We start from the raw sequence: 66708 nt of genomic DNA, 5'->3' as shown, positions 1-66708 counted from the left end.
AAGCCCCCACCCCGGTCCAGCGCCTCTCTGCTCTCCGGGTCGCTTTTCCTGCCTGGCCAGCATGTCCACTAAGCAGTGCCCAGGGCCGACGACAGTTTAGGGGCCTGTGAAAATGTTTTCATTCCCTCTAGAATCAGAAGAAAACGGCGACTACAGTAACCACGAACAGATCATTGTATTTCCACCCTGGGTTATGTCAGTCTGTATACCAACGCCATCATAAAATATACTCTTTAATGTTGTTCGTGGAGGAAGGAACCCACAAAAGTCAGGAGGCCACCCTGCATCCTGCTGACTGGAAGGAGCCAGAGGGAGGTCTCCAAAGCCAAATGGGACCGTGTTGCCCTCTTGTGATACCTGAAAACCTTCCGTGGCTCCCCAGCAGCCCCAGATGAAGGTGGAGTCCAAGCACCTGGGTGGTCTGTCCCCTCCCTCTCCCTGCCTCGTCCCCTCCCCGGGCCTTGGCACAAGCTGTCTTCTCCACCTGAGCACTTGTCACCTAGGTAACCCCCACCCCCTTCACTTTGGGGGAAGCCCTCTGACCTCCCAGCCCCCAGCCAAGGTCAGTTCCATTGTTAAAAGCTCTCCTGGAAAGAAACCCCCCGCCCCTCTTCTCTCAATTTGCCATTTGGCTCTTATCAGACACCGCAGAGCTCTCCCGCCCCAGCACGGCCGACATCGACATCCGGAGGTCACTGTCTGTGGGGCATCCCTGGCCCCCACCCATTCCAGACCGGGAGCAGTGTCCCCGGTGTGACAGCCACAGATGTCCCCTGATGTTGCCAAACGTCCCCTGGAGGCAGAATCGCCCTGGCTGGGAAGGGCCTCATTAGAGTGGTAATCAGATAAATGCCCGCCTCCCGCGCCGAGCTGCGGCTCTCAAGGCCGCTGTCTGCCCTTCCTGGGGCTCCAGGGCTCCACACAGGCCACGTGCTCCAGGGACGAACAGGCCACGTGTTCCAGTAGAACTATACCGTGGGCCGAATCGTGTCCCCCCAATTCCTGTGGGGCGGCCCTGACCCCAGTGTGGGTGCATCTGGAGGTGGGGCTCGGAGGAGGTAATCAGGTGAGTGAGGGCCCGATCTGAGAGCACTTGGTGGCCTGGTGATAAGGGGAGCTGCAGGCCTGGAGGAAAGCGCCCCCCACCCCCCACCCCCATCCCCGGAGGACACAGCCGGCCAGCAGCTGTTTGCAAGCCGGGGAGAGAGCTCTCACCAGACCTCATCTGCCAGCACCTTGATCTTGGACTTCCTAGCCTCGGAACTGTGGGAAATAGTGCTTATGGTTCGTAAGCGGCCCAACCGTGTGCTGTCTGGTTACGGCAGCCCCGGGCTGACCAAGCTGCGTCCTGCTTTGCCTGGGCAGCTCAGTCCTGAGGAAAACGACCTTCACCTTCACAGCAAGTAGGATTTACTGAGCACCTACTGTGTGGCAAGCTCTGTGCAGGGAGTAAGAGCCTACATCCCGGCCTTGTGGAGCCGACTTTCTAGTGGAGACAATAAACACATAAAGGAAAATATAAAGGCAGAGGTGTTCCTATAAAGAAAAACGGGGAAAGGTGAGGGAATGGACATGGGGCTATTTTAGGGAGGCCCAAGGCCACCTGTGTGAGGGAGTGATTCCTGAGCTGAGACCTGCAGGAAGGGCTGGGCCAGGAGAGTTCCAGAGGGAGAGCCTCCCAGGCAGGGGGCACAGCCTGTGCAAAGGCCCTGGGGCAGGACTGGGTCTGGCGTGTTGGAGGAACCGAGCTGGAGCAGACCAAACGAGGGGGAGAGAGGGAGGAGGGGGGGCAGGGAGGGGACGGGGCAGGTCATGCTAGGCCTTGGGGGCCACGGGGAGGACTTTGGGTCTCATGGACACTACATTAGGGCACTTGCTTCCTCAGCATACACACTTGGGCTTGGGCTCAGGTCATGATCTCGCGGTTTGTGGGTTCGAGCCCCGCGTCGGGCTCGAGATTCTGTCTCTCTGCCCTTTTCTCTGCTCCTTCCCCACTCATGCTTTCTCTCTCTCTCTCTCTTTTTAAGTTTAAATAAACTTAAAAAAAATATTTAAATGTGTTAGGAAGTCCAGGGAGGCTCTTTCCCAGGGAGGGACACCACCTCATCTCTGTCTTCAAAACTCTCCCCCTGAACCAGGCAAACAAAACAAAACAAAACAAAACTCTCCCCCTGAACCTGGTTCCCCTGCTGGAGAAGGAGATAAACTATGGGAAGAGGGAAGGAATAAATCCTGGGGTGCCGGAATGGGATCGGAGGGGTCAGGGGGACTCACAGTGCCCAAGAGAGACAGCTGAGAGGTAAGACAGATACGCAGCCGAGAGACAGATGACCAATAGATCATAGATAACAAGATAGACAGACAGCTGGATAGATGATGCAGAAACACACGGGTAGATAATACATGAGCTCAATGGATGTCAATCAATAGATCGACAGATTATAGATTTAGATGCACACACGTGAATATTAGTGTGTGTGTGTGTGTGTGTGTGTGTGTGTGTGTGTGTGTGTGTGTGTTTCGCTCACTGGAAGGGTCTGGGAACAGCAAATCCCAGAAGTCTGAACACATCCCGGCAGCCTGTTCTTGGATCCCAAATATCATTCCCGTTCCAAAGGAACCAGGCTCCCCGGAGAGACAGCTGAGACCAGGAGCGGGGCCCGGAGGACAGGTGGGCTTGGATGGTCTGGTGGGGCCAGACAGAAGGCTCAGAGAGGGGGGCGGCCATTTCAAATGACACAGGGCCGCCTCAGGAGGCTCCTGCATGGGGGACAAATTCGGGGACCGCTTGATTCTGGGTACGTTTGTGAAGCTGGGCCCAGTGAGGTCACTCGTGGACCATAACAGCCTATCTGTGTTTGTTACTTAATTCGCGTCTCGCTCCCCTGCTGGACTGTGAGGTCAGGGTCTGAGTGGGTCACTGTAGCCCTAGGATGTAGACCAGGGTCAGACACACACAGGGGGCGCCTACTAAATGCTTGTGGAGTGGCTGAGCTCTGGGGATGAAGAAGGCAGATACGTAAGTAACAGAACCTGTCCTCGCCCTCCAGAGCCTCACCTGCAACATGGAGGAAATAATTACCACGCCATTCGTTCATTCCAGAAATACCTAAAATACTTTTTGCCGGACCCCGGGCCCCAGCTCTGTGCTGGGACACCACGGAAAATAAGACAGGACGGGGCTGAAGGACAACACAGACGGCCACAGCTCAACGTGATCTTTCCAGCGCCACACGCGCCGCTGAAAATAATAATAAAGCAGGGTGATATAATACAGACTGATTTCAGCGTTGGTTTGTTTTTCCTGGTGGGAAAGAAGAGGCCAGAGAAGGCCTGCCAGCCAGCGCGTGTCATGTGACCCAAGCCCGGCCAATCGGAGGATCCCAGCAGACCGAGCACCTTGAATCCAGGTGGCCTGTGCCAGCACCGGGTACAAAGTGCTTTTCCGGGTCCGTCTTGGGGGGATCCTTCCAACCCGCCCGTCCATCCGTTCGTTGCTTTGTTCATTCATCCATTCACCATTTGTCCAGCACTTCGGGCGAGGCAGGCACCGTTCTAGGCGCTGGGGATCCAGCAGTGAAGGAGGCAGACAAAAACCCCTGCCTCCGGGAGCTGACATTCCGGGGGTTAATTCTAGAGAGTCGACCAAAGCAACGCGTCACACACTTCCTGCGTCCAACAGCGAGGAGTCCTCCAACTGGGAGAAAACGTTGAGCTGTTACCGGTTTGGGGAAGGGGGCCCGGGAGCAAGGGCACGCTGCCACAGGACTGGCAAGGGGCCGGGGGGAACAGGTGCGGCGGGCAGCGCGTGCAGGACTGGATCCCGTTCTTACGAACATTTCGAAATGTTGCCCGTCACGGAAAGTTTCTCATTAATTTCGGTTTGTTCAAATATTGCCTTCTGCAAATCAAAACTGCATCGAGATACCGCTTTTCACCCACCAGAATGGTTATTGAGTTTTCTTTTCTCCAAAAGGGACAACAGCGAGTGTTGGCGGCGATGTGGAGAAATCGACAGCCTCGCGCTCGGCTGGCGGGGAGGGACGCTGCGGGGGGGGGGGGGACGTGACATGGGGCAGCGCCGCGGGGGAAACCGTTGAGCGGCTCCTCGGAAATGAAACGTAGAATTACCATGGTGACCCAGCAGTTCCACTTCTGGGGATCCATCCGAGAGAAAGGAAATTAGTCATCCGCGTGAAGACTCACGCACAAGCGTGCACAACAGCGGGACTGACAACAGCCAAAAAGTGGAATCACCCCGAGTGTCCATCAGTGGGCACACGATGCAAGCACGTGGTCTGTGCAGGCAGGGACACGGCCCTCGGCCACAAACAGGAGCGAGGCGCCCGCACCCGCCACCCCGAGGACGAACCCTGAACACAGGACGCCCAGGGAGGGAACCAGACACGAGAGGCCACACGGGGCGGGAGTCCACGTGTGTCAAACGTCCCAAACGGGCCCATCCACAGATGGGAAGGGGGCTCGTGGGTGCCGGGGGCGGAGGCATGGGGATGGGGAGTGACTGCTGATGGGCACAGGGCTTCTTTTTTGAAGTGACAGAATGTTCCGGAACTAAAGGTGATCATCGTACAACGTGGCGAATGGATTAAATGTCTCCCGTGGTAAATGTTACGTACCTTTTACCACAATAAAAAAAAAAAAAAAAAAAGTTGCGTGAAAATAGTGTTTAGCACGTAGACTGAGATTTTTGGTGCCCCCTTAAATGTTATGCCTGAAGAAAGTGCCTCACTCAAAAGTGCACTTGTCCTAGTCCCGGCCCTGCGAGAATTAAAGAGGGAAGTCACAATGAGGCCTCATTGAGAAGGTGACCTTTAAGCCAAGGCTGGAAAGAAAGGAAAGAATGAGCCAAAGTGGCATTTGGGGATGAGTATCCCAGGCAGAGGAAGTTGCCTGTGCAAAGGTCCGGGGGCAGGACCGGGCCGGGGGTGTTGGGACCCGTGTGGCCAGAGCAGAGGGAGTGAAGGGGAGAGAGGGCGGAGGGCAGGGCAGGTCGGGGATGCTACGGTTCGAGCAGGGCCTTGGGGGCCGTGGGGAGGACTCGGCTTTTACCCCAGGGAGATGGGAGCTCTGGGGGGCTATGGGCAGAGGAAACGCAGGGCTTGAGCCAAGTTTTTAAAGCCTATTAGCTCTGCAAGGGGAGGGATTTCCATCTCCCCCCCCCCCCCCCCCCGTCAGCGCCATAAACCTCCACTTAGAATCCCACCCGGCCCACAGTAGGTGCGGTAGATACTTACTGAGGGAGTGAATGAATACCAGCTCCATGTGGGGGGGGGGGGGGGGTGAGAGTGCAAAGTAGGAAAGTCACACTGTCCCAAGTCACGTAGCCAGGTTAGGGCGGGCCAAGGGCTCAAACCCGGAGCTGGGCAGCGGAGGCCCCACCTCCACCAGCCCTACCGGAGGGAGGTCCGGGGCCGAGCCCGCGGTGGCCACCTGTTTCCTCCCCCGCCTGTGATTAATGGCCCTGCAGCCCATCCATCATGCACCAGCCAGTGCCTGGCTCTGCCCCGGAGGCCGCGGGGCCCGGCGCTCATTTGTAAGCAGGCTGAGAGGCTGGTCTCAGACGGTTGGATCCACGAGACAGATAGATCCCTGCTCCGACCTGCCCCCCCAGATGTGGCCCCCCCCACCCTGGAGCAGAGGAAACACCAGGATGCCGGTGCAGAGGCGGGGTTGGGTGGGACCGGAGGATGCCCCCCATTGTAAGATCCTCGGAAGCCCCAATCCCTCCAGATTAATTAGACAGTCAAGACTGTTCCGTCCTGAACACTCTCCCTGCCTTTCCCGCACCTGCTACTCCTCCGCGCAGGGCCCGGCCCAGCCTGTCCCCCCCCTCCAGCCTTACTATGGGCACCCCACCTCGTCTCCCGGCCTCCCACCCTGTCCCCCACTCGGCCACCCAGCACACGGCCTTCCAGGGCCTCTCAGCTGGGGACGATCTGGCCCCTGGGGACACTCCGCGACTGCCCACACTTCTGCTTGTCAACACTGGGCAGATGGGGGTGCTCCTGGCACCACGTGGGGTGCCCAGGAGGGGCCCCCACAGACAACGATCCAGGCCGGCACGGCAAGGGTGCAGAGGCTGCTGAGAAACCCTGCTGTAAAGCTTCCCATGGCTCCCTGGTGCCCTCTGGGTAAAAGGCCTACCCCTCAGTCCAGAATGTGGGGTTCTGCTTCCTCAAGCCTCCTGGGGCCCCTCCGGCCTATGCCACCGTGCCCCGCCTCCACATCCCACCTGGAGAGGCAGTGACGCACAGTGGTTAAAGGCCCGGGTACTTGGCTTCACATCCTGGCCCTGCCATCGTCTCGCTGGATGATTTTGACCAGGTGACCTTAACCTCTTGGTGCCTTCATTTCCCCATCTTTCCGATGTCATGATACCTAAGGTCAAAGTGCATTAAGCAGAGCCTGGTACATAGTGAAAAACATAGACAGGTGGATCGGTTGGTTTTTGTTCATGGTCTGGGACACAATTCTGGGCCTCTCCACCTACTGGAAGGCCCAGCCCTGACCCCACCGGACTTGGGGTCTCTGCATCCAGCTCTGACCCTGCCAGCCACATCTGGGGTCTGCTAAAATGGGAGTGTTGGGTCCCCAAATGCCCGAGTATTGGGATGTGCCTACCCAGAGCAGGCTCAGCCCCAGGGGGCTTCCCAAGGGAAAGGGCGCCTGGCGTGAGGCTCATGTCGTCCCACGGGACCCGGCACTCGGCTTAATGCCCTGTTGTCAACATCCTGAAACGCCTAAACTCCTAATCATTTTTCAGCAAGAGGCCTGCATTTTCATCATGCTCTGCCTGAAAATTCTATAGGCCGCCCCCATCGGGGACTCTGATTGCATTTGTGGGGTCCACGGATTCCAGAACCTGATAGGAATGTGGAAGAAGCTTTGCAAACATTTGTTCCTTTTTTTCTCACAGCATTGGGACTAGGGGGACCCACGTCTTCCTAACTCATCTCTGGCCCCATCAGATGCTTTTTTTTTTTTTTTTAATTTTTTTTTTTCAACGTTTATTTATTTTTGGGACAGAGAGAGACAGAGCATGAACGGGGGAGGGGCAGAGAGAGAGGGAGACACAGAATCGGAAACAGGCTCCAGGCTCCGAGCCATCAGCCCAGAGCCCGACGTGGGGCTCAAACCCACGGACCGCGAGATCGTGACCTGGCTGAAGTCGGACGCTTAACCGACTGCGCCACCCAGGCGCCCCAGATGCTGTCTTTATTTAACGCACTGACATTCGGCTCATCGTGAATATTTTTGGCATTAGTTTTTATTTTAAAAGATATCGTATTAAAGTATTGTTTATCTCGAAGGGCTTTGGGGGAGGGCAGGACGAGGCCTTACGTTTTGCTTTTTCATCTCATACCGGTCTGGCCTTTTCATCTGCCCAGGAAAGGTGTCTGGGATCCTGACTCTCCATTTTACAGACTGGGAAAACCCAAGGCCCAAAAAAAGGCCCAAAAAACCAAAGGCCCAAAAAAGTACCAAATAACCAGAGCTGCAGAGTTGATGGTGGCGATTAAGAGCCTGTATTTAGCACTTGCCGGATTAGTTGGGCATTATTTCACTAGCTTCTTTGGGGCCTGTTCTCCACAGCAAGTGAGATCCTATCAAAATCCCAGTTAGGCCGGCCCTGATGGGGCCAGGGCTCCAGCCTCCCTGCCTCCCTCGGAGTAAAAGCCCAACTCCTCCCAGCAGCCTCCAAGGCCCTGCACCATCTGGAATGCCCCTGGCACCAGCTACAGAATTTGCGTGGCCCAGCTATAGAACAACACTGTGAGACCCCCTCGTTCGAAAACGATGAGGAATTTCCAGGCCCCAACAGCAGGTCACGAACCCAAGCGCAGGCCCTTCTGAGGGCAGGGCCCCTGTGTGAATGCGTGAAGTTGCCTGCCCTGCCTCCCTGCCCTCTTTCCCTGCCCTGCTTCTCAGTACCAGGCTCGCTGGCTCGCTGCCTCAGGGCCTTTGCACTTGTTATTCCTGCCTCCTTGAGTAAGCTGCCAGCCTCCATCCCTGCCGGCTCGCCCCTCTCACCTTCAGGTCCTCTCTGTGGTTAAGGAGGCCTCTCGGACCTTCCCCTGTTTGAAAATCGCACCTTCCCGGCCCTCCCCGCTGCTGCTTCACTTGCTCCATAGCCCTTACCACCCACCGACGTGCCAGGGATTCTGGCTCGCGCGCTCGTCTGTCTCATGTCATCGCCACCAGGGCCGGGACTTCGTGCCCCGCCACCCCCACCCCCGGGTCTCGGAGCAGGGCCTGGCACACAGTAGGCGCTCAATAAACGTGCGCCGAAGGAATGGCTCCCATGAGGTCGGCGGGATCACCGCGGCCTTTCTACAGAAGAGGAAACCGAGGCTCGGAGAGAAAACAGTCTGTGAGCCAAGGTTACAGAGCACGTCCCTGGCACGCGTCCAGGTCGCGCCATGACAGAGCCGGCGGTTTAGATGGGGGCGGCCGGGCCCTTTCTCCGCCAGACGGGGAAACCGAGGCCCGGCGGCGGCGGCCAGGGCCACCCCGCCGGGAGGGGCCGCGGCCCGGGGCGGGGCGCGCCGGGCCCAAGGTCACCGCGCCGGCCGGCCGGGGAGGCGGGCTGGGTGGGGATCCGCAGGCCTCCCCGGGCGCGCGCCCCCCTCGGCGGCGCGCACGGGGCCCGGGAAGCAGCAGCGGCGGCGGCGGCGGCGGCGGCAGCAGGTGGAGCCGGAGCCTCCGCGCAGCCGAGGCCGCGGCCACTGCCGGCGTCGCCGCCATTAGACAATAGGAGCGGCGGCCGGGCGTGCGGGGAGGCGGGCGGCGGGGAGGGGCGGGGAGGGGCGCCGGGCGCGCAGGAAGCGGGGCCCGGGGCGCGCCGGGGCCGGGCGCGCGGGGAGGGGGCGCAGGAAGCGGGCGAGGCCGGGCGCGGGAGGCGGCGGCGGCGGCCCCGGGAGCTGCCGATCGGCGCCGGGACAAAGGCGCGGCCGCCCGGCGCCCCGAGCCGCCCGAGCCGGGGCGCACAGCCGGGGCGCAGCCCGCGCCCCCCGCCGCGACTGACATGATGTTTCCACAAAGCAGGCATTCGGTAAGCGGGGCCCGCCGGCCCGGCGCCCCCCCACCCCCGGGTCCGGGCCCGGCATCCCCCTAGGTCCGCGCCTGGAACCCCCAGTTCTCAGCCGGGCCATCCCCCCCACCCACTCCCGTCCGGGCCGCGCGCACCTCCCCCAGGTCGGCGCCTGGCACCCCAGTTCCCAGCCGGGCCGTCCCCCCCACCCCCCTCAGCTCCGGCTCGCGGCTCGGCGCCTCCCCCCCCTCCAACTCCTGGGCCGGGTCCCCAACAGCTCCCGGCCCAGCGCCACTCCCCCGCCCCCATCGCCGCCAGCCCCCGGGCTCCCCCCCATCCCCCGTAGGTCCCCGGTCCCTCTCCCAGCTCCCAGCCCAGATTCCCCCCCCCTCCACCCCCAGTTCCCAGGCCCGGTCCCCTCCAGCTCGCGGCCGGATTCCCCCCTCCCCCAGCCCCTGAGGCATGCTTCCCGCCCCCCCCCCCCCCCCGCCAGGCAGGGCCTTGGGGCGGCCTTGGCCTCGGGCCTGGGGCTCCCCGGGAGCCCCACCGGGCACCTCTAACACCGGGGCTGCTTTTGGGGCCTAGGAGTGGGGGGAGATCCGAGGCGCACCCCTCCCGGAAGAGCGCAGCCGGGAGGAAGGGTGCTGGGAATCTGGGGTGGAGGGCCCCCAGCTGGGTGATTTCGGGCGCTGGGAGAGGCCCCTTCCCCAAGGGGACTCTGCGGGGAGGCCTTGCTCCCCCACCAACTTGGGGAGGGGCACTCCAGGACACGTTCTCCCCCCATCGCAGAGGCAGTTGGGGCTCTCTCGGATGTGCACCCCCTCCGGCGCTGTGGAGGGGCGGTAGAGGGCGCACGCTGCCCCCCACCAAGGGCGGACCTTAAAACGCACCCCCACAGCCTGGGGGTGGCGGGGAACGAGGCGGCTCGGGCGCACCCACCCCCTCGCCTTCCCCCGGGAGAGGCGGGGGCAGGAAGCGAGGGCGGGGGCCGCGCCAGGGGCTGTAAACACGAGCCCGGGAAGTGGGGCGAGGGGGGGGGGGCGCTGCAGCTGCGCCGCCGCCGCCTGCCGGCCGCTGCCTCGGGGGTCGCCCCGCCCCGCCCGGCCCTGACCCGGGCCGCCCCCTCCCCACAGGGCTCCTCTCACCTACCCCAGCAACTCAAATTCACCACCTCGGACTCCTGCGACCGCATCAAGGATGAGTTTCAGCTGCTGCAGGCTCAGTATCACAGGTGAGCTGGGGGCCAGGGGCCCTGCGGGGGGGGGGGGGGGGGATGGTGGACACCCCTAGAGGGGAGGTTGCGGCCCCTACTGTATACGTAGACTTGAAAAAATGTAGGTAGAGAGCGTCCTTTCATGTGGTAGGCGCTGTCGTGAACACTTTTCCAATATTAAACTCCCCTAGACTTCAAAACAGCCCATTTCGCAGGTAAGTAGAGGGAGGCACAAAAAGTGAAATTATGTGCCCAGAGCCGCGGCAACCTGCGTGGCTTCAGAGCCTCTCTCCGCACCCCCACCCCCACCCCCATTGGATAGAAGACCTCCCAAGAAGTTGGGGGATGGACCCTCCACCACCCCACCCCACAGGAGATCTCTGTGTCTTAGTTTTGGAGAAAGAGTTCCTGGGGTCCTGACGCTCCAAGGTGGTTCTTCCTCCAGAATTTAATCTTCTAACGTTGAGAAGGGCTTTTCAAGTGCGGGATCTAAGGGGAAGGAACTGGTACTACCTTCAGCCTTCCACTTAAACAGATTTAAGCCCAGAGAAGTTAAGAGATTTTCTGGGGATGCCCAGCAAGGAAGTGGCACAGAGACACTTGCACCCAGTCCCTGGGTTGAAGAATGCGAGCCCTCAAGGCCGTGTTGCCGAGTGTGGGGCTTTGCCTGGGAATCAGAAGGGGGTCCTTGGTCACGAATCCCAGCGGAGCCTCGGGCCCTCTCTGGACCTCCGTTTACCCACACAAAAGCGATCTAAGAAGCTTCCTGGGTTTTCTTCAAGGAGAAAGGGAAATAGTGAGATAGAGATATTTACAAAAATCTCACCTTTTGAGGGTACTTTCCACGCTCCCCATGTGGTAAATACTCAACCTACATCCTCTTGTTTAATCTTCCCCCAGTGTCCTGTCGCTGGGCCTATTTTGCAGATGAGGAAACTGAGGCACAGGCAGTTGAACTTTGTTCCATCCCCTGATGTGGAGAGTTTAGGGGCTTGGCTTGGCAGGTCTGGCTTTTATGAGCCCCCCCACCCCCAGGGGGTCCTTCCCTCCCTGCCTGGCCCGTGCCCAGGAGTACTGGGCCTGGTCCAGTCCCATAGACTGGAGGTCACAGTATGGTCACAGTGCTGTGTGACCTCAGGTAATCCAGATGCCCTCTCTGAACTTTGGGATCTCCATCCACTGGACCTGGGTCTCTCTCTATACAATGAGGGGTCCTACCGTGTTGGGGGTACACACGGGATTTACCAGATCTCCAAGGAGGGCCAGAAATTCAGAGTTTGCGGTGGAAGTGCCTGATTTTTTTTTTTTTTTTTTTTAATGTCAACAAATAGTGTTCTTAAAGAAAATGAGAGAAAAGAAACTCACGGGGCCCCCTGGCGTCACAGACTGTGGCCTGTCTCTGAACCTGGATGTACAAGGCAGTCAGTTTGGTGGAGGGAGACGCTAGGCCCCACGAGACCAACATGCGTTTATGGGGTGCTTACTCTATGACGGGAGCTGTTCTAGAAGCTTTCCTTGTCTTAATCGGTTGCATTCTCCCCACCCCACCCTGGGAGGTTGGCACTTAACAGGTGCAGAGACCAAGGCCCAGAGAGGTAGAGGGTCACCCAGCGTCAAAGCAGCGGGGCCGAACTTTGAGGCCAGTGTGCCTGGCTCAAGTCGGCCGTCTGCTCTCTGCCTCTTTCTCTGCCCTCCTCGGTAGGGCTGGCGGCAAGTGGGCTTTGAGAAATGCTCTGAGCTCATCCTTGTGGGGAGAGCCTGAAAGAGGCCAGGGGCTCACCACCTCTGTTACCCCAAAGTGGAACTTGAATCCCCTAGTGAAATCCAGGCTTGTAAGAGGGGCCTGGCCGGTCCCCTTGGAGATTCCTCGGTGAGTCCAACCCGGCTCCCTGCCAGCCAGCCAGCCCTGCACCCTCTCTGCCCTTTTGTGGTTTCTATTCCTTCCTCCCTGGCTGGATCGTTTTCCCCAGCGGTTGGGACCGTGGCCTCTGTAGCCAGCTTTCTGGCTGTGTGACCTTGATCCATTTACTCGGCCTCTCTGGGCGTCCATTGCGTCATCCGTGGCACGAGGGTCGACGCTAATATCACGGATTTCATCGACTTTCTGGACGGGGAGAAGTTTCGCTGAGTCCCTGGCGGACCTGGGGTCAGGGTGTTTGTAATCCGTGTGGTTACCCGCGACTTTCTCTGCAGCCGTGTCTCCGAGGCTGAGTTCTTGATCCTCGGTTTACAGTCCGGGAGCCCGAGGCAACCCACCCCCTGCCCCGTCTCCACAGAGGGGCGCGTCGTTCTGCCCCCACCAAAGCTCTGGGCTCCCCTGCACGGTGGTAGGGGGGACCTCAGCCCGGCCCCTGGCCCTTCCCTCCTTGTTCCGTTTCAGCCTGAAGCTCGAATGTGACAAGCTGGCCAGTGAAAAATCAGAGATGCAGCGTCATTACGTGATGGTAAGCTGGCCCCGGGTGGGCGGGCGGGGGCTGGTGGGGGGACCCCAGACCCTCCTCCGCCCCTGGCAGCTGCCTGACCCTGGCCGCCTCCTGCGGGATGTAGGAGGACTCGGGGTCTGCTCTCCATTCAGCCGGCCCCCGGGGCCTGGCTGAGTCCGCCTTGCCGGCCTGGCCGCCGGCCCAGGCGGTGGCCGAGGTGCCAAACCACCGGGTTGCAGCCTGGGCCTGCCAGGTCCCCCGGCTGTCCTTGGCAGCAGAGGAGGCGGCTGCTGTGAAAGCCAAGGCCAGGAACTGACGTGGGGGAGCAGCCGGATCCCTCCCTGCCCCCACAGTTTGGGCATCCCAGCGTTTAACCCCTCCTGGCCCGCGCTTCGGAAGGAGGACTGTGGCGGCGGGGGAGGGGGGGGGCAGGAAGCTGACATCCTTTGAGGTCCCAGGGAGGGAGGGGGTGACACTGCATTCTTTGCCTGACATCTGAGACCCTGCCTGTGCACGCTGCCAGAGTCACTTGCCGGGATCCACACCCACCAGGTGGCAATTTCTACATCAAAAACCCCTGCCTTGGTCCAGCCCAGAGCCCGGCTCTCCCAGGCTACAGCGGAGGCAGAGGCAGATACTTACCCTCCTGGCCCCAGAGGGATGGGGCTGGGGCGGAGAGAGGGACCCAGGATGGGCAGGGGGGGGAGGGACGGTTCCAGAGAGGGGCACACTGCCTAAGGAAGGCTGCACGGAGAACGGGGCATTGCGGCTGGGGTCTTGAAGAATGAGTAGGAGCTTTCTGGGCAGAGGAGAAACTGCAGTGTCCTGGGAATGAACTTGGCTTCCCCTGCCCCACCCCCAGGGATGATGGGGAGCCATGAGGGACTTGAGGGGAGGGGAGGGGGCAGGGTCAGATCTGGGACGTGAGGAGGGGGGCTCCTGACCCCAGAGCCAGACCCAGCAGGCTTTGTTTATCCTGATTATTTATACCCAGGAAGGCAGACTTCCCGGGAGTCTGGGGCCACCCGCCGACAAGACACATAAAGAGAAAAGATTAGGAGCCCTGGAATGTTTGTGTGCCGGAGAGGGGCTGGATAATTATTCCAGAACCCAGGGGAGCCAGGCCAGGCTGGGGCCCTGAAGCCCCCTCCCAGCTCCCTCAAGTGCCCCCCCCCAGGGGCCTGGGCCCCCGCTCCGGGTCTGGGTGCCTCCTACGTGCCTCTCCTCTCTCCTGCCTTCACACTCTCATCTGGCTGCCTCCTGCCCTGTCTCTCTGTCACTCCCCCATCTCTGTCGCTGGAGCCCCCCATCCTTTGCCCACCCCCCATTTCTCTCTCTCTCTCCCCCCCCAATAGTACTACGAGATGTCCTACGGCTTGAACATCGAGATGCACAAGCAGGTACGCCCCCCGCCCCCCTTGAGCACCCCCAGGCAGGGGGGCCCGGCCCCTTGGCTATGAACCAAGTCTGTCCTTCATACTGTTACTTCCGAGCCCTCTGTCTGCTCTTTCCTGGGCCCCCCCGGGAGGTTTATCTCCCTGAGGGGGAGGGGCAGAAACTTTCCCCCAACCTACCAGCCCCCTGCCCCGTCGACCCCCCTTTACAACAGTGGGGGAGGGTAACAGGCCAGCGCACCGTGGACCCCCAAATTGCCCCTCACCCTGCAGCCTTGCTTAGGCCATCCGTGCGCTGAGGAGGCCAGCTGAGGGCTGTCATAAAGACAATGATGCTGGCCACCCCTCCCCTACAAGCAGCCACTCCTTACCAGGCACCGGCCATCATCTCAGGGCCCCCCGGCCCTCCGGCCCCCCGAGCCCGGTCCTGCATCTTCACTGTCAGCGGCAGGGCCGGGAGCCAGCCTCAGATCCCACCTCTACCGCTGGTTGGGTACCCATAGGCTTGAGGTGTTGATCTGACCCTGGGCCGAGCTGGCCTCTTAGCTAGAACCTCGCGGGCCTCCTGGGGCTGGTCTGCACCTGCCCCCGCCGCCTGCCCTGGACTGAACCCTCCGTGCGTTCCAGGCTGAAATCGTCAAGAGGCTGAATGGGATTTGTGCCCAGGTCCTACCCTACCTTTCCCAAGAGGTGAGTGACCCTCCGCCCCCCAAGGGCTGCTGGGAGGAGGAGGTAGACAGACCGTGGACTTGCCCCAGGCCCTCCCCGCTGCAGCCCTCAGGCAGCGCGGAGCCGGCTGCCCCGACCACACACCTCCCCTCTCTGGACCTCCCAGACACCAGCCTGGCCTGTGCGGAAGAATCCCCAGGCTGGAGAAACCCCCCGGGGGTGCAGGGCAGTGGAGGGAGGGGCCTCCCCCTGCTGCAGAATTCCCAGCTGGAGTGAGTCACTTCACTGGTGAAAATGTCAGATATGCCCAAGAGTTGTTCTCTCCTGTCCTGCTTCTGCCTCGGACCTTCCTCCTGCCAGGCCCCGCGGGCCACCTCAGGCCACAACACCAGAAGCGTGTGTGTGTGTGTGTGTGTGTGTGTACGGGGAGGGCACTCAGCACACGTCTGCAGACGTGCACGCAGACGTGCACAGACGCGACACCCAGATACACGAGGCACACACATGCACGTGTGCACGCAGATGCACGTACGTGCAGCCGCGCAGAGACCCACAGGTGGACGCGTGGACACACGCATGCGCCCTGGGGAACCGGGCACCGGGCTCTCACTTCTGCCTTTTGAGATTTGAAGACTCTGGGTGTGAGACCCGCTCCGCATTCCCCGCCCCTGCCATTCCTGCCCTGCCAGGTTTTGCTGTCGATAATTCATTTCCTCTTTAAGCCCAGACGATCTTGGGGCCCTTGGGGAACCTGCGTGCCCAGGGACAGTTCCAGAAGGACACTGTGAAAACCCCAGAGAAAGGGGTTCTTGGGGCCTGGAAGACCTAGACTTGGGCTTTCCTCTCATGACGGGGGCTTCCTGGTAGGCAAGGCAGAAAGAGACATTGGCACATTCTGGCATCTGACGGCAGAAGAGACGGACGTTCAGGGAGTGCTGGGGTGTGGAGGGGGCAGATTGCTCTGGGGAGGGATTGCGCTGAACCGAGACTCCTACTCCGGCACTGCCAGAATCCCCCGGGCCTTCCTCAGCTATGGAAGGAGAGGAGCTTGGATTAGCAGATGTTCGACCGCAATCTGCAAGATCTTAGGATCAAGGCTTGCCTGTACAGTTGGCCACGCTGTGCACTGTGCATCTATTTCTTTGTAGGTGGCAGATCCAGGGTGTCTCTCAGACTCACCCAGTGTTGTTTTCTTAAGTATGTTTGGCACTGGCTGAGGCTTGGTAAACAGAAGGGGATGGAGAGGGGTTTTCTGGTGGGGTCGAGAGCCATGGGGGTTGGGGGGCACGGTGCATGGCGCTAATGGCCTGGATGGGAGAGTGGCTTCTCTCGGGCTCTGGGCCCCAGAGCCCCACCTGAGATCAGGGTGCAGCACCTGGCTCCTCTCTGCCCCCCATTCCCCTTTCCAGCACCAACAGCAGGTCTTGGGAGCCATCGAGAGAGCTAAGCAGGTCACGGCTCCTGAGCTGAACTCCATCATCCGAGTACGTCTGGGTCTGGGGTGGGCGGGCAGGTGGGCGGGCGGGTGGGCCCGGCAGCTAACGCTCCCCTCCTTCTGCCCTGCAGCAGCAGCTCCAAGCGCATCAGCTGTCCCAGCTGCAGGCCCTGGCCCTGCCTCTGACCCCGCTGCCCATGGGGCTGCAGCCGCCTTCGCTGCCGGCCGTCAGCGCGGGCACCGGCCTCCTCTCGCTGTCGGCGCTGGGCTCCCAGGCCCACCTCTCCAAGGAAGACAAGAACGGGCACGACGGTGACACCCACCAGGAGGATGACGGCGAGAAGTCGGATTAGTGGGCGGCCGGGATGGGGAGGGTGGGGGGACAGAGGGGAGACAGACAACGGAAGAGAGAGGAACGTTTAGCGCAAGACACAGTATAGCTCGGGATTGGCTGAACTCGGTAGTATTTATGGTAGCCGCCTGCTGGGGCCCTAGCCCTGCCTGTGTGCCGCCCCTAGCTTCGCTCACACCCCCGGCCTCCTCCCTCCTCCTCCTCCTCCTCCTCCTCCTCCACCCCCCACCCCTGCAGCCTGAGTGGGTGAATACCTTGCCCACACCGGAGGCAAGCTGAGGCCTGGAGGCACAAACGGGAAGCCAGGTCAGAGGAGAGCAAAGCCTCAAGAAGCCCCGCACCCCTGCACTTCCCCGTCTGCACATGCGCGCACCTGACGTCCGCCCGCAGGGCCCCTCAGGGCGCGCCCCCCAGCCTCTCACCCCGGCACTGCATGCAGACAACACGCTAGCTGCCCCTTCCTGCCCTGGGCACCCCCCCTCCCGTCCTCCCCCCTCCCTCACCTCCTCTGCCCGTTCCGGAGCCCACGCCCACCTGTCCTCGCCCCTCGCCCCGCCCCGCAGGAGAGGGGGCGGGGAGAGTGAGCTTAGCCAGGAGCAGGGGGAGGGGGGGGCGGGCGTCCCAGAATTCCCTTTCTCCCCTTCCCGAATAAAGATGAGGGTACTCAAGTTGTCTTGGTTTTTATTTTATTTTTTTCCTTTTTCCAGTATACTAGCTTGTCTTTTAAGAAAAGGGATATTACGGGGGAAAAAAAAAAAAGACAGAAAAATGTTTAAAAAAAAAAACAAAACAAGCAACACCCACACCTGTGTCTGTATATAGCCTTTTAGACTGTCAGCTTTTGTTGTGCTCAGTCGTCTGATCGCTGCGGAGAAGTGACAATGCTGTGTCGAGGGTGGGCTTAGCTGTGCCTTTCAAATAAAGATGTGAGAAGGTTGGTCGCCTTGTTCCTGCCTCTGTGTTGCGGGCTGCCGCGGTGCCCCCCTTCCCAGGGGAGGAGGGGGTTCCCTCACGTCTGAGCTCCCTCCTTATGGGGGACGGGTTAGCGAGGGTCCCGGGTGAGTCCGGCTTGTCGGTGTAAGTCTGTCTGCAGAACTTGGTGCATAGACCAGAGAGGGTCAGCTGGAGGATGTAAGTCACACAGCCACGCCCCGGTGCCGGAGGCTTAATGGAGCTGGTTTCTGATCACCAGGCCACAGGGCTCCTAAGTGGCCTTCTTTTCCCTTAGAGACAGACTTTCAGACTGCCGGGATCAATTGCCACTGCCCACACGAAGACCCTTTTTCCAGAGCTGAGAACACAGACCCCCAGCTGAACGTGACCGTGCCAGGACCTCTTGAAGGTCCTTGAGCCACCCCCTGAGCGGGACCACCTGGGGGAGCCAGAAGGAAAGGAGGTTCCCAGAGTGCATCTGGTGCTTGGGCCAAGAGGCCCTCAGGCTGCCCACCCAGGATGTGGGGAGAAGCTAAGGGTGGGGCTGGGCGGGGCAGCCAAGGAGGGCTGGGGCGTAGAATTCCCACCCTCAGGGACCTGGGCACCCAGGGACTTTTCAAGTCCAAGAAATTCTCACCTGCCCCCCATCCAGTGAGTTCCCTTGGGGGACCAAGGGCAGAGGGGAAGGCGGACTGCTCACCGCACAAGAAATGGCTCATGTCCCTGAGCAAAGAGGAGACAGAGAAGTGGGGACAGGGACCGAGCCCCCCCAGGCGCCCCTGCACCCACCGCAGCCAGAGCACCTCTAAAAACGCCAGTGTGATGGGGTCACTCCCCGCCTAACGTTTATCCTCGGGTTAAAACCCCAAACTCGGGCACCTGGGTGGCTCAGTTGGTTAAGCCACTGACTCCTGGTTCAGCTCACGTCACGATCTCACGGTTCCTAAGATCGAGCCCTGCCTGGGACTCCACAGTGACATCGCGGAACCTGCTTGGAATTCTCTCCCTCTCTCTCTGACCCTCCCCTCCTGTGCGTGTGCTTTCTCTCTCAAAATAAATAAATAAGCATTAAAAAAAAAAAAAAAAGGCGGGCGCCTGGGTGGCTCAGTCGGTTAAGCGTCCGACTTCAGCCAGGTCACGATCTCGCGGTCCGTGAATTCGAGCCCCGCGTCAGGCTCTGGGCTGATGGCTCAGAGCCTGGAGCCTGTTTCCGATTCTGTGTCTCCCTCTCTCTCTGCCCCTCCCCCGTTCATGCTCTGTCTCTCTCTGTCCCAAAAATAAATAAACGTTGAAAAAAAAAATCATAAAAAATAGATTTGTGGCCTCCGTGGCAGCTGGATCTGCTCCCCACCCCTCCAATCATCCCTCTTCCACAGGCGGCAACCGGCTTGAAACATCTCACCATTCCTTGCCTAGAGGCCTTTGCACATGTTGTTCCGTCTGTCTGGAACAGTGTTCTCTTTTTTTTTTTTTTTAACGTTTATTCATTTTTGAGAGACGGAGAGAGACAAAGCACAAGTCGAGCAGGGGAGGGGCAGAGAGAGAGGGAGACAGAATCCGAAGCAGGTTCCAGGCTCCGAGCTGTCAGCACAGAACCTGACGTGGGGCTCGAACCCACAAACCGTGAGATCATGACTTGAACCGAAGTCAGAGGCTTAACCGACTGAGCCACCCAGGTGTCCCCAGGTCCCTGGATGACATGTTTCTTAAGTCCTCTCAGGCCCCTCCACCCAGGTCCTGCAGGGAACAACAGGTGCCATTAATATGTCACATGGTGGTTCCAGGCATATGGTCTCTAGCCTCAATTTAAATCCTGGCTCTTCAGGGGTGCCTGGGTGGCTCAGTAGGTTGAGCACCCGACTTCGGCTCAGATCATGATCTCAAGGTCCGTGGGTTTGAGCCCCGCGTCGGGCTCTGTGCTGACGGCTCGGAGCCTGGAGCCTGCTTCGGATTCTGTGTCTCCCTCTCTCTCTGCTCCTCCCCCACTCGTGCTCTGTCTTTCTCCTTCTCTCTCTGTCAAAAATAAATAAACATTAAAAAAATAAAAATAAATAAATCCTGGCTCTTCCTCTCATAGCTGGGCCATCTAGACAAGTGGCTTCTCCCCTCTGGACCTTGGTTTCCCTGTCTGTAAAATGGGTACAATCTCAATACTACTCCTTGTTATGAAGGTCATACTATTTAATCCGTGGAAATGCTTACAGCACAGCCTGGCACGTTCCTTCATTCCTTCATTGAGCCCTACTGTGAGCCCCAGGGACACAGAAGACATAAATCCCTGTCCTCTGGCTGGAACAGACAACCAGGAAAACACAAAATGTGTCAGCGCGTGTGTTGACGGAGAGCCAGGCAGAGAAGGGATGGGGAGTGTTGGCTGAAATTTTTTTTTTTTTTTTCTAATTTGCACATAGAAGCAGCTCAATAAACGTTAGCAGTTTGCTGAGGGCAGACCTGGGTTTGTAGCCGTCTCAGACCCTAACTAGTGATTTGAGGCAAGTGAAGTCACTTGTCTGATCTCAGTTTCTGGGAAACTGTTCCCGAGAATTAGCAGGAAGCCTGCAAGGGCTCACAAGCTGTCAGCTGGTGTTATTATTACTGATGTTGCTGGCAGATGAAGGGCTTCGTGGGGGGGGGGGGGGGGGCTCACAAATCCGACACCCCCAAAACAGGGGTCTCCTCCGGAGAAGGGGGCGCCCTGCCCAGCCACGGAGGATCTGGGACCTCGGGGGGCCTCCCTTTGGGCCTCGGAGCACCCCCGCCCAATCCCACCTGCGGGGCTTGGATCTGGGAGCCCCCGGTGGAGCAGGCTGACAAGAAGGTCCGGTGGGGGGGGGAGGTGGTGCGCGAGCGAGGCCGCGGAGCCGGGGCGGGCGGAGGGGCCCGCCTCCGGTGCCCCCTCCCCACCGCGGCCTCCCGCGCTTAACGACCGCGCCGCCGGCGACCTCGGCTAATTGATCCGCTAATGGGCCCCGCGCCGCGGCCGCGCCTAATGAGGCGGGAGGAGGGGGCGGAGGGGGCGGTGGGGAGAGTGCAGGGGAGGGGGAGAGGAGGGGTCTAGGGAGGGGGAAGGGAAGGGGAAGGAAGACAAGGGAGGGGTGGAGGGAGGGGGGTGGGGGAGAGAAGGGAGGGGTGGAGAAGGGACGGGAGGACAGGAGGAGGGGGAGCAAATGGAGGGAAGAGCCGGGGAGGGGTTAGGGAGAGAGGAGGGGGAGTTGGAGGAGGATGGGGAGGAACACAGCAGGAAGGGGGAAGGCTGAGAGGGAGGGGCCCAGGGAGAGGAGGAGGGGGGGCAATGCCCCCAGCCCTTGGGCACAGGACTGGAGAAGAGGGGAGCCGTGCAGACAGGACGAACCCAGCCATTTCTGACCACCCAACCCCCTCTCAGACCCCATCCCTTGTGGGGGGGGGGGTCCCTTCTTCTTAAAAGCCCCTCCCCTTCTATGATCATTCCCCTTTGGAAGGGGCTTTTTAGCAGGGGGATGTGCGCATCAGGGTGTGAGCCGCCCCCCTACTCTGTCCTCCAATGTGCTAATGTCCTCAGTGTTGGAGAATTCCCCCAGGCCCCTGTGGCCTGAGCCGAACCCAGCCCCTGTCCCCAAACACCCCTTCTGTACCTCCACCGGCTCCTAGGCCTGAGAGGCTCAGAAAGCCAGCCCTCTTCCTCCGGCTCCTGGTTTGAGCTGGAACTCCCCACGTGATCCACGAAATGGCCACAGTCCGGCCGGCCAGGCGCACCTGCAGCCTTCCTCCTTCCTGAGTCCTCTGGGCATCAGCAACTTGGACTTGGATGCAGTCTTGGGGGAGAAACAGTGCTGGTGGAGTCTGGGACCCGGAAATGTCACGCTGCCCATTTCGCAGACAACAGAACTGTGGCCCAAAGACGGACAACAGATTGTCAAGGCCACAAAACAAGGCAGCGCCTCAGAAGGTCACCCGACCTCGGGTAAAGGAGCTCTTGGCCCCACTAGGAGCAACCAGAAATAATCAGGAAGCCAAAGCTAGTCATCAGGATAACAGAAATCATAAACAGCTATGATTTGAACATCTATTAAGGCCCCAGCCTTGGCTGAGGGTTTTGACTACATGTCTGTTAATTCCTTTTTTTTTTTTAATTTTTTTTTAACGTTTATTTATTTTTGAGACAGAGAGAGACAGAGCATGAATGGGGGACGGTCAGAGAGAGAGGGAGACACAGAATCTGAAGCAGGCTCCAGGCTCTGAGCTGTCAGCACAGAGCCCGACACGGGTCTCGAACTCACGGACCGCGAGATCATGACCTGAGCCAAAGTCCAACACTCAACTGACTGAGCCACCCAGGCGCCCCTCCTTTTTTTTTTTTTTTTAAGTTTATTAGTTATTTATTTTTGTAATCTCTATGCCTAATGTGGGGCTCGAACCCACGACCCAGACAGCAGGAGTCACATGCTCTTCCCACAGAGCCAGCCAGGCGCCCGTCTCCCAGTTAATTCTTGAAAATACCTGTGAAGGAAGGACCATTAGACAGGTAAAGAAATGGAGGCAGTGACTTGCCCAAGAGCACACAGCCAGGAACCTGGGTTCTGATGCAGGAAGGTCCAAGCCACAGGGTCCAGGGTCTTAGCCATTTTGTTTAAGGGAAAGAGGAAGCTTCTGGAACCAGTCCTGGAGAGCAGGGCTTCCAGGGTGGGAGTGCCAGGCAGGGCAGGGCAGGAGGCAAGGCTGAGGGGGGAGTGGGAGGGAGGGGTGCTCCTTGAGGCAGTGCTCCCTGCTTTGTGCAGGCCTTCACCCTGGCCTCTTTCGGACACCACCTGAGGGCCCTTCCCTGGCCGGGAACACACTGTCCCCAGGGCCGGGGACTGCCATCAACACTCCCTCTTTTGCTGGCTTTGTCAATCACAATGCACAACTTAAGGCAACAGATACTCCCTTGTTCTCCCTTCCCCCACCCCCGACCCCCACTCCGAGTCTGTGACAAAAGCATTCGGTCTGATGTGGTCACTACTGCATCTCCAGGCTTAGCATTGTGTCTGGCTCGCGGTAGGTGTTCGGGGAAGATCGAGCGAGCGGGCGGGCGAGATGGCGGCGCACGAGCCAGCCCCTCCGGACCCCGCCTGCCAGCCTGGGAGCCACGGCAGGTGTTAGAGCGGAGGAGGGGCCAGGCTGGAGGGGAGACGGAGGCTCGCGCCGCGTTTAGACGCGTTCTGACCTTAGACGCGGCGGGAGGGGGCCCAGGCACCATAGGGCCCTGCCCGCCGAGGACTCCCCCCGACGGTCTCTCTCGGGCTGTCGCCGTGTGTCTCCGCCCTTGTCTCTGGGTGTCCCAGATCCTCTGTCTCTCCGGGTCTCTCTCCCTCACCCGCCCCGCCCCCCACCGTCCTTCAAGGTCTTTCTAGCTCTCCCTCCCCTCCCTGTCTGTCTCTCCTTCCTACTCTCCCCACGTGTCCCCGCTCTGTGCCCCCTCCCTGCCACCCCCGCCCCGCAGCCGCCCCCGCCCTGGATGCCCACCCCCCACCCACCGCCTCTCCTCTCCCACCCACTCCGGCCCCAGGGCCCGGACGCTGGGCGCCAGCCAGGCCTGGAAGCCCGCCCCTCCCCCGCCCCTGACCCTCCCGCCCCCTCCCACCCCCTCCCACCCCCTCCCCCCCCCCTCCCCTCCCCCACCCCCCCCCCCCCCCCCCCCCCCCCCCCCCCCCCCCCCCCGCCCCTCTCTCCCCGGTCCCCTTCACCCTTCCCTCCTGCCCACCCTCCGCCTCCTCCCCGGGTCCCCAGCGTTTCCTCCTCCCCGCGCCCCACTCCCCTCCTCCCTTTTCCTCCCCTCCCCGCTTCCCGATCCCGGCCCCGAGGAGGGGCGGGGCCCCGCGCTCCCGGTGCCCTGCTGGGCCTGACCGGGCCTGTTGGGTAACGTGCAGGCCCGGCCCGCGCGGTTAATGGTGGGTTTCCCGGCCTGGGCGGCGGGCTACATGGCACACGGTCCGGCCGACCTGGGACGCGGGGCGGGGATGGCCCCCGGGCCCCTGAACGGCAGCCCACCCTGAGTGAGCTTGGCGCTGTGTGACCCCGCACAGGTCCCTAGGCGTCTCTGGGCCTGGCCGCTTCCACTCCACCCTGCCCTGCAGCCAGACCCACTGGTCACCAGCATTTATTGGACGCCTGCTGTGTAATAGACCCTGGGGTGGGTGCCCAGGGACCCAGGACAGAGCTGCTCTTGACCGTGGTGGAGCCCACAGCGTCTAGGAAGACAGATAATAAACCAGCAAATAAGAAAATAAGATGATTTCACAGACCAAATGCCACAAAGGAAGATCCAACAGGGGCTGGAGACGGCGAATGACAGAGGCCTCTCTCTGTGGAGGTGACATCTCAGCCGAGACTTGGATGGCAGGAGCCTGTGGGGGGAGGAGGGGAGGGAGATGGGGGGGAGGGGCTGCAGGCCTAGGGAACCAAGAGGGCAAAAGCCCAGAGGCGGGAGGACTGCTATTCTGTTGCAGGTTCCCGCACAAAGTAAAGGGAATAATCCAGCTGGCCCTGCAGTAAGGGCAGGAGGTACCATTATCAAAGGCTGGCTCACCCCCTTTTCAAGATGAGCAAACTGAGGCCCGGGGAGAAAGGGCTCCCAGCAAACCTGAAGCTGGGAGAGTAAGCTTCCGGTTGGGCCACACAGTATGTTCCACACACACGTCTGTGCGATGCCTGCTGGGGACTGGGCGAATCTGGGGTCCAGCAGGAGCCCCCCAAGAGTAGGGATGGAGACGGGGTTCGCAGAGATGCCGGGAGCGGGGGTGGGAGGTGTAGAGGGTGAGGCCCAGACTTGGGGTGGAGGGCCCCTGCGTGTGGTGTGGGGTCTGGGACCAGGAGAGCCCCAAATAGAGGTTGCCTTTTTGGGCCAGGTCCCGCCCTGCTTCCCCCCTGCACACACTCACAGGACAGGCAAAGCCAGCCTCCCCATCCAGCTGTTTGATCCTATGACAACACAAGGAAGGTCCTATTGTTCCTCTCAGTTTACAGAATCACGGTGGCACAGCAGCAAAGTCAGATTTGAACCCAGGCCTCCAAGGGAGGCGTGACCTCAGGTGGCCGCTGACCCCTGCAGGCTAGGTTAGCAATGGGCAGGAGGTCAGGGACTCTGGATCCCTGCCCCGAATATGAATACTGGGTGACCTGGAAGGGGTTCTGCCCCTCCCTAGGCTTGCCTCTTCATCCTCCCAGCAAATATAAGGGGCAGGCACTGTGTTGGGCCTGGGCCGACCGTAAAATAATCAGCGTCCAGAGAGGGATGAGACTTTACCGAAGGAAATAAAGTGAGAGGGCTGACCAAGTAGGGAGGTTGAGGGCTGTTGTAGCAGGCTGGCTGGACCAGGCCTCACTAGGATGTGATGTTCCATCCAAGACTGGAAGGGAGAGAAGGGTCAGCCGTGATCCAGGCAAAGGAAACAGTGCATGCAAAGGTCCTGGGGCAGGGCTTTACCTGGTCTGTTAGAGGTAACAACCAAGAGGGCTGAGAAGCTGGAGGGAAGTGGGAGTGATGGGGAGAGAGGGAGGAGGTGAGGGCAGGAGAGGACAGGGGTCAGCCCATGCAGACACAGGTGGGAATTTGGATTTTATTCTGAGGGTGATGGGGAGCTCTGGAAGATTTTTAAGCAGAGGGAAGGATGGGATCTGATCACATTTTTTAAAAGCAAATCTCTACGCCCGAGACGGGGCTCGAACTCAGGACCCAGGGATCAAGAGTCGAAGGCTCTACCGGCTGAGCCATTTTAATGCATCATCAAAAATGTAGGGGGAAGGGAGCGTGTGTGTTAGTGTATTAGAAGATTCTGTCACCCACCTGGGGTTCCAGGTGAGGAAACCCACCGAGCAGGGGCCATCCTGGACTGCCTGAGGCCCCTTCTTTTCTTTCAGAAGCAGCAGCCGGGGTTGGGAGCCTTCAGCCAATCCTAGTGCCTCCCGACACTGGCCACCCAGTCCCGGACTACACATGCACTGCTCAAATGAGGCAACTCCTATGCATTCTGCAGAACCCCAGCTTACACACCCCCATCTGACATCCAGGAAGCCTTCCCAACTTCCCAAGCAGGGACCTCCCTCCCGGCTCTGTCTCTGCCCCCACCCACAGTCCCGTTTCTACCTCCATCTGACTACAGGGGGCTGAGAGTGCTCTGCTCTGTGGGCCTCCCACACGCCCCGTTTCCCAATCTGGGGAACCCCTCCTTGAGTCCCCATCATGGCCCGGCCTGGCTGCTCACACACGGGACAGCAGAGAGCCAGCACACTGGTTTCACGAACAAGTCTTGCCCAACTATCTCACAATACAGGTGAGCAAACCGAGGCTCAGAGAGAGGCGCGCAAGTCTTAAGGTCACGGTGGGGGGCGCTAGAACAAGGGGGAGGCCTCCCCACGTTCCCAGGTGGAAGTTAACGTGTGTGATTCTTCTGAGGGGGGCTCACCGCCAACCTTGGCAGGAACAGAGGCTCCGAGGTCACCTGAGAGCCCTGGCCCTCAGGAGGGGACAGGCCTGGCTGGTGGCCCAGGAGCTCGGCTGGGGGCGGGGGCGGTAGGCAGAGGTTGGCGAAGTCGGAAGCCAAAGGCTTGGCCTCCCCGAGGGAGCCGCTTTCCCGGCCCGGGTCGGATCAATGGGCTGTAATTATACCGCGCCGGGCCCGGAGCCGGCGGGGAGGGAGCGGGAGCTGGCAGGAGAGAGGCGGCGGGCGGGGGAGCGCGGGCCGGGAGAGGGACCCACGTTACTTTGATTGACAGCCCGGGCGGGCGCCGCGCGGGAGCTTCTGGGGATCGTAGTCTTTCCGAGAACCCCGCTGCCGCCTCCTCTCCCGTTTGCGCTCAGGGAAACTGAGGCACGGAAACGCGCACGTCCCTCCCCTCCGCCTACACGGAGGCTTATCCTCCCCCCGCGGGGCCTGGAAACAAAAGCTGAGTCGTGCCAGGGGCCTCCAGTCCCGGCTGAGAGTCTCCGTTCTTCCCGGGGACTGGGGGTGGGAGGTGTCCAGCTTGATCTGAAGTCTGCCTCGGTTTACCCATCTGTGAAATAGGGCGAAAGGCGCCTAGTCGGCCCCGCCAGCTGGCCGGGCTTTTTCAAGGCACTTTGTTGGACGAGGGGCTCCTGCTTTTAAGGAGAGACTCGCCAGGCTCAGGGGGTGGCTGGCGTCTCCGGATTTTCGGATACTAAACGGACCGGATCCCCCCCAACCCCCACTCCTGGTGAGCTCTGGTGTCCACGAGGCTCTCAGCGTCTCCAAGGGTGGGGGCGACCCGCACGCTCCATACCCCGCTGGCAGCCTTCCGATTGGCCCAGCCGATCCTAGGGCCTCCTGCCATTGGTCGCGGGTTTCTTGATTTCCATTGGCCAGTGCCCATTGTGATGTCATGGACCCATGTGGGAGCGCCGCGGGAGGATTGGCTGGCACACCCAGCCAACCACCGCGGAGAAAGGAATTTCCACAGTAGCTGAGGCGGCGAGGCTGATTTAAGGTGGTCTGAGCAATCCCGGGTCCCAGCGCTGCTTCTCAGCTTTTTCCTTTAAAAAAAAAAAAAAAAAAAAAATCCACATCATAAAAACCCAGCCAGGAACCGGGGCTGAGCTTTCCTAAGTGGAAGGAGAGAGATCGGAAGCTAAGTCCCTTCCCCCATTTTGCAGCTTCTCCCTGGATTCTGCAGATGGGGAAACTGAGACCTCGGGAGGTGGGGCGAGAAGCCCTGTAAGGCCCAAGAGTTAGCTGGGCGCAGCCTTCTCGGTGTAGCGGGAAGCTTGTGCTAGACTGCCCAGACTGTAACTCACCCCTGGCGAGTCCTTTCCCTGCCTCCTGCTCTGGCTGGATGTGACATTTCAGCGAGTTATGGAGTCATGGGCTGCCCGGGGGTCTCCCATCTCACAGGTTGCTCGCAGCTAAGTCTTCCCAAATTCTCACAGCTGCTGCTCAGAGCAGAATGTCTCTTCCTTCCTGGCAGATCATATACCCCATAGCGTGTGTGTGTGTGTGTGTGTGTGTGTGTGTGTGTGTGGTCTTGTGGCTTCTCAGACAATCCACAAATCTGTATTTACCCTCCCTTGTGGCGTGTGCCTGGTAGAAACATCTAAAGCCTGGTGGGTAAAGGTCCCCTCCTCCAGGAAGCCTCCTCTGGACTCACCAGGCAGAGGCCCTGGTCCCTCCAGATGCTCCCTCTGTCATGACACTAACTAGGTGGGCCCAGGAGTGAGTGCCTGACTCTGCCCCCCACCCCCTGCCCCCCCGGGCCCTCCCTAGGACCCCAGCGTCTTCCGTTAGGAGGATGGGTTCTAGAACAAATCCCTCCCTGAACAGCCTGAGTTCAGTGTGTGTAATGGAGGGGTTGCCTGCAAGAGATGCTTTGGGGCTGGGCCTGGAAGACGTGGATTTGCTCCACGCAGAAAAGGAGCAGGAGTGAATTCCAGGAAGAGGTAACAACACAAGCAAAAGCCCAGAGGTGGGAGAGAACACAGAGTAGGTACTGGGACTGGTGTGGCTGGAACAGAGAGAGTGTGTGAACCGGTGGACAGGAGGTGAAACCTGGGTGGGGGGCGGGGGTGTGTGTGTGTGTGCAGGGCATCTGATGCTAGCCTGAGGACCTGGGGATTTGTCCCGAGGGCAATGGGGAGCCATGAGAAGGTCTGAAGCGAGGGAGGGCCAGACTCACAAAAGGTGACAAGAGTGAAATCCACTCGCATGGGGGAGGTAGGTGGCTTGAGCTCAGATGGGAGGGGTGAGGAGGCTGGAGGGGGGTGCCGTGGGGAGAGGGAATAGGATTGAGTGGTAGGCGGAGGGGAGAGCCGGGGCTGGGTTGCAGCTCTGTGTTGGGGGAGCAGGATGGACTGTGGGGCCTGGCAGGGTGAGGCAAGGCGGGGCGGGGGGGGGGGGGGGGGGGGAGGAGGGGGAGGGAATGCTACATCTAGCGCCCCGGGGGACATCCAGGGGAGGCATGACACTTCCTGGAAAGGTTTTGGACACAGGACTTCACAGACCCCCCAGAACCTGGAGTTCCTGGCACTGCAGGATGGCGGAACTCTTGTTTGTTACAAGTTCCCAGCAGGAGTGTGGCCAGCGGATCTCTGGCTTTAGCTGGAAGCTCTGTTTCTGTTTCTGGATGCACTGCCCGGCCTGTTCTATTCATTTATTGAGCACTTACTGTGTGCCTGGCTCTGCAAGGGATAGGCTCTGTCCCCACACAGCCTCACCGTGATCCTGTCAAAACAGAACAAAACAAACCGTGCTGGGGCCCAGAAGGATCCAGAACAGGGCACAGTGTTGGAGGATCACAAGACGGGAGGCGTGAACGCCATTTGTGAACACCACTTGAATGGGCAGCTGGAAGGGGGTCTTCTTAGGAGGTGACAAGCGAGCTGAGACTTAAGTGGTGGGAAGCATTCCAGGCAGAGGGAACGGTAAGTGCGAAAGCCCCGAGGCAGGCCCCAGTCTGGTCAGCTGGGAAAACAGCGAAGGGCCTGAACGTCCCTCTGTCCCTGGAAAGAGGGAGGAGTTTGGGTGTTATTGTGAGGACAATAGGGAGCCATTGAATACTCCAACACACACACACACACACTCAAATCCTTATCCTCAGGATCTCTGTTCCTCTCCCCACCCTCGCATCCTCCAAATCTCATCTCCAATGTAAACTTCTTCAAAGACGCCTCTCCCAGACACCCTGATAAGCAGGTTCCCTCTCATTCATTTCCATACCTGCTCCCCAAACTCTTCCTTTGTACACACAAATAATTCCATAATTACCAAGCTGTGGTCTTGTCTTGTTCCCGGAGCTCAGAGAAGGCAGGAATCTGTATTCCTCCGCTCTCCCTTATATTCCCGGTACCTGGAAGGGTGCCTGGCAGGTAATAGATGTTCCAGAAACACCTGTTGGCTGGAAGGCACTGCTCTTAAGTTTAACAGGGTTTGGGGCACTATTTGCTCACTCCCCTGCAGACACAGATGCAGGGATTGATACAAAGCAAGGGTTTCTCTCTGTTTTGCTCTCTGCTGTGCCCAGTGCCCAGCGCAGTGTGCCGTCCACAACAGGTGGTCGATACGTGTTTGTTGATCGACTTAACAAAAGACCATGAGGTTTTCCATAAGCAGGATGGGAATAAGAATGTCCCCCCTCCCAGGTGAGTGTCAGGTGTCTGTGGTCTGTGGTGGGAGGTGCAGCCCCTGCCCTCAGACACCTGAGTCTGACGGCAGGGATTCAACTGCCGGTCCCCTGGGAGCTGAGTCTGAGGGAGGAGACAGCCCAGTCTGCTGGAGGTAGCAGTGGAAACACCAAATCCCACCTGTGGGGGTTTTTACTCTGTGCCAGGCCAGGCTGAGGGCTGTTCATGTACCGCCTGGGCAAAAGCAGCCCCTGTGTCTGCCATTTTACAGGTGGGAACACTGAGGCCCAGAGAGGGGCCCAGAGAGACGCCAGCACCGGGCCAGGCCGCCTCCTAAGTCTTAGCCCACTCCCTCAGAAAGGCCATTTCTGACCCCAACTGTCCCCTGACCGCCACGCTGCTCCCCACTGTGGGCCCCCAGGTGTTTCTTGGTTTCCTTGCGTGTGTCTCTCGCTTGGGCCGTCGGGGAGGGGGGGGGGACGACGTTCCGGGAGGGGGAGGGGGACTGGGCGCGAGCCTCAGTTTCCCCACGGGTCGCCGGCCCGGGGTGGGGGAAGGGGTGGGTTCCCGGGGGAGGGGGGTGCCCGCAGCCCGGAGGTGGCAGGGGCGCGGCGGGCGGGCCGGGTGGGCGGGCCGGGGGCGGCGGCGCCACCTTAAGGCGGCTCTGCCCGCGGCTCCCGGCCGAGCCCCGCCGGAGGGAGGCGGCTCCGCGCGGGGCCCGCCGCCCGCGCCTCCGCCGACACCGGCCGCGGCTCGCGCGACCTTCCGCGCCGCCCCGCGCGCCCCCCGCCCGGCCCGCGCCCCTCCGCGTCCCCGTCCCCCGCGCGCGCCCGGGGAGGGGGGGCCTGCCCCGCGCCGCCGCGCCCCCTCCTCCTTTCTCCGGGCAGCACCCCCCCCCCGGCCTCGCCCCCCACCCCGCCGCCGCCTCGCGCCCCCGGATCGTCGGGCTCCGGCGGCGGCGTGGGTGGGGGGCTTCCGGACCGGCAGGATGTACCCCCAGGGAAGGCACCCGGTGAGTGGGGGCCCGGCCTGCGCGGGGTGGGGGGCGCGGGCGTCCGGGAGCTCAGACGCCGCCGTCCCCCCCAGACCCCGCTTCAGTCCGGCCAGCCCTTCAAGTTCTCGATCTTGGAGATCTGCGACCGCATCAAAGAAGAATTCCAGTTCCTTCAGGCTCAGTACCACAGGTGAGGGGGGGCGGGGGCGCCCCGCCCCGGGGGACCCGGGAGCTCACCGGGGAGCCCACCTGGGAGCCCACCTGGGCGCCCCCGGGGGGAGCGGCCGGGCCGCTGGGGGGGACCCGGGGGGGGGGGTGCACAGCCAGGCGGGGGCGGGGCCTCCAGGGTGCGGGACCGAGGGAGACCCCCCTCCCCCAGGGGCGAGGGAGGGCTTCCAGGTGGAAGCGCAGCTGAGGTGGCTGGGGACCGTCAGTGCTGGGACACTTGGAGCCTGAGAAGGGGCGGGAAGGGACCGGGACCTGGAGGTGGGCCGATAACGAGGAAGTGGGGAGGGGGCCAAGAGCCAAACCCATCGCTTTGGAAACTGGCCCAGATGGGGTGTCCCTGGGTCTTTCGCGGGGTGGGGGCGGGGTGGGGGTAGAGGCCGGGCGGAGCAGGACCCCCATGCCCCGTCTCCTTTCCAGCCTCAAGCTGGAATGTGAGAAGCTGGCCAGTGAAAAGACGGAAATGCAGCGACATTATGTCATGGTGAGGGGGTTTTCGTGCCAGGATGGGGCAGTGGGAGGGCTCCCTGTGAGTAGAAGCGCCTGGGGTGTGAATCCCCACTCACCCTGCCACTCTGGGCCTCATTTTCCCTGTCTGTAAGTTGGGAGCCCCCCAACTCTTACAAACAATGGGACTCTGAGGGGCCAGGGTCTCTGGGCACTTCCTACCTGCCCCCCCTCCCTGCTTCTTCCTCTGGTCTTGCCCTCTGGGCTCCCAGGAGGCTGGGAGGCTCTGCTCCCTGCGGTGATCCCCCAGCCTGGGAGCCCTTGGAAAACCCAGCATCACCCTGAGCAGGGCTGGGCACCCACTGGCCCAGCATGCATCCCAATTGAGTTTTTCCTTTGTAGTACTATGAGATGTCCTACGGGCTCAACATTGAAATGCATAAGCAGGTAACTGTGGTGGGGGGTCGGGGAGGGGGGTGCTCAGTGGGAAGGGTGAGGGTCTGGAGCTTGAGGAGAGACCCAGCAGTCTGGGGCAAGTCTGGGGCAAAGCAGACCCAGGGAACAGGGGTCTTACCCGACTTCAGCCTCACGAAGGAAAGGAAAACACTTCTGAACTTCTAGAGATACGGTTCAGCAGAGGCAAGAGGGGCCAGGTGTCCTGGTCAAGGAGGGCGTAGGCAGAGGCTGGCAGCCAGGTCAGGGAGGAGGTAGGGGAGACATCTGTCCCAGGGAGGGGGCCGGCCACACGGTCTTGGAGGAGGTCCCATCCAGCCCACGGGGTCTGATGTTTGGAGGTGGAACCTGATGGTCTGCGATGGACCTCAAGCTTCTGTTGCTGCTTTGAAGGTTCTGAGGTTGATGGAATCTTAGATTTGGTCCCTGCGACTATGGGGACAGTGGGCGGAGCCTACTGGGTGGGAAGAGGAGGGGGGTGGGCTGAGAGGGTGGGGTGGCCTGGGGGTGCCTGCCCTGGTGTGCTGTTCTGGGATGGGCGGGCTCTACGGGATCTGGTGCGCGCCGGAGGGGGCTCGCCTGCCCGGAGCATGGTGTGGTCCCTTGGGTGCGTGAAATAGACTCTCTTGCAGGGTGAGGGGCATGTGCTAGGATCCAGTCTCTGTCCTCCTGCTGGGAATTCAAACTCTGCCCAGACCCAGCACCCAGCACCCCTCTAACCCAGGCAGAAGCAAAGAAGCAAAGCATGGACTGGCCGGGCACACACCTGGATGTGCCCTAGCTGCCCCCCGTCCCCACCCACACGGCCCTCGCTGTGCTCAGCCCCGTGGGGCACCCCTGGCCCAGGCCCTGCCCCCGATGAAACCTGCAAGTAAGACCAGACTGTCTCTACTCCACTCCCTGGATTTCCCTCTACTGCACCCCCTATACTTTGACACCAAATATGGGGGTTTTCCGCACCCCAACCAGTTCGCACCCTGGCACCAGCAGATGTCCTGCGATTTGGCTCAGTTCTGACACTCTCTGCCTGGAGTTAGTGCGGACCCCCTCCCCCCCCCCCCCCACCAAGTTCAGGGCTCAGCCCCACCGGACTGCCTCCGTCGGACATGCCGATCAAAAAGTCTGGGTCTCTGGCCCAAACTCCTGACCAACCGGCTATATATACACGTCAGGGGTTCCCATAATCCCCTTCTCGGGTTCAATAATTTGCCAGAACAGTCCACAGAACTCAGGAAAGCGGTTCACTTTCCTGGATCACCCGTTTGTTATGTAGGATCTAACTCGGGCACAGCCAGGGGGAAGAGAGGTGCAGAGGGGGCGGGGGCGCACCACACTCCCAGAACCTCCATGCGGTCACCCCCCCAAAGCTCTCCACCAACCCAGTTACAGACATTTGTGGAGGTTTCTTTGACTGGACAGGCCTCACTGATTAAATCACTGGCCATCGGTGATTAGCTCAAGCTTCATCCCTCTAGTAAACTCAGGTGTGATCGAAAGGGGCTTGTTGAGGACAGAAAAATGCCCCCCCCCACCCCCGCCGTTACCCATCACTGAGAAATTCCAAGAGTTTTAGAGCCTCTGTGCCAGGAACTGGGGACAAAGCAAAGTAAACAGGTTTTTTATCCCAACACTACAAAGCCCTCCTCCTGAGTGTGGTGCATGGGGGTCTCGGCCTGGCAGTGGCCTCAGCTTGCAGACGCGACCCAGACCCAGAGACGCGGGCCCGGTGAGGGCCACTCCTTTGTTCATGATGACCCCACGGCTTCTAAGTACCCCATCTGAGTTGGGTGTCTGCGTGGCTGCTTCCTGGGAATCTGTCGATGGTGTCTCGCGGCTGGCGTATCCGTCCTTGCCTTCCGGCTCAAGGCCGCCCTGGGCATCAGCTCAGCAGATCGCTTCCTCAGCAGCCCCTCCGTCTGCCCCCGAGCCTGTGTGCCACTCTGGCTTCAGTGCCTCTGTTTGCACCTGCTGGTGACAGCCCCCGCCCCCTCCAAGCTTCCTCCTCATTGTTTCCTGCCAGGCCGAGATTGTGAAGCGCCTCAGTGGTATCTGTGCTCAGATTATCCCCTTCCTGACCCAGGAGGTGAGTGGGCTGCTGGGACGGAGGGGAGCTGGAAGATGGGGGGCGGGGGGCTGGCTCGATGCCGATGCCGGTGCCACAGGCACTGGTTCTGCCGGGTGGCCTGGAGGGTACGGGGCTGGGGCAGGGGCTTCAGGGACGGAGGGAGGTGATCGCTGACGGTGACGAGCGGGTGCAGCCAGGCTGCCTGGGTCCGAATCCTGGCCTTGTGGCCTTGGCGGCTTGCCTTGTCTGTGTCGTTGTGGTGATCAGACAAGCTGATCCGTGCAAGGGTGATACTGGGTGCTAAGGAAGCACCCGATAAAAGTTAGCCCTTACGTATGTCCAGTGAAATAAGCCAGTCACCGAAGGACAAGTGCTGTCCAATCCCACTCACAGGAGGTCCCTAGAGGGGTCCCGTCCTGTCCACAGAGACAGAGAGTAGATGGTGGGAGCCAGGGGTGGGGCAGGGGGCGGGGAAGCAGTGTTTCATGGGGACAGAGTCTCCGTTTGGGGAGATGGAAAGTTCTGGCGACGGATGGTTGCACAACAACGTGGATGTGCTTGCTGCTGCTGAGCTGTGCACTTAGAAATGGTTAAGAGGATAAGGCTTATGTATGTGTAACCACAATAATAATTTTAAAAAGCTGGAATCAGGGCCGGTGAAATAATCAGCAGTGTGAACAGCTCACTGAAACTTAAAAAAAAAAAAATCAGCCCTTCTAAGAACGCTCTGAGCGCGTGCCAGCCTCAGGACCTTTGCATCAGCTGCCCCTGCTTCCGTCCGGAGCATTCCGTCCGCAAGAGACATGAGGGCAGGTTCCACTGCGGGGTGGATGAGTAGGGCAGCCTCACCGTGATGGGGAACAAAAATCTTGGACCCCACTGAATCTGAGATTTTCTGGAAGCTTGGGATGGAGGGATGTCCTGGCTGGGCTGAGATTGGAGACATGGTGTCTGAAGCCGGGGGTGGGGACAAGGCGGCTTAGTGCGTAGGGAGAAAACGGCAGAAATGAAGATAAAAAAAACTAAGAAGTGAATAAAGACGCACATGTGTGCCCCAGCGACTCCCTTCTTCTAGATTGAGACTCAGCAAACTGCAGTCCGAGGGCCAAATCCCCCCCTCTGCCTGTTTTGGTTTTTTAAAAAATGTTTTTAATGTTTATTTATTAAAAAAATTTTTTTTTCAACGTTTATTTATTTTTGGGACAGAGAGAGACAGAGCATGAATGGGGGAGGGGCAGAGAGAGAGGGAGACACAGAATCGGAAACAGGCTCCAGGCTCTGAGCCGTCAGCCCAGAGCCTGACGCGGGGCTCGAACTCCCGGACCGCGAGATCGTGACCTGGCTGAAGTCGGACGCTTAACCGACTGCGCCACCCAGGCGCCCCAATGTTTATTTTTGAGAGAGAGAGAGACAAGACCGTGAGCAGGGGAGGGGCGGAGAGAGAGGGCGACACAGAATCCCAAGCAGGTTCCAGGCTCTGAGTTGTCAGCACAGGGACTGATGCGGGGCTCGAACCCACGAACCACGATATCCTGACCTGAGCCGAAGTCCTGTGCTCAACCCAGGCGCGCCCTCTGCCTGTTTCGTTAATAAAGTTTTATTGGCACAGGGTCATGCCCACTCACGTGCATGATCTCTGTGACAGCTTTCCTGATAAAATGGCAGAGACGTTAAGACAAAAACCTTCTGACCTGCAAAGCGGAAAATATTCTCTGTGACCCTTTGCCGAAAAAGTTTACCAACGCTTGGCTTAGACACGCTGACACACAGGCGTGCCACCCACGGGAGCTTCCTGTGTCTCACACGTCCTCAGGCGGAGCAGCTCAAACCCCCGACCTCAGGAGTGTGGATAAACAGCCTTATACTCACACAGGAGCCACCAGCCACACGTGGCCATTTAAATACACGTTAAATTGTATTTCTTTTTTTTTTCTAAATCCATTTGTTTCTGAGAGAGAGAGGATGAGCAGGGGAGGGGCAGAGAGGGAGAGAGAGAGAGAATCCCAAGCAGGCTCTACACCAGCAACGTGCAGCCTGATGCAGAGCTCGAACCCATGGACCCGTGACCTAAGCTGAAATCCAGAGTCTCCGCTTAGCGGACTGAGCCCCCCAGGTGCCCCTGCCAGTTTCTACTTTCTGACCTGGGTGGTTTACCTGGGTGCTGATTTGGATGGTGGTTCTTTGCTGGGGGCCGTGCTGCCCCAGGGCATTCTGGGCAACGTCTGGGACTTTTGTGGTTGTCACCTTGAGGGAGGGGTGCTCCTGGCATGGAGGCAGGGGGGCCCGGGGATGCTGCTCAGCCCCGCCTCCCCCTACGGCACCCAGGATGCCCCCGCAGAGAACGACCTGGCCCCAATGTCCATGGTGCTGAGGGAGACGCTGATCTGGAAACCCCGATTACTTATTTATTTATTTTTAAAACATTTTTTAATGTTTAATTTTGAGAGAGAAACAGAGCGTGAGTGGGGGAGGGGCAGAGAGCGAGGGAGACACAGAATCCGAAGCAGGCTCCGGGCTCCCAGCTGTCAGCACGGAGCCCGACGCGGGGCTCGAACCTACAAACCGTGAGATCGTGACCCGAGCTGAAGTCGGACACAACCCACTGAGCTACCCAGGTGCCCCAGGAAACCCCGATTTATAATTACTGGTTTTCACTGTGCTTGTGTGCCTGTTTCTTTGGCTTTGTGTTTGTTTCACCCCTCTCAAGGGAGAGGGGTGCCTGGGTGGCTCAGTTAAGCGTCCGGCTTCAGCTCAGGCCATGATCTCACGGTTGCTGGGTTCGAGCCCCGCGTCGGGCTCTGTGCTGACAGCTCAGAGCCTGGAGCCTGCCTCGGATTCTGTGTCTCCCTCGCTTTCTGCCCCTCCCCCGGAGTGTGTGTGTGTGTGTGTGTGTGTGTGTGTGTGTGTGTGTGTGTGTCTTTTTCAAATATTCTGTGTCTCCCTCTCTCTCTGCCTCTCCCCCGCTCTCTCTCTCTCTCTCTCAAAAATAAACATAAACATTAAAAAAATTAAAAGAAAATAAAATGGAAACGGAGAGAGACAGAAGAGAAATAACAAAGCTCTGGGAACAAGGATGGGGTGGAGGGAGGCGGGGGGCCTCAGCGGGCACTGCCTGGCTGGGTGGGGGCTCCCAGCAGACGGGGAGCCTGAGCACCCCCTTCCCGGCCCCCCATCTCCCAGCATCAACAACAGGTGCTCCAGGCCGTGGAGCGGGCCAAGCAGGTGACCGTGGGGGAGCTGAACAGCCTCATCGGGGTGAGTCCGCCCAGCCCCTGCCCTGCCCTGGGGAGACCCAACCCCTGGGTCCCCAGCACCCAGTAGGTGCTAAAGCTGGAGGGTGCCGGGCGGGCAGCTGGCCTGGGCTCCGGCCTCCCTGGAGACTCTGGGGGACCCCCACCCACCCCCCCCCCGGCCCAGGGCCCTGCTGGGCGCCCGTGTGGCCCGGCCCGGCCCACCTCTCCTCTCTCCAGCAGCAGCAGCTCCAGCCACTGTCTCACCATGCTCCCCCCGTGCCCCTCACCCCTCGCCCCACTGGCCTGGTGGGTGGCAGTGCCACGGGGCTGCTGGCCCTGTCCGGAGCCCTGGCTGCCCAGGCTCAGCTGGCCGCCGTTGCCAAGGAAGACCGGGCAGGCGTGGAGGCCGAGGGACCCAGAGGTGAGCGGGGCAGCACGGGGCGGCCTTGGCCGGGGAAGGGGGTGGGGGAGGGGGGAGGGTGGCACGGGGACTTAAGGGTGAGGGAGTCAAGGAGAGGGCCTGCAGGGCCTTCGGGGTCAACGTCACTCCCCACTGGCTGTGTGTCCTGGGGCGAGTTACTGCCCCTCTCTGGGCATCTACCTGAATGGTTCAGGAAAGGAACGATCCACCCCTTTGCAAGGGTGTTGGAGAAGGGAGATCCTGAGCCTGGAAGAGGGCTCTGTCAACGCTGGAGGGGTGTGCCCTCTGGCACCATGGGCTGTGTGAAACCCTCACCTCTTCTCCTTCTCTCTCTCTCTGCCTCACCTCCAACCGGCCAGCGGAGAGAGCTCGGAGCAGGGTAAGTCGAAAGGCATCCGGGAACTTGTGTGATATTGGCCTTGCATTCGAACGTGGCTGAAGCCAGTGGCTCTGAGCTGCTAAGGTCCTCCCAGCAGGACGCCCGCCCAGTGTTGCAGCTGGGTCGTCTGGAGCGTTTTGGTATCGGAGATGCCCCTGCCGCTAGAGTTTTCTTTATGGAAGGTTTTCAATCGTGAGCTGGCTTTTGGGGGTTTTGTTTGGTTTTTTGCAATTCAATACTTGCATGCACGTGGCACCTTCCGCTCATGAACTTATCCGTCATCCACTCGATATCACCATCTATCAGAGCAGTGCCCAATGGAAATAGAGGTGAGCCCTGTGTGTAATTTGTTAAAAAACTGCTTAATTTGGAAACAGTTACGAATGCATCGGGCATTGCAAAGAGAAGTGCAGGGAAGCCCCGTGTACCCTTTACCCAGCCTCCCCCAACCGTAATGTGTCGGATAAAACACAGTACAGGATGCAGGAAACCGCACACAGGTGCAGCCCACGGTCTCCTCAGCATCCATCATTGTGCTGTGAGCTTGGTGTGTGTGTGTTGGGGGGGGGGGGTGGTTCCGTGTGGGTTTTTTGCCTTTGTTCGCAGCATCACAATCTGCTATGTGATTGCACATTTTCTAGTAGCCCCGTTTATTTATATTTTTAAATTAAAAAAAAAGTTTTAGCGTTTATTTTTGAGAGAGAGAGCACACACGCACGTCAGCAGGGGAGGGGCAGAGAGAGAGGGAGACGCAGAATCCGAGGCAGGCTCCGGGCTCTGAGCCATCAGCACAGAGCCCCACGCGGCGCTCGAACCCATAAGCCTCGAGATCATGACCTGAGCCGAAGTCGCATGCTTCACCGACTAAGCCACCCAGGCGCCCCTCTTATAGCCACGTTTAAAAAGTTAAACAGATGAGATGAATTCCGATAGTACGTTTTACTTAACGTCGTGTATCCAGAATATTTCAACGTATAATCGACATGAAAACTACTAACGGTATGTTTTATGTCCTTTTTATTGTGCTAAATCTCCACGATCCAAATGCGTTTCGCTCTTAGAGCTCGTCTCAGCTTGCACCAGGCCCCCACTCCCACCCCCTGCCGCCGGGGACACTGGGCAGTGTCTGGGGACATCTGTGGTTGTCACGACCACATGGCTTCTGCCCTTAGAAGGTCCCATTTCCCAGATGCGAAGCTTGAGGCACAGATCTTGAGAACAGCGGCGGGGACCCTCAGTCTTCGCTGGGCCTAGAGATGGGCATCTCGATCCCCGAGTCTCTGTTATGTGTGACACGTATGTTCGTGTATGTTTAAGTACAGGTGACAGGGGTACCAGTTTACGTCCCCGCCCTGGGCCCTGTCTGTTTAACACAGTGTGTTGGAGGCGACTTCAAGTGGCCCTTTCTCACCTTTGGGTCGGAGAAGAGAATGCCCAGAGAATACTCAGCTGTAAATGCCTTTGCCCAGGCGGAGGTTAAGCTTGCGATAAATGCTGCCAGTTGCCAACTTGCCTTGTTTGTTTAATGTAAGACGATTGTGGGCGCCCGGGTGGCTCAGTCGGTGAAGCGTCCGGCTTCAGCTCAGGTCACGATCTCGTGGTCCGTGGGTTCGAGCCCCGCGTCGGGCTCTGTGCTGATGGCTCGGAGCCTGGAGCTGCTTCGGATTCTGTGTCTCCCTCTCTCTCTGCCCCTCCCCTGCTCACGCTCTGTCTCTCTCTTTCAAAAATAAAAATATATAATATATTATATAATTATATAAATATATATATCATATATAAAATATTTTTAAAACATAAGACAATTGCTTAAAAAAATTTTTTTTAATGTTTTAATTTATTTTTGAGAGACAGAGACAGAGCACAAGCCGGGGAGGGGCAGAGAGAGAGAATCCCAAGCAGGTCCGAGCTGTCAGTGCAGAGCCTGACGCGGGGCTTGAACCCATCAACTGTGAGATCGTGACCTGAGCTGAAATCACGAGTCAGAAGCTCAACCGACTGAGCCCCCCAGGTGCCCCGAAGACAATTCTTACAGAGAAGGGGACCACGTGGAAAGGGGGCTGCACTTGTTTGCCACGGTGGTTAGAACACATTAGCACACACTGCATGGCTTAAAACAACACGGATTTGTTCCCTCCCTTGTTCTGGAGGCTACAAATCTAAAACCGAGCTGTGAGCCCTTCTAGCGTCTGGTGGCCTCTGGGCTTGGGGCTCCTTGGCCTGTGGCTGAATCATTCCGTCTCTACTTCTGTCCTCAACGTGGCTTCTCCCCTGTGTGTCCCTTTCCCTTTAAGGACGCCAGTCCGGGGCGCCTGGGGGGCTCAGTCAGTTAAGGGTCCGACTTCGGCTCAGGCCACGATCTCACGGTTCGTGGGTTCGAGCCCCGCGTCGGGCTCTGTGCTGACACCTCGGAGCCTGGAGCCTGCTTCGGATTCTGTGTCTCCCTCTCTCTCTGCCCCTCCCCCGCTTGCCCTCTGTCTCTCTCAAAAATAAACAAACATTAAAAAAACTGACAAAACAGGACCGTAGTCCCGTTGCATTAGGGCCTATCCCGACCCACTATGCCCTCATCACAATTAATCACTTCTGCAAAAACCCTACTTTCAGATAAGGTCTCCTAGTGAGGTTCTGGGTGGGCACGTGACTTTGGTGGATCCTGTTCAACCCCGTAAAGGGACCGTGACCCCCTGACCCTTGCCCCGAGCCCCCTCCCATCCAAGTCTCCTGAACGACCCCAGTCGTTTTGCAGCGCCTCCTTCCAGACTTCTCCCCTGCGTAACACGTGTCACACACACAGAGACACAAGTTCGAGGCGGCAGAGGCTCCGTGGTGGGAACATAATTGCCAGAGAGGGAAGGGGTTTGAGGAAGTGGCAGTTGTCGCACAAGAGATCCCGCCCCCAGGGGACACCAGCCTGTGTCTGGGGACATCTGTGGCTCTCACGACTAGGGGTGCGCCTGGCATCGAGTGGGCGGGGCCAAGGTCGCTGCTCAGCCCCCACAGTGCCGAGTGGGGGGAAACTCAGGGACATCCTGCGCGTTTCTGCATTTCCCTGCACGAACGTGGGCTCACCGCGCGCTGGGCCCCGCGTCACGCTAAGCGTCTGCCCCTCGCTGTATCTTCCCCGCAACCCTAGGAGGCGGGCACTGTGGCGATGATCCCCGTTTCACACGGGACACGGGACACGGGTTGAGCGTGCGACAGGTTGCGTAACCTGCCCGAGGTCTCAGAGCCAATGGGAAGCCGAGCTGGGATTTGCGCCCAGCCAGTCGCCTCTCTGCCGGCTGATTTCCGCCTCAGTGATACATTGAGGCCATCACGTCTCTGACGTCTCTGCTTGTTTTTTTTCTTTTTTAAGATGTTATTTTTGGGGCGCCTGGGTGGCCCAGCTGGTTAAGCGGCCAGCTTCAGCTCAGGTCATGATCTCGCGGTTCGCGTGTTCGAGCCCCACATTGGGCTCTCTGCTGTCGGGGCAGAGCCTGCTTGGGATCCGCCGGCTCCCTGTCTGTCTGCCCCTCCCCCTCACTCTCTCTCTCAAAAAAATAAAAATAAAACCACTTTTTAAAACTGTCTTTAGGGGCGCCTGGGTGGCTCAGTCGGCTAAGCGTCCGACTTCAGTTCAGGTCACGATCTCACAGTTGGTGGGTTCGAGCCTCGCATCAGGCTCTGTGCTGACCGCTCAGAGCCTGGAGACTGTTTCAGATTCTGTGTCTTCCTCTCTCTCTGACCCTCCCCCGTTCATGCTCTCTCTCTGTGTCTCAAAAATAAATAAACGTTGGGGCACCTGGGTGGCGCAGTCGGTTAAGCGTCCGACTTCAGCCAGGTCACGATCTCGCGGTCCGGGAGTTCGAGCCCCGCGTCGGGCTCTGGGCTGATGGCTCAGAGCCTAGAGCCTGGAGCCTGTTTCCGATTCTGTGTCTCCCTCTCTCTCTGCCCCTCCCCCGTTCATGCTCTGTCTCTCTCTGTCCCAAAAATAAATAAACGTTGAAAAAAAAAATTAAAAATAAATAAATAAATAAATAAACGTTAAAAAAATAAAAATAAAAAAACTATCTTTAACAAGAGATTTTATTTTACTATTTTTTTATTAAAAAATTTTTAATCTTTGTTTAGTTTTGAGAGAGAGACAGAAAGCAAGTGGGGGAGGGGCAGAGACAGAGGGAGACACAGAATCCGAAGCAGGCTCCAGGCTCCGAGCTGTCGGCACAGAGCCCGACGCGGGGCTCGAACCCACGAACCGTGAGATCATGACCTGAGCCGAAGTCGGAGGCTCCACCGACCGAGCCACCCAGGCGCCCCTCTGCTTTCTTTTTTAAGCGGCTGCACGCTTTTGCATCTGTGGCCTGCTTTATTTCCTAGTGGCCCATCTTGCTGAACGTGGCTTTGAATCCTGTGTGTGGTTTGCACAGAGCCACCCAGCTCTCAGGGCCCAACGTCTTATCTGCCCATGAAATCAGGCTTCAAGATAAGATCTCAGTTGAAGAAATGGTTCCATCCAGAACTGCAGTGCTTGAGAAATCACTGTGTGGGGCATCCCCTGTGTACAGCTGGAGAGACTGAGTCCCAGGGAAGGAGAAAACTGTCCGAGGGCACACAGGCAGGTTGATGTTGTGTCCCTGTGCTGGCACACCCAGCCCTTGACCTTAGAAGGTTGGTTGTCGACACCTGGTGGGCTGGCTTGGCATCCTGCCTCGGCCCCTAATTCGCTGTGCAGCCCTGTCTTCCTCAGGCTCAGTTTCCCTGTCTGTGCAATGGGATTAATCGTCACTTCCCCAAAGAACTTGCTGTGGGGTCAAGACCTTAGCATCGAGCCTGCCCTTGGAAGGTCCCATTTCCCAGATGGGAAGCTTGAGCCACAGATCCTAGTAACTGTGTTTGGGGACCCTCGGTCTGGGCTGGGCCAGGACGGAGTCTGGGGCCCCAGGGCCCTGACCCTTTCTCCGGCCCTTGTGTCTCTGCAGAGCGCGTCCCCCTCCCCCCCTGAGAGCGTGGTGGAAGAGGTGCGACCCGGTGGCCCAGGGGGCAGTGGGAAGCCGCGAGCTGAGGACAAGGATCTGTCGGGACCTTATGTAAGTGGGGGGCGAGCGGGAGATGGGTGGGCCCCCCAGCCCCGCCCCTCAGGGCCTCCCAGAGCCCAGCTCTGGCCGTGACCCTCTCACTCTGGGGCCTTCCATAGCTCCCCACTGGGCACGGAGCACTGAACAACGAGAGGAGTGTGGGGCCAGGCCCAACTGTAGTTGCTCTGTCTCCGTGGCCTCCGGGGCACATCTCCGTTTGCCCACCTCCTGGCTTTGGCTCTGGCTCTTCATCCCCCTCCCTCTGCCCCTCCACGAGGCACAGAAGACTCTCTCCGGGGCCCTCCTCCTGGGTCAGGACCACCCCTGCCCCTCACTGCACCTGCAGTTTCGGGGCCAGGCTGCAAGTTGGGGCTGGGACTGGCTGGCTGGAAAGCACCTGTCCCATCTACAGGGACAGCCTTCTCCTCCCAGCCGCCTGCTGGCAGGCCCGGTGTTGGCCAGTCCTGCTGTTTCTCAGAGATGCCTGTGATCTTTAAAAAACATAGCAGCCTGTTCTATAGCCGTCAGCAACGGGTATTTTAAAGAAGAAAACTGGGGACGGGGCGGGGGGTGGAGGGCAGGGGGCAGTCAGCCCCCCTCTGCTGGGAGATGTGGCCTTCAGGCTGCAGGCTTGGTCTTCCCTTGCTTTTCCAGCCAGACCAGAGGGCAGCCCCACACGCCAGGGTTGCTCCCAAGGGCAGTGGGGAGCCATAGAAGGACGTAGTACAGATGTGGGGACAGGTGTAAAGAAAGTCCTCTGGGGCAAGCTTGGAAGGCTGCCTGGAGGGGGCGAGGCTGAAGGCCAGGAGCCTGAGGAGGGGATGAGGTCTGTGCTAGGCCATGGGGATGGTGGTGGGCAGACGATCCCGAGAGGTTGACTGGCTCCGTGGAGAGAGAGCCAGTTGGGAGTTTATGGATGAGTCCTGGTCCCCGGCCGTCCCACCCCGTCACCGAGGAGGAGACTGGGACCCAGGGAGGGCCGGGAGGCGCTCGGGGCCCCACAGCAAGTCTTGGGCCCTCAGTTCCATCCCCTCATTTTCCTCCATGAGAGACCCGCCCCCAACCCCTTGCACCTGAGCAAATGGCAGCCTTCTTTCTGAACTAAGCACATGGGCCTCTGAAGCCCCAGAATCCCGGTCAGACCGCGGCTGGCGGTCTCCTGAGATCAGTAAGGGGGCACGGAGGTAGCGGCATGGCCAGGGCAAGCTCTTTCCCCCGTGTCCCCCCAGGAGAGTGATGAAGACAAGAGCGATTACAACCTGGTGGTGGACGAGGTGAGTCGGGGTCTGGGCCCAGAGGCTGGCAGGCTTTCCCGAGTGTCGGGGGACCCAGAGGGAAGAGGGGGGGTCCTGGCCCCCTCTGTGGATGGCTGTGTTGAGGGTGATGTGGGGGTAGGGGGAGTAGGGGATAGAGGGACACCCCAGGCTGACCCCGTCTCCATAGCACAGGTGGGGAAACTGAGGCCCAGAGAACCCTGGCAATGGGGCGGCAGAAGTAGCATCCGGCCCTGGCTCACTGTGCGATTGGGACAGTACGCCCCCGTCCCTGGCCTCACTTTTCCCCATCTGTTTAATGGGGGACAACAGAGCCAAGCCCTTACACAGTCGTTTCTGTGTGGGTTTATGGAGTAGGTACTATCAACCCCATTGTACAGATGAGTAAAGTAAGGCACGGGGGGGGGGGGCGGTTCATAATCCTCCCAAGGTGGATCGTAGGGACCCAGGCTGGAGTGCGGGGTGGGGTTGGGGAGGGGTATAGAGAGAGGGGCTCTCCTTCTTTGCCCAGTTCACCTCCACTCAATGTCACCTCCTCAAACCCAGGACCAACCCTCGGAGCCCCCCAGCCCAGCTATCACCCCATGTGGAAAGGCGCCCATATGCGTCCCCGCCCGTCGGGACCTCGTGGACAGTCCGGCCTCTTTGGCCTCCAGCCTCGGCTCCCCGCTCCCCAGAGCCAAGGAGCTTGTCCTGGTAAGGAGTAGGGGAGGCCTTGAAACTCACTTTCCGCACCCTGGGGACCTGGAAACAGATGCCACCCGATTAGATGTCGAGCGAGGAGACACCAGCCCGGCTGGGGTCTTTCCAGCGGGTTGTCCAGCATTTCCTTCGTGATTATTTGCCACCTTCCTAAAATCTGCCTCGACTTTATCCAGGTGTTTTCCCCAAGTCCGCGTGCTCTGTTGAACCTAAATACATTATCAAAAGACCACTCACCCTCTTAGGGAGAGAGGGAAGCATCTCTTGCAATAAATAGGAAATCCCTTGGAAATAAACACACTCAGCTGCAGAATGGCTGCTCTGGGACTGACTCCAGCCTGGCGAGTGTTAAGGCCTTGGAGAAGTGGGAGATACAGCAGCCCCACCTGAGAGGTTGTCCCCCGTTTCCCCCCCCCTCCCTTCCCGAAAGGCAAGAGCATTACTATGGGAACAACTTTCCCAGTGCTGGGTGTAGGAACCCCTCAGAGCACGCCCCTTAGGCATTCCCAGCCGGGCTCCGTTTGGTCCCACCCCTGCCCTCACCAAATCTTCCCCAGACCCCTGCCCTGCGCTTACCCAGAGAGTGTGTCGGTTTCTAGGCCTCCCCTCCCAGCAGGTTGCTATGGTAACCGCCGCGGCTGGGGCTGACGGTTGCATCTCCTGTGACCTCCTCCACTCCGGGAGGCCAGAGGGGGAGGGGCAGCTCTGCTCTCCGGGAGAAGCCCCCAGAAGGCCTCCCTTGTCCCACGTGTCCCCACCCACTCCCCCTCGTGGAGTGGGGTTGGCAGGAAACACGTGATTGTGTAGTGGAAAGACGGGACGGGGACGTGAAGTTTCTTGAAAGGCAAAGGAGGTGACAGCAGAGAGCCCACAGCGCGTGTGCTCCTCCTTGGAGATCCCCTCCCCCTCTCCTCAGGTGTCCCCGCAGGGAGAGACAGCTGCAGGGGCACCCTGCCCCCTGAGAGCAGCCAGGGGCACCCCAGTGCTGGCTGCCGGTCCCTCGCCTGGGTGCAGGCCTGTGCTCCCCCCCTCCCGAGTCCTCCGACTGTCGCCTTCCTCCGCAAGGCCCGCTCCCTGCCCCGTGTGCCCTTGCTTGAGGCCTGTCTACACCCGCACTCCTCATACCTGATCATGTGCCCGCTGGGCTCTGGCAGCGGGTGCCGGTCCCCCTCCCCACGCCGTGTGCAGCCCTGCGGGCAGCGCGTGCCCGTTCCCACTCTGCTGCCCGCCTGGCGCTCCCGGCCTGTGGACCCCGCGTGTCCCTGTGCTCAGGGCATCAGCGGTGGGGCCCATGCCCTTGAACCCCACGTGCTCGGCGTGCAGACACCTCCTGTGAGCCCCCGCCTAGCTCCCTCCTCTGGTGCCAATTTCTCACCAGCTCGTGGGCAGCAAGGGGCCAGATGCTGGTGCCAGGGTGGGGGTGGGGCGTTCAGTCCGGACCTTTCTCCCCAGAATGATCTTCCCGCCAGCACTCCTGCCCCCAAGTCCTGCGACTCCTCCCCGCCCCAGGACGCGCCCACCCCAGGGCCCAGCTCAGCCAGTCACCTCCGCCAGCTTGCTACGAAGCCAACGCCTGGCACGGACAGTGTCGGTGAGTGTCCACTGGGGCCTGAGCAGATCTCTTCTGGGGGGTTGGATTCAGCTCTGGGATGGCCTTGACCCCTTCCAGGACTCTGAGCCCAGTGCCACCTCACCCCGGGCCTCGGTTTCCTGTCTTGGCTGGACGGCTGGGGAAACAGAGGCCCAGAGGGGAAGCGATCTACTCAGAGAGGTTTAGCCTTCTGCACGGACAACACAAACTTTGGAGTCAGACAGCCTGGGGTTTGAGGCCGGCCTCGGATACTACTCGTCAGCCGCATGACCTTGGGCAAGCGACTCAAACTTTCTGAGCCTCGGGTCCCCCCTCGTTAACGTGGGCTCTGCTGTCATATGGCCAGGCCCCGCGCTGGTTCTGGGTTCCCAGAAAGAAATCAGCCCTGGAACGCGCCCTTGAGGAGTTCCCAGATGGTGGGGACGGAGACGCAGACCCCTAAGCTTCCAGCCCCGTGTGGTTGTGGCGGGGATAGAGGCAGTGAGCCAGAACAGGCTAGGGGTGGGGCGAGCAGGCTCAGTGACGTTCCTGAGATGTTGCTGGACTTTGGGTCTACCAGGTGTCGAAGGGTGAGTAGGAGTTCAGCAACCGAGGAAGGAAAGGGAACAGCATGTGAGCCAGAGGGAACGGTATTCTCAAACATCTGGACGTATGACAGGGTGTGGTGGATGCTGGACCGGAACGCAGCAGCCCCGAAAGACCAGCCAAGGCAGTGGAAGGCCGGATCTGGGTCCAAGGTGTCTGAAGACCTATCTTTGTCTCTTCTCACTCAGCCCTGAGGAGCCCCCTGACCCTGTCCAGTCCCTTCACCACGTCCTTCAGCCTGAGCTCCCACAGCGCCCTTAATGGGGACCTCTCTGTGCCCAGCTCCTACGTGAGCCTCCACCTGTCCCCCCAGGTCAGCGGCTCTGTGGTGTATGGACGGTCCCCCATGGTGAGTCCTCAGCGCGGGGGCACCGGGAGGTATCGGAGGGCACAGGGGCTGGGGGCCGGGAGGAGAAACCGGTTGCACAGGAGGAGACAAGGGGATAGGGAAAGGGACGGGAATCCTGGCTTGCCAAGTGCATGCGGGGAGATGATACGAGGGTCTCAGGAGCTCCACAAGCTTAATACAAGGAACGTGTAACTGGGAAGAGCAGCTTATGCCGCATTATGAGGAGCAGGGAGCCCCAGCCACGGGGCACAAGGGGCCCATTCGGCCTCCTGGCAGAGGGCATACAGTTGTCGGCCCTGATTTTTAAGGGGCTGCGATGATTCTGGTAGATTCCTGATGAGGGACTCACCTGGGGAGAGGACTGGAAGCGAGGTCTCATGAGAAGGAGTTGAAGGAATAGGGCCTGAGACCCTGAGCTGGGGCGGAGAGAGCAGACAGGGACTGGGTGGGCCCCAGAGGGCAGCACAAGGACAGATGGCTGACAGAGTGAGCCACCCTGGAGTAGACAAGGGGGCCTCCAGAGGGAAGAAAATGCTGTCACGGGGGGCATCCCAGACCCAAGGGATGTTGTGCAGAAGAGGTCAGCAAGTGTTTTCTGCAAGAGGCCAGACATTAAATGGTTTTGGCTTTGCCGACCAGTTGGTCTGGGTCAAAACTCACTTCTGCCTTCATAGCTCGGAGCCACCATAGACAACATAGAAATGAACGGGTGTGGCTTTGTACCGATAAAACTTTATTTACAAAAACGAACAGGGGGCCATGGTTTGCCAACTCTTGGCTCTAGAGCCGGTCAGACTCTTCGGGGTCCTTCCAAGTCTGGGATTCTAGGATCCCAGGGGCTTTGGGGTTCCTTCAAGCGCAAGCCTCTGCTCTCCTGTCTGTAGTGCAGCAGGAGAGGGCATCTCTGCCTTCTTAGGGAGGGGCTGACTGGGGATCAGATTGGGGATCCTCTGATAAACAGAGAAATATGGCAGGTGAGCATGAGGGAAGGCAGAGGTGGGTTTGAGTCACCTGCCCTAGGACCCTTCCTCTTCGGCATTTTGGCAGATGGCATTTGAGTCTCATCCACATCTCCGAGGGTCATCTATCTCCTCTTCCCTGCCCACTATCCCTGGGGGGAAGCCGTGAGTATTGGCTCAGGGATCCCTGCCTCCTGTCGGGTGCTTGCATTGTGGGGTGGGGGCTGGGGGTCCCTGCTGTCTTTCCAGAAAGTCTCTGGAGAGAGAGGTAGGTAACAAGAAAAATGCAGAAACGGGGGTGGGGGGTACTCTTGCCTTCCCCACCCCCACCCCGGAGACATTCGGCATGTCTGACATTTTTGGTGGTCAGGCCCACATCCGGCCTCTATGGAGCCTGGGATACAGTTGTACATCCTACAGTGCGCAGAATGCACCCCCCCCCAACCCCAGGGCACCGCAGCCCCAAGTACCCAGGAACTCTCCGCCATGATGGGAATGTTCTATACCTACAGCTGTCCAACCTGACTGCCATTGGCCACCTGTGGCTTTCGCCACGGAGAAACTGAAGTTGTAAATTGATGTCAGTCTAAGTGGCCACCCGGGGCTGGGGGCTCCCAGTGGGTCCCAGTCTCTGGAGCTCTCAAGGCGTCTCCCTGGATCCTCGCTACTCAACACGCATTTACTAAGTGCCTGCTTGCCAGGCTGCGGGCCACGGGCTAGGCCACGCTGACTGTCCCGTCCGTCACCTGGGATCCAGGGTACCCCCCTCCCGGCCCCCTACTCCCCCGAAACCCCCGGAGCGGGGCGGGCACCAGGCCGGGCCGCCACCCCCAAGGCGGTCCCCTCCCCGCGCGTCACCGCCCTCCTCCCGTGCAGGGCCTACTCCTTCCACGTGTCTGCCGACGGGCAGATGCAGCCGGTGCCCTTCCCCTCGGACGCGCTGGTGGGCGCGGGCATCCCGCGGCACGCGCGGCAGCTGCACACGCTGGCGCACGGCGAGGTGGTCTGCGCCGTCACCATCAGCGGCTCCACGCAGCACGTGTACACCGGCGGCAAGGGCTGCGTCAAAGTGTGGGACGTGGGGCAGCCGGGCGCCAAGACGCCGGTGGCGCCGGTGGCGCAGCTCGACTGCCTGGTGAGGGCGGGGCCCGCCGGCGGGGGCGGGGCTTGTCCGCAGGGGCGGGATTTCCGGGCCGCCGGGGGCGGGGCTCGAGGCTCGGGGAGAGCGGGGGGCGGGTTGGGGGGGCGCCGCGCGCTTGGGGGCGCTCTCGGGGTGGGGGGGGGGGAGGCCCCGTCGGGGAGGGCCAGCCCCACACCGTCGCTTCTCTCCCGTCCCAGAACCGGGACAACTACATCCGTTCCTGCAAGCTGCTGCCGGACGGCCGCAGTCTGATCGTGGGAGGGGAGGCCAGCACCCTGTCCATCTGGGACCTGGCGGCGCCCACCCCGCGCATCAAGGCCGAGCTGACCTCCTCGGCCCCGGCCTGCTACGCCCTGGCCGTCAGCCCCGACGCCAAGGTCTGCTTTTCCTGCTGCAGCGACGGCAACATCGTGGTCTGGGACCTGCAGAACCAGACCATGGTCAGGTGGGTGGCCCCCGCGCCCCTCGCCTCGGCGCTGGAGCAGAACCAGCCCCCACGACGGACGCCTGACGCCTGGGCGCTTCTCCCTCCAGGCAGTTCCAGGGCCACACCGATGGTGCCAGCTGCATCGACATCTCCGACTACGGCACTCGGCTCTGGACCGGGGGTCTGGACAACACGGTGCGCTGCTGGGACCTGCGGGAGGGCCGCCAGCTGCAGCAGCACGATTTCTGCTCTCAGGTGCCGCAGTGGGTCTGCCGGGAGGGCGATAGAAGCTTCAGGAATCCGGAGCCCCCTCCCCTCCCCACAAGGCACTCACTTCCAGAAACTGAATGGGGCCCAGATACCTGTGACCCGTGTCCATCTTTTTTGTCCTTCTCACAAATCCATAGGCCTTACCCCGCCCCCAACCCCGTGGAAACACAAAGGCACTGATTCAGAGTAAGCCGTGGGTCTACTAAGACCCTCAGATCACTTTCCCAGATGCTTTTGCTAAGTCACGGCCCCGTTCATTCCTTCCTCTTCTCTGGTAGCCCAATTCTCTTCCCGGCCTTCAGTCTCTTGACCCGACTGAGAGCTCCTGACCACCCCCCAGGACCCACTGGGGAGCCACTGATCGAGGTCGGCAGGGAGAGGTTGACATAGGAGTCGGGCAGAGAGGTCTCCGTTGAGGGCTCTGTGAGAATCCAGGCTGAAGGGTGAAGTGAAGGAGCTGGACAGGATCTGGAGACTCCTCACGGCTGAACAGAGTCACCCAGATCCTCTCTCCCACTGCCTTGGGAGCAGGACGTGAGCTCCTTGGCCTGACATTTAAGGCCTCTGTGCTCTAGTCTCTCTCACACACACCATGCCCTCGGATGCATCTAGACCTCTCCACTTACTGTTCCCTCTAGCTGACATGCTTTTCCTTCCCTTTTTTCCAATTGGTGAACTCCTACTCATCCTTCAAAACCCATCTCCATTTTGGCCCCCTTCCTTGAAGCCTGGAGATAGTAGCTAACGCCCAAATGCTTTCTGTTCTACCCTCTCTTCTCTTTAGCTTAAAAGTTTCTTTGATAAGGAACTCAAGGGTGCAGGTGGATATGGCTGTCCATCCCCTGGCCCTGAGACTTAGATGGGTTGTTCTCTGGGGACCCCATGGTGAGTATCTCTCATCCCACCGGGCCCCTGTCTTTGTGCAGGAACTCTGTACGGGCAGGAGAGCACACGTGAAAGCTTCCAGTCCTCTCTCTGCTGTCCATTTGTGGTTCTTTCCACACGCGTCCTGTCCGTAGGACTTCGACAGGGTTAGGATAGAACAGGGCGTTAAGCCTCTCTCTGCCTCGCTTGGGGTGGGGCACGGAACGATGAGGCCACCGAGTCCTTTCACATCCAAGCAAAAGGAGGTGTTGGCAGGCGGGGAAAAGTTCCGAGCTGGGAGTCCGAAGGCCTCGGCTTTCACGGATCTCTGACCTTGAGCGAGCCCTGGCCTCGAGCTTCCCTTCTGCCATCTGCTCAAGGGGGGCGACCGTCCTCGCCCGGCTTCTCCCTCTCCCTCCTTCCCTCCCTCCCAGAGCTGTTGTGCGTTCTGAGCAGATAATGGATGTGAGGCCCCAGGGTTCCGTGTAATTCTGATTAATATTAATGATCCGACATGCAGTTGCCTGCTGCGTTCCAGGCCCTGGGCCAGCTGCCTCTCCACGCAGGGCTGCCGCGGGAGAGCGGTGGGCCCCTCCCCTGCCCCTCTGGGCCTCCTCCAGCCTCTGCAGGGGGGGTTCGATGTCCCCTCTTTCCTCTGCACCCCCAGATCTTCTCCCTGGGCCATTGTCCCAACCAGGACTGGCTGGCCGTGGGCATGGAGAGCAGTAACGTGGAGGTCCTGCACGTGCGCAAGCCCGAGAAGTACCAGCTGCACCTTCACGAGAGCTGTGTGCTGGCCCTCAAGTTCGCCTCCTGCGGTGTGTGTGCCTGGAGGGCGCGGGGCGGGGCGACCGAAACCCCACACCCACCGGACAGCCCCCACAACAAAACACAGGACGCCCAGCGGAATTGGAATCTTTCTGTTTAATGTTTATTTTTGAGAGAGAGAGACAGAGCGCAAGTAGGGGAGGGGCAGGGAGAGAGGGAGACACAGAACCCGAAGCGGGCTCCACGCTCCGAGCTGCGGGCACAGAGCCGGCTGCGGGGCTCGAACCCCCGAGCCTGGAGATTGTGGCCTGAGCCCAAGTCGGACGCTTAATCGACTGGAGCCACCCAAGCACCCCTCGGTGGAATTTTGAATCTTAACGAATCGTTGGTTAGCGGAAATTTTTCCCAAGTGTGACCCAGGACATGCTTACGCTTAAAAGCGACTGATTTGGTAATACAAATACATCCCCAATATCGCCTGAGATACACTGACACTAAAAAAAAAAAAAAAAAAAAAGCAGCCAAATGAATTTCAGCATAAGTGTGCCCCGAGTACCGCATGGGACACGCATGCATTAAAAGAAAATAAATAATGAAATCCTTGGGGCACATCTGTATTAAAATGGTTTGTGATTTATCTGAGATTCAAAGGTACCTGGGCATCTTATGTTTTATCTGGCCACGCTCTCCTGGGGGCTCCCCCTTCTTGAAGGCCAGATGGGCCCCCGCCCCCGGGGGGCCTTGACTTCACCATCTGGAAAATGGGGGGGAAGGAGGGGCCCACTGTTCCCTTTGTGAGAGCGGAGGTGCCAGAAAGGGAGAGACCAGGCCTGCTGGACCCTGTCTGCCTGCGGCTGGGCCGGGGAGGGGGCGGGGGGGCGGGGGGGCTCTCTGGTCTCTCCTGCTGGAACCCCCTGCTCTCCCTCCCCCAGGGCGCTGGTTTGTGAGCACCGGGAAAGACAACTTACTGAACGCCTGGAGGACGCCATACGGAGCCAGCATTTTCCAGGTAGCCGGCCGCGTGCGGCCACCGCCCTGCAGGCCAGGACGTGCTGCACGCAGGGGCCCCGGGGTGGCGGAGCTGGTGGTTAAGCCGCGGAACTTCCCCCGGGTCCTGCGAGGTCCCCCCCCCCTTCCCCGCCAGCCAGCAAGCTACTAAAGCAGGGTCTGCAAACTGCAGCCTGCGGGCCACATCCGCGTGCAGCCTGGGTTCTTTTTGTGCGTGCTTCCTTTTTTTAATACATTAAGACTTGCCATCGTGACCGTTTCTAAGCGCACGCACACTCACACTGTTGCGTAACCACCCCTGCCATCCGTCTCCAGAGCTTTCCATCTCCCCAAACTGAGGCTCTGTCTGTCCCCAGGAAGCACGGACTCCCCACCCCCAGCCCCATCCCCTGGCTCCCACCGTCCGCCCTCTGTCTCTCTGGACGGGACTCCTCTGGGGACCCCCTGTGATGGGGTCACGCAGGACGTGTCCTTCTGTGTCTGGCTTCTGTCACTGCTCAGTGCCCTCCGGGTCCGCCCACGTGGTGGCAGGCGGCAGGCTGTCCTTCCTTCCTGAGGTGGGGTCACAGCCTGTAGTCTGGGTGGATTGCGTCTTGCTTATCCATCCACCACTTGATGGACACCGGCTTTGTTTCCGCGTCCTGGCTGCTGTGAGTCGCGCTGCCGTGGACGTGTTTTCATTGCTCGTGGGCAGAGAGGTCTTGGGGTGGGATTGCTGGGAGCTGTTTAACCTCTGGACTGTCCTCCAACTTTTCCATCCCATCAGCAGTGTTCGCGGGTTCAAAACTCTCCGCGTCCTCAACAACCTGTTATTGTGTCTTTTTTTGTTACAGCCATTGTAGTGGGCGTGCAGTGAGTTTTACATCGTTAAAGGGGTGTAAAGCGAAAGCACAATAATGTGACGTAGATTTATTTGGCCCCCGGACTTGTTGGCTAGAGACTCATTTGGACCTTTGGCAAAGCCTGAACACTTACTGCCGGGTCCTTTACAGGAAACGTTTGCTGGCGTAGGGTCATTGCGCTGTAAGCCTCGGCTGGCCCTCTGCTGTGCTGTGTGGCCTCATGCCCGGTCCACACCCTCTCTGAGCCTCCTAGGAAAGGGCGGGGCTTCAGTTGCGGCTCTCCTGGTGTCACAAGAACAGGGGACCCGCCCTTCCCAGGATCTGTCACCTGTCCACCCAATCCCACTGGCCCTGCCTCTTCCCTCTGAACGTCGTGCAGGGCGGTCAGGGGCACGGACCGGACACCAGACGGTGCTAGTATCGGCCACGCCTCACCTTCTCTCCCTTCTCTCCCTCCCCCACCCCTGCCCATAGTCCAAGGAGTCATCCTCCGTGCTGAGCTGTGACATCTCCGGAAATAACAAGTACATTGTGACGGGCTCGGGGGACAAGAAGGCCACGGTGTACGAGGTGGTTTACTGAGCAGCCCCCCCATCTTCCTGCGCCCCTGGCCTGGCTCCTGGGGGAGGGGCATCCAGGACAGAGAGCCCGGCACCCCGTCTCCGTTCATACCCGTGAGCGCCAAGCCTCGTCTGCCCTCTGGCTGGCTCCCTGCCATCTTCCCCTGCCGGACACGGCGCTGGACGGGCAGGTGGACTTCGGGGAAATAAATGTGCTTCTCGCAACTACCTTTCTGTCCCGGGCTGGGGAACCAGGGCTGTTGCTTTTCTCGGGCGCTGTTACCGCGGAAGGCTGTGCGGCCGAGGGCGAGTGGCATCCCGTCCCTCCGCCTCCCTTTCCTCCTCCGGACCCCGGAGGACTGCATTCTGCAGGGGCGGCCGGGAGAGTCGGAGTGCTGTCGAGCAGCAGGGCTTACGTGGTGCCGGGTGACAAGGAGCCACCAGACCTCAGTGGTTGAACGCGGCGGACGTTTCCCTCCCGCTCGTGTCCACGTGGTTTGCGGGGCTCGACGGCGAGGAGTCACTCGGGGCCCGTTTCTGCCGTCACGTGTAGCTGCAGGATCCAGCGTGGCAGGGGAGAGGAAGTCACACGTGGCTTGTATTTAGTTATGTCTCTGCATTTTTGTTTTAACGTGCACTTTTGAGAGACAGAGTGTGAGCGAAGGAGGGGCAGAGAGAGAGGGACACACAGAATCGGAAGCAGCTCCAGGCTCTGAGCTGTCGGCACAGAGCCCGACGCGGGGCTCAGACTCCCGAACCGCGAGATCATGACCTGAGCAGACGCTTAACCGACCCAGCCGCCCAGGTGCCCCACACGTGGCTTTTCAGTTCCCTGGCCCCAAAGTTTCCTGTATCTCTTTCACTGCCAGTCCTTCGGACGCAATCATCCCAAGCCACTGCCCATGTACAGAGGGTGGGGAGTATAGAGGAGAACGGAGCTCTTTGGGGTGCAGTTTTCCTTTGAGACCCACCCACCGATAATTCCTGAGAGCCTGGTGCACGATGACACCTGGCCTGGCCTAAGCTGCCAAGCAAACACCAGAACCCCAGGGGAGGTGATGGTAAGCCGGGAGCTAACAGGAGAAACCACCAGCTGGGAGGGTCATGCAAGACTGTGGGTACACAGGGAACAGCACGTGCGAAGGCTCAGAGGTAAGGCGCTTGGCCAGGTGGAAATGGAGGGAAATCTGCTCCTCCTCGGCTACAGGGGGAGCGAGGTCTCCAGTCCAGGCTTAAGCAGAGAGAGCCCCTAGAAATGTGGGCCAGCGGGGACGGGGACGTGACACGTCTGTGTTCCTGAAGCTCCTAGGGGCTGCTGTGGAGGACGGTGAGTGGGTGGCTGGGTGGGAGGCCCAGACGCCCCTGGGAACCTTCTGGAGGGAGATGGCAGGGTCCCCGCGTGGAGTTTTGGAGGTGCTTTTTGGGGAAGAGGACAATTCTCCAAGGAAAGCAGACCTCTTGGCACGATTGGGGGTGCTTATGCTGGAGGGGACAGGGCGAGCAGGTGGGGTCAGAGTCCCCATGGGGGGAGGACAAGCCTGCCAGAGACTCACTGCTGTTTTGCTGCGAACTACTGTGTTCTGCACCTGCCTCACAGGGCTGACAGAGGTGGGGGGTGCCGGGTGGGTGGGGAAGGGACCCGATCACTCTCGAGAGGGCGCCCTGGGCACCGTGGGGCTGAGCAGCATCCCCGGCCCCCACCCACTTGGTGCCAGGCATAGCCCCCCACCCCCAGTCACAACGACCAGAAATGTCCAGATTTGCCATGTGCCCCCCCCCCGGGGGTGAAGTTCACCCCCAGGTGAGATGCACCCATCTAAAGCAATAGGGCATCTTGGGAATGGCGGAGAACCCCACCCCTCGATGGCACAAATGGCTGGGAGACCCGTCTCCGGGAGATGAGGGGACAGGAAGAAGCGGTCCACGACCACCCCCACTCCCAACAGGGCGGTCAGTGGCTTTGAGGAGATTCTCAGCGAACCTGGACTTGAGGCTGGGTCCTTCCAAACCTCTGCAAGACGAGCGGGGTCGGGGCGGGGGGGGGGGGGGCGGGACGCACAGAACCCTCTGCTATTTCCAATTGCTTTATTACATGTGACAAAGATCGCCGGCCCCATTGCGCAATGCGGAAGAGACCCGGCTCGCCCACCACACCCCTCCACCATTATGCCTCCACCTTGCTGGGGGAAAAGGACAAAAAAAAAAAGAAAAAAAAGGATCCCGAGTCAGGACAGCTGGTACCAAGCCCCTCAGTAGGTGACCTGGTACACAGAGGCGTGGTCCCTGGACCCCGTGACAATCAGGCGGTTGTTGGGGGACACATCACAGCACAGGATGGAGGAGGTCTCGGGTACCTTGGAAGGCAGAAGGCCAGCATGAGCTGAGGGGGCTCACCCTCCCCGCCCCTCACCTCTGCTGGCAGTTCAAGCCTGGTCCCTCGGGGGGCCTCTGCATCAGGACCCCTGCGTTCAGCTCCCAGACCTGAACGCTGCCCCCCCCCCCCCCCGGGGTACCTGGAGCTCCACGGCCCCCGCGGGCATGCTATAGACACCAACCAGGTCGTCCGTCCCGACGCTCACCCACCACTGGCCTGGGAGGAGGCGGAAGGGACCAGTTTGTGGGGGAAATCGGCATCTGAGGGCAGGGCCCCTGGGGGTCTGGGACGCAGAGGTGGCCCCCCACCTCCCTCTTGCCTCTGTGGAAAGCATCACTGAGTGGTTCCTGCTGATGAAGGGTGTTGGGGGGTCAGGAGGGGTCAGGAAGGCGGGCTAGGATCCTGTGGGAGTCTGGGGACCACAGGGGACTTGCCTGCCCCTTCCTGGCCACTCACCGAGGGGGGAGAACTTCAGACCCAGGATGGTGCCGTCCTTACACCCCACCATGTGCTTCTGGCCCCCTCGGGTGGGCTGCAGCCACTGCTGGCCATTGGCTGTGCCCACCAGCACCCAGTCCTCCTGGGGACTAGGGGACAGGCTCATTATCTGGGGGGCAGGCGGCAGGGAAGAAGCTAGTCAGGTCCCAGCCTGGCCCAAGAGGCGGACAGGGGCACAGGGACCCACCCTGGGGGCTGACCTCCTGCCAGCCTCCCGGCTTCGAGGGCCTAATGAGCAACTTCACACTGTGGGCCTCAGTCTGCTCATCTGTAAAGCAGGTCGGTTCCCTCTACCTTAAGGGCTGACTGCGGAGACTAAAGGGGGCTATGAGCACCTGAAACAACATGAAAATGTCTGATGCTCTTGGGGCTGGAGGGGGGAGAACATCTCTAACGACCCTATTCCCGCCAGCACCACTGAGATGTGGGGTCCCATCCGGCCCCCTTCCCCCGACATCCACCTCCTTCTCTGTTCTGAGACCCAGCTACTACTACCTGGCCGACCAGACCCTTCCCAGCCTGCACACCTGAGACTCAAACTGGTACTCCTGAGGCTCTCTGGCAGCCCTCAGGTCCCAGCACCGCAGACAGGTGTCCAGACCCCCTGTCCAGACGTTCTGGTCTTTGACAGCAATGCTCTTGGCCCCATTCGGGTGGCCCGGCAGGTCCCTGGCCAGAAGGGGTATTGGGAGAGGGTCAGGGCTGAGACTCTGAGCCTTAAGCCCCAGGAATTCCCCTCCCCCACCGAACCACACCCGGGTGACAGATGGGGAAACCGAGGCAGGCAAAAGTGCCAGGACTGGGTTTTGAAGAAACCCAGCCAAGGTCTGAACTCAGGCCTTCAATGCTCTCAGATGCAAACGTTAAGTGGTCGGTCCAGGGGTTTCTCTGCTTTGGGGCTGCTGGATCCCTACTCAGGGTTTCAGGATGACTCCACGCCCCTCCCCCGCCCAGGCCTCACCTGATGACACTCTGGTCCCGTAGGTCCCAGATCCTGACTGTGCCCTCCGTGAAACCAGCCAAGGCCAGGCTGTCCTCAGGCTTGGAGGCCAGGGCCTGGCAGGTGAGGCCCGCGCAGGGCAGCTCACCGCTCACGTGCAGGGAGGGCGCGGTCAGGTCCCACACGCCCACGCCGGCCAGGTTGTGGCCACCCGCGAGCAGGGTCGTGCTGTCCGAGGACAGCAGGCAGGTGCGCAGGTAGGCCCGGCGGGTCTGCGGTGGGCAGAGATGCAGGGGACCGTCCTCGTCCTCCGCGGCTCTTCTGGCTCCCGCAGGCCCCGCCCCCAGAGCCAGCCCCTCCCTCACCTGTACACACAGGTGGCTCTCGGGATACCTGTCCTCTACCACCTGGCTGGCCAGGCTCCACACTTTGACACCACCCCTGCCACAGGTGAAGGCGTGTCGCACGAAGCTGCTGACAGCGGTGGCCAGCACGGGCTCCCCGTGTTCCAGCGTCCGCACCTTCTCCATTCTGTGTGGGATGGCCCGCTTCTTGGAGTGCCAGGGCAAGGCGTCCGGTCTCTTCCACGTGTCCTCAAAGTCCTCAGGGTCCCAGCATCTTGGGAGGGGAAGCCCCGGGGCACCAGCCTACTGGTGAGCCTCTCTGCCCGGAGGGGACCACCCCTCAAACCCGAGGAGCTTCAGTCTTTTGCAGACGTTGGGGTTCTCAGGCCTCGCTTCCCCCACGGCGCTACCCATGCCCCCTCAAGTACTCTCCCTCTCCTAGAACCAAACATCACCCCCTTCCACCTGGAATGCTTTGCCCCATCCTAGCAAACTCCTACTCATCCATCAAGACCCTAACCGTTACGCCCCTTCCCTCCAGGTAGCCTTCTCGTCCCCAGCTGGGCTCCCCCAGCCTCAGACCACAAGGTCAGGACTGTCTGCACCCAGCTCTAACACCCTCTTTCCATGGGAGTCCTTTCTGCAAAGCCAGAGCTAGTCACGTGGGGAGGGACAGTGATACTGGCCTGACGGTCTCCGAGCTGCCCCTTTCCACCCAGATCCCTCAGCTCTGGTTACTGAGGACAGTAATACGGTGGTGGGGAAGGGGAGGACACACCCACACCCCTGGTCCCCTCTACCTGCCAGGGACAGAGGTGCAGGTAGGAGAGTGACAGATACTTACATGGGCTTCAGGAAAGGGCGGGCTCTCCCAGCAGGCTCCTGTGGGCGGGACCAGGGTCATGCTCAGCTCCTGCCCCAGCCCTCCCAGCCTTGACGGAGGCCACCGCTCCGGCTGGGGCCTCACCTGGGCCACTCGGGAGAGCATCCCGTCCGCCTCGGTGCCTGGCTCTGTGCTCCCCTCGTGGGAGCCCTCAGGGGAGCCGAGGGAGGGCACAGGTGGGCTGAGAACTGGGCAAAGACAAGAGCAGATGAGTGGCGGGTGTGGGTCCTCGGGGCAGGCTGCCCCCCCTCCCCGCACTGGGATTACCCAAAGTGTCTTCCATACGCGGTTCCGGTCCTGAGTAGCGCGGTCCCAGGTCCTGACTCTCCTGCCCGTGGGAATTGGGGCGATCAGTTCAGACCAGAAGACCAGCCCAGGGTCAGTCTTAGACCCTGGAAACCTCAGGGAGGCCCAGGCGGTATAGACAGCACTCGCCAACAGCCCCAAGTCCCGTTCTGGGTGGGGCTACAGTCTTGGGACACAGTCCTGAGTCCCCCGAGGGCATGCGCGGCTAAGGACCCAACGGATCCCAGGACCCCAGCACCCAGCCCGAGGGCCCAGTCCAGATCACCGCCAGCCAGAAGCCCAGCCCTCCAGGTACCAGTCACTCACCAGGCCTGGTGCCTGCTCTGTCACTAGGACGAAGGGGGGGGGGTGAACAGGAGGACAAGGTTCAACTGTGCTGCCCCTGGACAGCCCCCTCCCACCCCACCCCCCAGGCCCCTCGCCCGCGGGAGGCTCACGTGTGTGCTGCGGCCGCTCCCCCTTATTGTGGGTCCCGGCGAAGATTTGCCAGAGCTGCTCGGTGAGGACGTCCTGCCAGAGCTGGGGCTCCGAGTCCCAGGACGCCGGCGTGTCCAGCTGGTGGGCTGGGGCGTCGTCCACCCCCGAGCGCTGCGTGAGCCAGTCTGAGGACCTTGCGGCCACGACATCCTCGAAGTGCGGCCCCTGGAGACTGGAGCGCGGCGGGGTCGGGAGCGCCGGGTGCGGGGAAGCCTCGGGGCTGGGGGGCCCCCAGGAGTGCCGGTCAGCCAGCCCACCCGAGACCTGGCTCGAGGGCTCCTACAAGCACACGGTTGGGAGGGGTGGGAGGGGGCGCCCTTGGCCCCGAGCCCGTCCCCTTCCCCATCCCCACCTCGAGGGCCGGGCACCCACCTCCCCCGGCTGGAAGCCCCGGGGTCGACTCCAGGTCTCCATGGTCCGCAGGAAGTTTTCTGCCTGGAGGGGCAGACGCGTCCCAGCTAAGCCTCTGCAGCTGGACAGCCCCGGGGCGCAGACCTCCTCCTGCAAGGGTCCCTCAGTGTGCGAGGCGGGGACACACTGCCTGCCTCGAATGGTTCTGGGCGGATTGATTGGTGGTAACACAGAGCCCTCGGCACCGGGCTGAGTGTGAAGAGAGTTCTTTGTACCCAGAACTCAGCAGCAGGTGGTAAAGCCTAGCCCTAAAGGCCAGTTTCATAAAATGGTAGAAGGTAGGATCCGATCTGGTCCTCACCCCAGGACATATTCCCCTCTGCGTGGGGACGTGTGCATCTGCTTAAGTGTTGGAAGCGTATTAGGAAATCGACGAGGGGGACGCCCGGGTGGCTCAGTCGGTCAAGCATCCGACTTCAGCTGAGGTCACGATCTCGCGCTCCGTGAGTTCGAGCCCCGCGTCGGGCTCTGGGCTGATGGCTCAGAGCCTGGAGCCTGTTTCCGATTCTGTGTCTCCCTCTCTCTCTGCCCCTCCCCCGTTCATGCTCTGTCTCTCTGTCTCAAAAATAAATAAACGTTAAAAAAAAAATTAAAAAAAAAATGCAATTCCTCCAGTCTCAGGCAGGTGCTCAACAGCCAAGCAGGACAGCACAGACCCCAGAAGCAGGGGTCCCGAGAACGTGCCTGCGTCCGGGCTGTGGGCAGACCAACCCTCTTGGCCACTATTCCCAAGAATCCGTGACGGGGAGCCCTCGACGGGAACAAAGTTCAACTACATTTAGTCCAGTGCCAGACTAAATACAGCGGGAATGTTCTAGACCTGCCCGTCTAATGCAGTGGCTGCTGGCTTCGAGTGGCTACCGGGCACTTGAAATGTGGCTGGTGCCACGTGTTTAATGTCAACCCAGCTCCCGTGGCCTCCCGGAGAAGATGGCGTGGAGCTGGTCTTGGGTCTGTGGCTGTGCCAGCAGCGTCCCTGCCTTGTCAACGCGCACCCCTCCGTGGTGGGCACGGAGAAGCCGCCCAGAGTTGTCTGGCCCAGGGCAACCTCGAAAATCCTGGGAAAACGCTCTGATCCATGACGAGAGAGAGCCGATAAAGCAGCGCGGTGTGGGTGCCAACCGCGGTCTGGCCTATTTAACAGGGGTTACTGGCATTCCCGTTTTGCAGACGAGAAAACAGAGGCCCAGAGAAGCAGGGGCAACCTGTCAAAGTCAGGACGGGGCTTACCTGCTTCCATCTGGAGCCCGGTCAGGCAGGCGGAATGGCGAGGGAGGGGGCGGGCAGCGGGACCCCCTCTCGTGGCCCCTCTCGGGACCTGCCTCCCGGGGCAGCCGGTGATGGGTTCCCCAGCTGGGCCTCCCAGCAGCACGCGCCCAGGGGAGCCTTCCCCAGCTCGCCCTGGCTCGTTAATCCGCAATTTACTGGCACTTGAGTGCACTCACCATGGGAAGAGTGGCTCCCTCCTGCCTGCTAGCTGGCCCTCCCTGGGGAGAGGAGCTGGCTGGGCCAGCCTGCTGCTGGGGATTTTAAATGTGCAGCAAGGAGGCTGGGAAAACAGGGAGCGGGAGACCGAGGGGAGAGGACAGAGGAGTCTCTGCGGGACTACGCGGCCAGCAAGGGTTCTAGGGATCTTCCCCTGAGTGGGGGTGAGGGGGGCTCCTGGCTTGAACGGCAGCTCTCGGGGGGCCTTGTCCCCTACATCCCTATACTCAGCAAGTGCTGCGGGGCCCCCCCAAATCCACAAAGCATTAAGTGACCACCCCGCCCAGATGGTCCCGTTCTCCTGCCCTGCCCCCACAGTCCATCCTCCAAAGGGCGCCCACGAGCGCCCAAGTCAGGTCTGCCCTTCCCTGCCTGCGGCCCTCCACGGCTTGCACCCCCCTGTGGGAAAAGCCCAGTCCTCCCCGAGGCCCCCACGGCCCTGCACCACCTCCCCTCCCTTCCTCTCGTCCCTTCATCGCTAGGCTCCAGCCACTTACACGGGCATGCTCTTGCCCCAGGACCTTTGTCCCGGCTGTGTCCTCTGCCCATCCTGCTCCTCCCATCCTGGACATCTGCACTCCCTCTCTGGTCACCTTCCCAGCAGGCCTTCTCACTCCCACCCCTGCCCTCATGTCCCCCTGGGCGGCTCGGTCCCATCCCCGCGCCTTGCCCAGCCTTCACCATCCGACACTCTTGTTTACCAAGCCCTCATCACCCCAAGGGCACAGGTTCGTCTGTGTCCTTCTCTATTTCCCTGGCACCTGCAACCACACTTGGCAAGAAGGTGATGGATAAGGAGCTGTTGAATGAATAACCGTGTTCTGGTTCCTTCCTGCCCCCCCGCCACCCCCCCCCCCCATCAGTCTCTCCCTGTTCTGTGCACTGCCCACCCCAGGCCCTGCTAAGTTGCAGACACGGACCTGGCCTTCCGCCAGTCACATCTGGCACAGGCAGAAAGTCCTGCCAGCACCCAGGAGAGGGGGCCAGGTGGCGGAAGGACAGGCAGGAGTGGAAGACAGGCTTCGGCTCGGGCACGGAGCCCTGTGCTGGGAGCCCGGGCCCCCGTGCAGACCTGCCCCCCCCCACCACCACCCCCAAGCTCATGTGCGATCCAGGCCCTGAGAACCCTCAGGCGCACGGAAGGCCACAATCCGGGTGTGCCTGGCACATGACAGGCCCTTTGGGGCAGAAGTGACAGACCTGCAAAGTGCTGACTGAAAAGGTCCCTGGCCTCCTCTGAGCCACGCAGGGACCTGGGAGCAGGCCGGGGAGGAGCCTCAAGAGGATGGGGGACGGGCTCCGATGTGCGGGTGCGTGGGGGCTCCGGGTCAGGCTGCCCTCCTCTGCCCACAGCACTCCAGGGCTCCCACCTCCTTCGGGGTGAAAGCCCACGTCCTCCCCACGGGCCCCACAAGGGCCCCCACAACCTGTCCCTGTCATAGCCTCTGTCTCTTCCCCCCCATTTTTCCTGTCTTTCAAGGAGGGGCAGCCGCACCCCAGCTCCTGGTCATCAATCACTCACCTGCTTGTGATGTTCCTGGAGACCCTGCCGGATCTTCTGGAGCTGCAAGGGAACAGCAGGGATTGCACCGAGGCGGGGGAGGGGTGGGGTGGCCAATGGAAGCGGACAAGAGTAGGAATCGAACGCTGTGCGTGCTTCTCCCCAACTATGTGATCCCGGATAAGGTGCTCTACCTCTCTGGTCACTACATCTATCAAATGGGACACCACCCACTACACAGAGTGGGAGCTAATCAGGGACACCCTTGGATTTCATTCTTATGGTGACGTTCAAAGACTCCCCAGAACCACAAGGCCCTACACACCTGCCCCTGTCCCCTCCCTGCCTCCCTCCCTCTCTCTCTCCCTGCTCCAGCCACAGGGGCCTCCTGGCTTTTCCTCCTCCAGGCCCATTCCTAGCCCCAGGGCCTTTGCACAGGCTACACCCTCAGCCTGGAATGCCCTTCCCTGCTCTCTCTGGATTGAAAAGCTTATCTTCCATACCTCACAGGGAACATCACTTCCTCCAGGAAGCCCTTCCTGACTATCTCAGCTCAAAATCTTTACTCCCGTCCACCCCCATCATCTTCCGGCTTCTTTATAGCGGTTACGGCTTATGAATCCGGTTTCTCCGTTCACTTCTCTCTCTCCCCCCGCCTAGAGGTGCCCTGTGTCCAAGGAGCTCGCCACGAGTCAAGAGTGTACACTTAGTCAAGTTAAAGATCCAGTTCCTCACAAGTTCTCCATGGGCTGCGTGTGGCCGGCGGGGTGCCATATTGGGCACCGCTGATATAGAACATTCTCCTCATTGCAGAAAGTTCTAGAAGACGGCACCATACTTAGCGCATACCCTCCCCAGGAGCAGGGGCTCCTGTTGCCTATCCTTCAAGGATGAACTGTCAGCCAAAGAAACGCGTGGAATTTGTAACTTTTGCAGCGAGGCCACTATTCACGAAGAACCCCCTTGAAGAAACTGGCCCAAAGGAAGCAGGAGTAGGCCCAGGAGAGGGGGTCCCCAAACCCGGCTCGCCAGGCCGCCCGGGGGCCGCCCGGTGGGGCTCACCGCGTGGTACGTGCTCTCCACCTGCGCCGTCAGGTGAGGGGGGAGCCTGAGCGGAAGAAAACCTCCGGTGAGACGAGCCTTCAAGCCCCGCCCCCCAGCCAGCCCCGCCCCCGCCCGGGGAGGCCCTGGAGGCGGCGTCAGGAGACGCGATCGTAGGTCTTGAAACAGACAATCGAGGCAAGTACATTCGTGCTAAACAACACAACTCGCAAAGGTACGCGGGGGCCCGGATTGGTGTTGCCGGTTTTCCGTTTGCTTCGGGCTCCAAGGAGGCTCCCCGCCTGCCGTTACTCGTTCTGTCTTTGGGGCGAGGGGCTCCGGGGCCACCGAGAGCGCGGACGGGACGCTCTCTCCCTCCGGGGGCCACAGCGGGACCTCCAGCCCCTGAGCGCGGCCGTCACCTGGGAAACTGCCGCCGGAGCTGATCCAGGACGTCCGGGGAGTTCAGTTCTGGAGAAGCCTGGGGAAGGGGAGAGGAGGTCGATGAACGGCGGCCTCCCGCCGCCCTCAGGCCACAGCTCCCATCCGCGCCTCCCTCCTGGAGGCTGGGGCCTCCTGAAACCTCCAGGGGAACTCGCTTTCTCCGGTCACGTGAGTCCCCACCCAGCCCCCTCACCCCGGGAGTATCTCCCATTTTGCAGCTTGGCCTAAAGTCTCAAACACGGACTCTCTGCAAAGTCCTTGAAAGTTTGCCCACACTGTTGGAAAGGGGTCGTTTCTGGAGCAAGGGGCTACTACTTGTAAAATATTAACCAGAGATGCTGCAGTCATGTGCTCGTCACCTGGGGGATAAGAAGCAAGTGTAATTTACAAAGGGCCTTGGCACCTGTCGGGAGGTGTGACCGGTTAGCGCCCCCAGCCTGAAGGCCTGGCCACTTGCCCTTGACCCTCCAGCAGGAGCAGGACAGCCAGGTTTGAGCCCAGCTTCCAGGAATGAGCACCCACAGGGGTAAATGCCTCACCAGGCCCTCCTCACCAAAGTTCCTGGGGGCCTCCTCACGCCTTGAGGGTGCTCCTGGGGGCGGAGATGGTCCCGAGAGGTCATCTTCAGGCAGTAGCCACAAGGACTTTAGCCAGGAGACTCTAAAAGCGACAAAGTGATGGCAGGTCCTGAGGGCAGAAGGCCAAGCAGCCAGGGACAGAACCAGCACCCCCCCACCCCACCCCCCAGTCTCCCCTCCAGGACCCAGGCCTGGATCCCCATCACCTCCCTGACCTGAGCACTGCATGACCTATATCCTGTGTTCAGTTACCAAACGCCGGGGCCTCCAGCTGCCCCAACGGATGCTGGGCCGCATCCAGGGGCCTCATCCCATGGGCTGGGAGGGAGATGGTGTCAAACACGTACACCTCCCTACCAGCTGCTGCCAGGGCTGGGGGACCCCCCGAGAAGGACGCTAAACTTCAACCTCAGTTTTGAGACCGTGTGAGACAAATTTGAGTACGGGTGAACGTCACCGGGAAGGGGTTTTGAAGGATGAGTAAGAGTTGGCCAGGGGAATTAGGACGTCTCAGACGCGAGGAAAGGGACCGCTCTCCACCCCAGTCACTCCTGTGGCACCAAGCCCCCTTTTTTACTTGGCTTCTGCCCCTCCCCAGCCTTCCAGCCTCCTCCCCAACCCCGCGGACTCTGGGGTCCTCCAGGAGACTCGCCTGCCCGCTCACCTCCCTTAGGACGGAGGCCCAGAACAGCAAGAAGGAAGCTACGTGGGGGGGGAGGGGGGGGCAACCAAGTTCAGGCTGAGAATGAGCGCCCCTCCAGTCCTCCCCTCATCCCGGAGCCCTTTGACCCCTCGGGCCCCGCCCCGGCCCGCCCCGGCCCCGCCCCGCCGGGCGCCACCTGCACCACGAGGACGATCAATGAACGAGCAGCAGCTGCACGTGGGCTCGGACTCCGCGGGCGGCCGCTGCGGACTCTGGCCAATCGCGAGGCCGCTTGCCCACGTGGCCCACGGCCGCTACCGCTGATTGGCCGGCTCGCCCCAGCCGCCGGCCGGGCTGTCAATCAGCGCGCCCGGCGCCGTCGCTTAACCCTCGCGGTACCGCTGTGGGGGGAGGGCAGCGGGCAGAGCCGCGGGCAGTTTGGGGTCCAGGCAGGGGCGAGGATATTTAGAAGGGTCTGGGGCTTGGGGTCAGAGGGTGCAACCTGGGAAGGAGCCGGGCGGCGTGTAGTTGCATTGTTTAGAGAGGATCGTCTTTAGCCTTGCCCGGGAGTGGCTTGTGGCTAGGGGTGGGGCTGGGAATGGGGGCCGAATCT

At 60.4% G+C, this 66708-nt stretch overlaps 3 protein-coding genes and 1 long non-coding RNA gene across 16 annotated transcripts; 2 read left to right on the top strand and 2 right to left on the bottom strand.

The window, feature by feature from the left end:
* Positions 1–8906: 8906 nt before the first annotated feature.
* TLE5 (TLE family member 5, transcriptional modulator) lies at positions 8907–17475 on the top strand. 3 transcript variants are annotated; one of them, XM_023243612.2, is made up of 7 exons: positions 8907–9073; positions 10186–10283; positions 12646–12709; positions 14044–14088; positions 14710–14772; positions 16161–16235; positions 16321–17475. In XM_023243612.2, the coding sequence occupies exons 1-7, from the start codon at positions 9047–9049 to the stop codon at positions 16537–16539; spliced, it is 591 nt and encodes a 196-aa protein (XP_023099380.1). In that variant the 5' UTR covers positions 8907–9046; the 3' UTR covers positions 16540–17475. The 3 variants fall into 3 exon arrangements, with proteins under 3 accessions (XP_023099380.1, XP_023099376.1, XP_044899331.1); XM_023243608.2 differs by having other exon boundaries at positions 16318–17475; XM_045043396.1 differs by lacking the exon at positions 16161–16235 and having other exon boundaries at positions 16318–17475.
* Positions 17476–23844: 6369 nt separating this feature from the next.
* LOC123381695 lies at positions 23845–29962 on the bottom strand. Of its 3 annotated transcripts, XR_006589028.1 has the most exons (4): positions 29204–29960; positions 28605–28938; positions 26730–26979; positions 23845–26483 (listed from the first exon to the last, which is right to left on the bottom strand). It is a non-coding gene; the product is annotated as an uncharacterized LOC123381695 (long non-coding RNA). The 3 variants fall into 3 exon arrangements; XR_006589027.1 differs by having other exon boundaries at positions 23845–26979; positions 29204–29962; XR_006589029.1 differs by having other exon boundaries at positions 23845–26979; positions 28685–28938; positions 29204–29961.
* Positions 29963–30419: 457 nt separating this feature from the next.
* Positions 30420–54398, top strand: TLE2 (TLE family member 2, transcriptional corepressor). 3 transcript variants are annotated; one of them, XM_023243601.2, is made up of 20 exons: positions 30420–30571; positions 30646–30743; positions 31199–31262; positions 31628–31672; positions 33699–33761; positions 36924–36998; positions 37217–37397; positions 37757–37776; positions 42735–42842; positions 44060–44104; positions 44651–44800; positions 46259–46397; positions 47171–47331; positions 48379–48455; positions 49167–49425; positions 49629–49876; positions 49966–50113; positions 51660–51810; positions 52693–52769; positions 54085–54398. In XM_023243601.2, exons 1-20 carry the CDS (start codon positions 30548–30550, stop codon positions 54190–54192), a joined length of 2241 nt encoding a protein of 746 aa, XP_023099369.1. In that variant the 5' UTR covers positions 30420–30547; the 3' UTR covers positions 54193–54398. The 3 variants fall into 3 exon arrangements, with proteins under 3 accessions (XP_023099369.1, XP_023099363.1, XP_044899293.1); XM_023243595.2 differs by having other exon boundaries at positions 37214–37397; XM_045043358.1 differs by lacking the exons at positions 36924–36998; positions 37217–37397; positions 37757–37776.
* Positions 54399–56241: 1843 nt separating this feature from the next.
* Positions 56242–66197, bottom strand: TLE6 (TLE family member 6, subcortical maternal complex member). 7 transcript variants are annotated; one of them, XM_045043364.1, is made up of 17 exons: positions 66117–66197; positions 65428–65534; positions 64853–64911; positions 64452–64497; positions 63411–63452; positions 60365–60493; positions 59953–60271; positions 59822–59844; positions 59477–59537; positions 59294–59397; positions 59171–59208; positions 58348–58600; positions 58004–58254; positions 57570–57711; positions 57001–57151; positions 56684–56760; positions 56242–56524 (listed from the first exon to the last, which is right to left on the bottom strand). In XM_045043364.1, the coding sequence occupies exons 2-17, from the start codon at positions 65494–65496 to the stop codon at positions 56420–56422; spliced, it is 1869 nt and encodes a 622-aa protein (XP_044899299.1). In that variant the 5' UTR covers positions 65497–65534; positions 66117–66197; the 3' UTR covers positions 56242–56419. The 7 variants fall into 7 exon arrangements, 4 of the variants coding, with proteins under 4 accessions (XP_044899299.1, XP_044899302.1, XP_044899307.1 ...); XM_045043367.1 differs by having other exon boundaries at positions 59495–59537; XM_045043372.1 differs by having other exon boundaries at positions 60365–60427.
* Positions 66198–66708: the final 511 nt, after the last annotated feature.

Source organism: Felis catus, chromosome A2, assembly GCF_018350175.1.
Source record: "Felis catus isolate Fca126 chromosome A2, F.catus_Fca126_mat1.0, whole genome shotgun sequence".
NCBI classification, from domain to species: Eukaryota; Metazoa; Chordata; class Mammalia; order Carnivora; family Felidae; genus Felis; species Felis catus.
The sequence above is the reverse complement of the archived record's forward strand: the minus strand, read 5'-3'. Positions and strand labels throughout refer to the sequence as shown.

Excerpts from the sequence above, each read along its gene's own strand:
- TLE6 (XM_045043364.1), bottom strand. The coding sequence starts at position 65,496 with ATGACCTCTCGGGACCATCTCCGCCCCCAGGAGCACCCTCAAGGCGTG. Across the intron at positions 59,845-59,952 it reads GGAGCGGCCGCAGCACACAC|TGACAGAGCAGGCACCAGGC; the intron begins GTGAGCCTCCCG and ends CCTTCGTCCTAG. Across the intron at positions 59,538-59,821 it reads CAGAGCAGGCACCAGGCCTG|GAGAGTCAGGACCTGGGACC; the intron begins GTGAGTGACTGG and ends TCCCACGGGCAG.
- TLE2 (XM_023243595.2), top strand. The coding sequence starts at position 30,548 with ATGTACCCCCAGGGAAGGCACCCG. Across the intron at positions 33,762-36,923 it reads TCCCCTTCCTGACCCAGGAG|CATCAACAACAGGTGCTCCA; the intron begins GTGAGTGGGCTG and ends CCCATCTCCCAG. Across the intron at positions 44,801-46,258 it reads GAGCCAAGGAGCTTGTCCTG|AATGATCTTCCCGCCAGCAC; the intron begins GTAAGGAGTAGG and ends CTTTCTCCCCAG.
- TLE5 (XM_023243608.2), top strand. The coding sequence starts at position 9,047 with ATGATGTTTCCACAAAGCAGGCATTCG. Across the intron at positions 10,284-12,645 it reads CTGCAGGCTCAGTATCACAG|CCTGAAGCTCGAATGTGACA; the intron begins GTGAGCTGGGGG and ends GTTCCGTTTCAG. Across the intron at positions 14,089-14,709 it reads ACATCGAGATGCACAAGCAG|GCTGAAATCGTCAAGAGGCT; the intron begins GTACGCCCCCCG and ends CGTGCGTTCCAG.